Source organism: Chelonoidis abingdonii, chromosome 9 (genome assembly GCF_003597395.2).
Source record: "Chelonoidis abingdonii isolate Lonesome George chromosome 9, CheloAbing_2.0, whole genome shotgun sequence".
In the NCBI taxonomy this organism is placed as follows: Eukaryota; Metazoa; Chordata; order Testudines; family Testudinidae; genus Chelonoidis; species Chelonoidis abingdonii.
In genome coordinates this window covers 2,490,574-2,560,227 of record NC_133777.1, presented here as the reverse complement: position 1 = coordinate 2,560,227, position 69,654 = coordinate 2,490,574, and the positions used below count along the sequence as shown (strand labels likewise).

The 69,654-nt window shown below is 51.2% G+C and overlaps 3 protein-coding genes across 9 annotated transcripts in view; 1 reads left to right on the top strand and 2 right to left on the bottom strand.

Moving 5' to 3' along the window:
• Positions 1-11,864: 11,864 nt before the first annotated feature.
• Positions 11,865-46,025, bottom strand: LOC116823689 (hexosaminidase D-like). Of its 4 annotated transcripts, none has more exons than XM_075069133.1 (17): positions 45,890-46,025; positions 44,256-44,374; positions 41,124-41,183; positions 40,245-40,279; positions 31,186-31,282; positions 30,129-30,366; positions 29,407-29,516; positions 28,764-28,851; positions 27,115-27,279; positions 25,475-25,658; positions 24,746-24,817; positions 23,906-24,110; positions 22,810-22,892; positions 19,724-19,802; positions 17,532-17,633; positions 15,817-15,906; positions 11,865-14,517 (listed from the first exon to the last, which is right to left on the bottom strand). In XM_075069133.1, the coding sequence occupies exons 5-17, from the start codon at positions 31,278-31,280 to the stop codon at positions 14,334-14,336; spliced, it is 1,695 nt and encodes a 564-aa protein (XP_074925234.1). In that variant the 5' UTR covers positions 31,281-31,282; positions 40,245-40,279; positions 41,124-41,183; positions 44,256-44,374; positions 45,890-46,025; the 3' UTR covers positions 11,865-14,333. The 4 variants fall into 4 exon arrangements, with proteins under 4 accessions (XP_074925234.1, XP_074925233.1, XP_032634336.1 ...); XM_075069132.1 differs by lacking the exon at positions 40,245-40,279 and adding an exon at positions 33,771-33,933; XM_032778445.2 differs by lacking the exon at positions 40,245-40,279.
• Positions 46,026-51,330: 5,305 nt separating this feature from the next.
• The window catches only part of MLST8 (MTOR associated protein MLST8), an 18,706-nt gene continuing 382 nt past the window's right edge, over positions 51,331-69,654 (top strand). Inside the window, exons 1-11 of one of the 4 annotated variants that reach the window (XR_012656476.1) lie at positions 51,331-51,426; positions 51,662-51,799; positions 53,407-53,458; positions 53,761-53,923; positions 55,682-55,757; positions 59,236-59,388; positions 59,618-59,742; positions 60,262-60,425; positions 61,191-61,379; positions 65,625-65,731; positions 69,075-69,654. The exon at positions 69,075-69,654 is cut by the window's right edge and continues 382 nt beyond it. Coding sequence is in view for 1 of the 4 variants with exons in the window: in XM_032778438.2 (XP_032634329.1) it covers positions 51,671-51,799; positions 53,407-53,458; positions 53,761-53,923; positions 55,682-55,757; positions 59,236-59,388; positions 59,618-59,742; positions 60,262-60,425; positions 61,191-61,309 (981 nt within the window). In the remaining 3 variants the exon portion in view is untranslated. Of the gene's footprint in view, positions 51,427-51,661; positions 51,800-53,406; positions 53,459-53,760; positions 53,924-55,681; positions 55,758-59,235; positions 59,389-59,617; positions 59,743-60,261; positions 60,426-61,190; positions 62,913-64,610; positions 65,352-65,624; positions 65,732-69,074 lie in introns of those variants that run through there. The other 3 variants (XR_004373473.2, XR_004373472.2, XM_032778438.2) reach the window with 3 other exon arrangements.
• BRICD5 (BRICHOS domain containing 5) overlaps positions 63,025-69,654 on the bottom strand; it is an 8,484-nt gene continuing 1,854 nt past the window's right edge. The window contains exons 2-6 of the mRNA XM_032778440.2: positions 69,144-69,275; positions 66,877-67,029; positions 65,666-65,773; positions 64,045-64,198; positions 63,025-63,226 (exon numbers count right to left, since the gene is read on the bottom strand). Of these exons, the coding sequence (XP_032634331.1) occupies positions 63,132-63,226; positions 64,045-64,198; positions 65,666-65,773; positions 66,877-67,029; positions 69,144-69,275 (642 nt within the window). The 3' untranslated portion in view covers positions 63,025-63,131. The remainder of the gene's footprint in view (positions 63,227-64,044; positions 64,199-65,665; positions 65,774-66,876; positions 67,030-69,143; positions 69,276-69,654) is intronic.

Sequence of the window (69,654 nt, the reverse complement as noted above, 5' to 3'; positions counted from 1 at the left end):
TGTGCATAAAACTGGGTGGAAACAAAACAAAGTTCAACCAAACTTCTTTTCCAGGCCATCTGCCTTGCAGGACCCTCAGTAGCCGGGGACCCTTCCGGAGTGTTTGCCCCTGGGGCTGGTGAGCTAAGAGGCTAATTGCCAGAGAAAGTCCCCATCAACCAAGGCTCCTGCAAGGCAGATGGTCCAGAAAAGAAGTTCAGTTAAACTTTGTTTGTCACAGATTCTGTATTTAATGCAAGTGGTTAATGGCTGCAGTGCAGTGGCCTCGGACTACAGCAGGTATTTGGCTGAGACCAGACCCAGTGCCTATAACCTTGGCTAGAGCGCACAGAGGGGGCAGCACGGGTGTGAGTCTGAGTTTAAAACAGTGATGACCACCTCTGTAAGCGGATGTGCTGCAGCCTCCCTCCCTGGCCGCTGCCCTTCTCCACGCCTGCCCCTTGCCCAGGCTGTGTGCCTTTGGGCAGTATCCCAAGTACTGTCTCACAGCACAGCCTTCCAGGACAGGTTCCCCCTCTCTGCTGGCCCTTCTACCCCCAGTGCACCGTGTCTCTTGCCAGGAGTCGAGCATGTCTTTCTGGGCCTCCTCCCCGCCCCAGCCCCCACCCCCACTTGGCAACCCCTGGATTCCAGGATGAAAACACTTTCTAATCTGCCCTTTAATCCAGCACCGTAGCGTTATGCCATTGGCAGTGAGATCTCTGGTTGCTCCTTCATCAAGCTCTGCCAAGCCAGGAGCTGCCTTCCTGTTCCAAGCCAGGGTATGCCCACAGTGAGGTCCCTGTGGAATTCATCAGCAATGATCAGTTTCAGAGGGTCCTCTGTGCTGGCTGTAATCACCTTGTCATAGGGAATCACTGGCATCTTGTAGGGCGTAACAAATCCTTCCTTCACCCTGAGCGTCTCCTCTCAGGCCCCTTGTGTCTAGTTTAGCTCCATCCCTGCTAGGGGCCTAGATTCAGCAGTGATGGGCACAGGAGAGACACCTATAACATGCACAGAGGATCTGTCCTGATGTCCTCTCTCTCCATTTGGCAGTGGGACTGGATAGGTCTCCCCACTCCAGATGATACCGCTATGACCAACTGACTATGCGCATCAGCAGAGTTGGCAATGGCAATGCATATGCTCAGCAGCAAGCCTTCCTCCCGGGGGCGCTAGAGGGCAGCGGATCGAGGACCCAGAGCAACATGGTTCTCCCAGCCAAACAGCGAGACCTCAGTCCTGTCACTGTCCGTTAGCTGCCCTTCCTCCGCGGGTGTGACTGGGCCTTCGGTCCCCAACCCTGCCCGGCACATCTGGGCAAAATTAATTTCTGCGTGGCTAGAAAGCAAGCGGATCCGTGGCCCCACTCTGGTCAGGAAACACCCACCGGCACTTCCAATGCTTGAGTCTCATGCCCTTGGCTATGCTCTGGCCACTCGCTCTGAACGTGATCATTTGCATGGAGTGGCTCTGCTGAACTGCAGAGAGCTCTACTGAAAACACACTTCTTTACAGCTTGAGTGGCAGGCCCAGGTGTTCCAGCTTGAGCTGGGACAGACTCACCCCCGCTGTGGGTCGGGCACAGGGTGGGGCATGGAACACACACTGACCAATGGGTTAGTTACACAGGCACCAATTCACCTGCCAGGCACCTGGCACCATCGCTGTGCAGTCCTCAGCAGATGCCTCCACCTGGAACATCTCTAAACCCAGCTCTCCTCCATCACCAGCACTGTTCCCAGGAGCTTTCAGACTCCCTCTCAAACCCGGACTGTCTCTGAGGAGTGTCGTTCCCAGCCCAAGTCTCTGACCTGCCTGCATCTAAACCCACTCCTTGACTAGCCTTTCGGCAGCAAAGTCTCATCAGTACCCTGCCCATACCTTACCAGGGCCTCTGCTTTGATCAACATTGCAATTGGCTTCACCTAGACGTATAAAAGACGCATCCATGCCCCAATCTTGTGCAGGTCCTGGAGCTGGCCCAGGAGCCATGGGATTCCTTAACAGCTTCACCTCGTTCCAGCTCTCCGAGGAGGCAGCATTCGTGTGATGAGTCTTGAGGTGCCTCATCACAACAGAACTGCAGAGATTCGTGGGGCCCTGGTGTCACCCATTGAGCACCACACTGAAGGGAACTGCCAGCATCACGCCTCGCCACAGCGTAGTGGAGCCCTCACCACTCAGCAGGGTCCATATCTTGCCTGTCATCCCTGCTATGTGGCATTATCCCCACAGATGGATCACAGTGCCAGCGTGGAAGGGAAGTAAAGGGGTGGGGGACGATGATGGGGAAAGCTTGGCATAGAACAAGGAAGGCAGCCTGGTGCCTCTCTGGTCATAGACTCGTCTGATTAGAGGAATTCCCACACACACTCCGGCTAGCCTTGCTGCGAGCCAGCATCTCCTGTCCCATGCTGAGACAACTGAGCTGCTGGTACAGTTGTGAGGAAAAGCACCGAGCATGTCACTGCAGTTCGTGGCGTCCCGGATCCCATCATGAGTACATGGGTGAGCTCTTTGGAAAAGTGCTTGTGAAGCCGAGGTTTGCATAAGTTTTCAGATAATGATGACTGGCACCAAGAACTGCATTGTGCGTATGTCGCTGATCGTTAGCCTCCTAATGTCCCAGTCAGCCAGTCAGGGTGGAGATCAACCACCTCACTTGACTGACTCAATGAATAACCCCTCCAGTCGAGACACAATTCACCCACAAGCAGTGAACGCAAAGGCGGGGGCAGGAAGCCGGGGTAGCTGCTGTCCCTCTCTCGTTCAAACAGCCCCAGCCTGAGGGACTAATCGGCCAAATTGAGCCTCTCGCCGGCGGAGCTGGTCTGAGGTGGGAGCCACCTCTCCCAGGCCAGTCTGGTAGGAGCTGCACCGTGCTGGGTTCAGCTGTGTCACCAGCCTTGGCCACTGTGGTAGGAGCACCAGTGAGCTGGTGCATGGGACCCCACTTCCTTGACAGAGCTGGTAGGACCCTTAGTGAGCTCCGCTCACTAGGTGCCATCATCCCAGGCTCAGCTGGTAGGTGCTACAATTACTTGGGCTCGCATAGCTTCCGTAAACCTGGCTTAGCTGGGTCTGGGAGCTGCCCGATGCAGGGCCTGGCCATCACCCTGCTCCCCAGGCATCGCCTGAAATACAGCAGAGAAACAGCCTCGCAGCAGCTATTCAGCAAGAGCAAATGCTCCAGCAGCTCAGCTAATGCTAGATAAACAACTGAGCAGTAATTATGGAGGGGAGCCAGCCCTCTCTCTGTGCTGCAAAAATCCCCGCTGGGCACAGAGCACCACTGGTTATGCCCTCTGCGGCTGGGGCAAAGGGAGGGAACGAGGAGGATGGAAGGAAGGGGCAGGCCGGAGAGGAATTCTCTTTCACATGCTCTTTCCCAGGGTAAATTAGTCTGTGGACACAGAGGGAATCTGCTCCATAACTTGCCTGGTTCTGGTGCCAGCCTGGCCTCTGAACTGACAATCCCATGATTGTCAGGGACTCAGATGGGGGCTGGCTGCCCACCGAGGCCAGATCCTGCTGGCAGGGTTAAATTAAACGTACAGACTACACTCCATTGGGTTGGAAAGACTGGCTGGACCTCTTCTCCTCCCTGCTTCTATGGGTGGAGTTATTTCATAGCCCCAAACCAACCCCACCCCTGGGTTCTCTCTGCTAACACTCACCCCACACCACCCTGCACCAGTGCTGAGATGTCCCCTCAGGATGTTCTTCCTACTATTTAACCGGGATTGGTCTTGCACCCGTTTCACCCCCTCCTTTCTCTTGTGCCCTCGCTGCTTAGTCAGAGTGAGCAGCCCCTGTTCTCTTGAGGCCATTGCTCGCCAAGCTGAAGTCAGTGGGGTTGTGCCAGGGTAACTTGGCTCAGTAACTGGTCTCCCACAAGCATCCGTTCTCCCAACTGAACTGAGCCAGTTATTGTTTTAAAGTGTGTTCCAAACCTTCCTGCATGTTTGTGGCTCCCCTGCCAGCTCCCTCCCAGTCCTGTAGGTCTAAACAAAACCAGCACTGACTGTACTGAGGCCGAATCCAGGCCAAGCTGAGAGGGAGTCTGGAGTGAGCGAGACAGGGGGGAGATCGTTTACATCATACCCATAATTTGTGGGGCACTGAATGGAAGAAATGGCATGTCTGCTCCCAGATCCTCTGGGCTCTGCTGGCATTCAAGCATTTCCTCAAGGATACCACAAGAGAAACACTGCTCGAGACATGGTCATATCAAACTTGGCCTGTGCTTTTATAAACCCTGACATCAACAGAAAGGTCTTAATTAACAGGGAGAGACTGTGGCGCAGCGGGCAGAGCACTAGACTGGGATTCAGGAGCCCTGGATTCTATTACCGGCTCTGCCAGTGACCTCAGGCAAGTCCCATTTTGTCTCTGCGCTTGTTTCCCCTCCCCTGGTTTGTGTGCTTAGACTGTAGCCTATTTGAGAGCAGGACTGTCTCTTCCTAGGGCCCCCATCCGCCAGGTATTTGGGATCCTAAAGGCCATCGATGTCCTGTGCTCAATGGATAGTAGGAACCTACATCCCTTGGAGCATGTGAGCCTGTTTGTCTGTACAGCACCTGGCACAAGAGGGCCCTGTTCGTGGCTGGGGCCCTCAGGCACTGCTCTAATGTTAATCATCATTTTAACAAAGAAAACGTGAACATTTTAAACAAAAGCCATCACGTGGGAGTGGGTGAAAACTAAACACTGAGCAGCGAGAAGCTGAACGTGAAAGCCGCTAAGTGGAACTGAAAGAGCCTATAAGTAACAGCGAAACTGACTTACAGCGTTTCCCTCTGCAGAGGGTGAGAAGGATGAACCATTAACAGAATAAATAATGGCAGGATGGGGGAACCTGGATTTTAGATACTCGCTTACTTCTAACAATCCAAGGTGTCAGAAGCTGGGAATGGGCGACAGGGGATGGATCATTTGATGGTTCCCTGTTCTGTTCATCCCCTCTGGGGCACCTGGCATTAGCCAAAGTTGGAAGACAGGATACTGGGCTAGCTGGACCTTTAGTCTGACCATTCTTATGTTCTTAAGGTGGTTTTAGATAACAAAATGTGCTTGGGCGCAATACATGAGTTTTTAGCTGACAATGTGCCTTAAAACACAAATCAGAAATTCATTATAATATTTATTCCACCTAGAAGCTAGACAAATACCAGTGAAGGATGCTGCCCTTGTAGCAAGGAAGCGGAGCACATACTGGGTGGGAAGCGTGCCCAGTGCATGGATTATAGATTAAAAGCAGATGAAGGAGGACTAAAGAGGTTTCATTTTCCGTTAGGACATGTTTTTAGTAACATTTGAAATATGAAAATTCACTCCTCATTATCCTGTTTCCTCTGTCTCACACTCCGATCAGAGGCTGTTTGAGCGCCAGCTGGCATTTCAGGCTGTAGTCTGGCTTTCAACTGGCAGGCTTTAATGGGGGACACAGCACGTTCCTTCCCATTGTTAGATACACCTAGCATGACTGGAACAGAAAGAACGCTAAATGTTCTCGTTGCCTTTCCCCAGCGATGCTGTGTCACTGGGGGCACCTCATCTCCCAGGCTGGCCAGTTCCACCTTCCCATGCCCCAGCCCAGCGCTGCTTTTGAGACTGGGTGCTGATGCCTCAGAAGGCAGCTTGGCTATTGGCCTGTTTTCACTGACAGGTTAACATCATGAAAACCTTTCTCTCCAGCTCACACTTGCACACTTCAAGTGCCACCTCTAGCCTAGCCAGCCGTCAGGGCCGGCTCCAGGCACCAGCTTATCAAGCAGATGCTTGGGGCAGCAACTCCGGCAAGGGGTGGCACTTTCACATATTTGGTGGCAATTCGGCGGAGGGTCCCTCACTCCTGCTGGGAGCAAAGTACCTCCCCCTGAATTGCTGCAGATAGCGGCTTTTTTTTTTTTTTTTTTTTTGTGGCTGCTTGGGGCAGCCAAACCCCTGGAACCGGCCATATCCCTTTCATGGTCAGTACATGGCTTTGGTTTAGGTGCGAGCCACCTCTCCCAGGAAGAGATTTCCAGCCACAAGATTCGTGCTTCAAGGGAAATTTTGTCCATTGGGCTCAGCACAGTGAGTGGGTGAGTCTCTGGCCGCTTCCCACCTGGAAATGGAATTTGTGATCCTACTTGTTCCAGCCAAACCCCCAGCTCCAGGTGACCATCTTGCTGGGAAGCAATAGCTTAGACAACGCTGGCGGGGTGGGGAGCCCAGCATCACCAGGGCCGGATTTAGGGGCAGGTGACCACCTGGGTTGCAGGCTTGTGGGGCCCCTGGCTCAGGGTGCTGTTTGGGTTGTTAGCCACAAAAGGGAAAATAGAATGTTTGTAGTACAATGTTTTCAGCCTTCTGGGTGTGGATTCATTTTTCCATGAACCTCCTAGAATGTTCTGGACCTTTGTAGAATCTCATAGAACCTTCCAGACTTTCTGAGAACTACATTTTCCTCGAACCTCCTAGAACATTGTCAGCCAGGCCCTCACAGATACACCAGGGGCAAGGTGTTGCCAGTCAGTCAAGGAAATGGGCTACAAATGCAATAAAAAAATAAAATATTTAAATGTAACAAATTGAGAGAGGTGGGAAAGAAGATGCTCCTCGCCTGGGGCGCCATTTGGTCTAGGGCCAGCCTTGAGCATCACAGATTGAATGTGAGAATTTCAGACCTAATCAGTCTCCTCCATCTCCCTAGGGCCTCTGCAGGGTTGCTCCTTGGCATCAGCCCTCAACAACCGGTGCTGCCCCTGTGGGGTGGTGTCAGATGCATTTGACTGGAAACTCATCTCCCTTTGGCTTTAACAACCAGAGTAAGGCCGTGACCATTTGCATTTCCAAACCATGTTCTCATGTCAGCAGGACACAGAGCTGGCACAAGCAACAGGATTTTTAGGGGCAATGGGGGTGTCTCTGACTCAGCAACTGACGAGGCAGCCCAGCCTCTGCAGCACTGGGGTAGGAGCCGGAGGCAGTTGCCCAGCCCCATCTTAAGGCAACCTAGGGGCCTGCAACTCATAAGGGATGGACTCTCTTAACATAGGGCTCCCCTCACCCCCAGGAGCTACTCCCAGCTTTGAGCATGGAGGGCAAGGCTGGGGCCCTGACACTCTGTTGTGATGCTACAGCCATGGATCTATAGAAAAGCACATGGCAGGCTCTGTCCCCCTCCATCTCCAGCTGGGGGATGATGTGAAGGGCCAGTTCATGCACTGCGGTGGGATCGGACAAGCCTCTGCGATACACTATGGGGGTGATGCTCAGAGGGGCCCAGCACATCAGCTGAAATCAACAGGGGCGCCATGTGCCCAGCGCCTTGGGGAGGCAGGCTCTGGCTGTGCGCATCCTGCCAGCTGAGCTGGCACAGCCATGGCTGAGGTCTGCTACCTCCCTTCCCCCCAGGAGACTTTTCTAACTCCCATTTACAGCCCTAGGAATGCCAATGGAGATGGGCACACGGACGTCTGCCCCCTGCCCCCACCGGGCAGAGCCGTAATCCAGATAGTTCTCAGCATATTCGAGAACAAGGAAAAAGCTTAAGCAGCAGAGCCTTGTTTATTCAGCTCCCTGCCTCAGCTGGCCAGTTTTAAACAGGCTCCTCCCTCTTTAGCTGCAGAATGCAGATTTCCATCCTAGCCCTGGCATGCTGTTGTCCTTAAAGGGCCAGCCAGCCAGGATAGCTGAAAGAGGGCACAAGCCTGCGTGTATGGGACATTTCACACACTCAGCAAAACAGGCACTTGGAGCAGGTGTGCTGCGTTGAGTACTCTCCCTGCTGCAGTTGTCACTTCTGCTGCCTCCTTCAGCCCACAGCTGTGCACAGCTGGAACTCTGAATGGCTCCAAGGGCAAAGGCAACAAGGGTACCATTCACAAGGGGGCTGTGCCCCTGGATTAGCACCTCACTCCACTCCCAGCTGCAGCAATGCCTCTGTTCTGCTGTCTACATACTTGATGTAGACAGTTCCTGGCAGTGCTTCCAGGTTTGAATGGCCACTGGCCTTAGATGGGAAATATCTGCCTCCTCTAGGTCCCTTCGTTCTTTGACACCTGGACCCCTCCATCCCATGCAAAGTTGCCCTTGGCCCCCTTTTATGACAGGCAGCTACTTCCATCAGCATCCCTGGGTCATAGGCCAGAGCTAGAGCCACTGTCAGGTTTTCATTGCTCAGTTACCCATCACTCGACACGTTCTGCTCCGCTCCAAACCCTGCGTCCTTCAGAGCTGCAGGAGGGTGGGAGCTGTATCAGCTCAAGCAGATTTCAGGGGCATTGCATGGAGAGCAGAAAGCAGGATTCAGTCGTGATTCCATGTGATCTGCTTCTCTCCAGGTTCTCGGGAAGAGACTGAAATGTTCCAAGAAAAAGCAGCAGCAGCTGCTGACTGGGACATCTCACCTTTCCCTGCTACCCACACCCAGACATACATGCACAATACTGGCCCCCGTTCCTATCCTGACCAGCTCCCACGGATGGCAAGGAAAGCCCCTTGGCAGAGGGTGCCTGTGGGATCAATGGGAGTATATGCAGTGTATAGCAGGACTGCATGGGGGGCTACTCCTATTTTTTTTGTCCTTTGCAGCACCCAGTCACTTGAAAGCTCTCTCCCACTCTGCTCTCTCCAAGTGCATCTCACTGGAGCAGCTGTGCCCTGCTCCGGCACCATCAAAGCCACCTTTGTTTTGGATCCTCCAGGCAGCTGGTTTCAGAACCATCCCAACATCCACACTGGTACCTGCAACAAAAGCCAAAGCTCCCGGCTAATCTGTGTATGCGATGCAGAGCTTTGTAAAACCCACACAGGTTAAGCTGTTCTTGGGGAATTTTAATTTCCAGCCCTAAGCTGCCATGCATGGATGCTGGGAGCTGTTAGAAGGCTGTTCCTCCTCCCCAGAAGCAGCTGCATTTCAGTGATGATGCAATCTCTGACCACAGGCTGCGATCCTCGTGACCCAAGAGCTAGGGTTTGTTTGTAACCCATTCTAGCTTTATCCCCTAGACTGGAACTCACTTATAACTCCTCTCTCTCATTAAATACATTAGTTGTACATTTTCTCTCACTAAGCCCGCTGCTTTGATGCGCTTGTTAACTCCAGCCATGACACCAAGCTGCGGGTTCGGTCTCTCTAAAGGAGCAGCAAAGCGAATTACATCTGTGAGTATTCCAGGAGAGGCCATTTTGGGGCAATTTGGGATGGGGTCATTCTGCAAACAGTAACGGGGTGGTGGAAGCTGAGGGGGCACCTGCCTGGCTGTTGGCTACAAGCAGAGCAAGCACACGGTGAATTCTCACCAGCGCCATTGAGTGTGAAGAGAGACCAGGCTCTGCTCCCCTCATGGCGGCATCCCACAGCTGTGGAACCCATCTAGCACTAAGCAGAGAAGGACTCTGCCCCCTTACAAGCCTCCAGGGCCATGGATCCAGGTCAGCGTCTCCCCCATCCTGCTTATTTGCCTTTCCCAGCCCAGCAACAAAGGCAAGGCTGGCAAGCCAGGGGCAGGCTGGTGCCATGGGCTGCAGGCTGGGGGGCAGGGAGCTCATCCAGCTGAGCCCAGCATTGCCCTTGCCCGGAACATGCAGCAGTCGAGGGGGTTGGAAGCACATCCTTGCTCAGGGCCTTGTGGCAGGGATGCTGGAGCTCAGGGGGCTCCTTCGCTGCGGTAACAGACCTGTTCAGAACTGACCCACAGCCATCTGCTGCCCTCCACCACCTCCCAAAAAGAGGGTGCTGGGGAATTTGAGCCTTGGGTTCCCATTTCATGCAGAGTACCGTCATTCTGGAGCAAGGGCTGCTCTCTCCCACCCCCAGGTACCAAGCAGGGATGATAAACTGGGAGTGCTCTCCTTGTGACTTTGCCACAGAGTGCCCCCAGCTGCCCTCCCACCCCCGCTCCTGGCTGCAGCTGTTAAGGCCGGTTTCTGCCCCGGGCTGGATTGCTGCATCCCTCCACTGTCTTCCTATTGTTGCTGGACACGTTCCCTGGCCCCAGAGGCAGGGCATGCTGCCCTTGGAAGGTATGCTCTGCCTGAGAGATGGCTCCCTCAGGGTGGAGGCCTGCACGGCCCAGAGTAACAAAGATCGGGCTGGTTTTTGCAGCCCAGGCCTTTACACAAGGCTACACCTACCTCTGCCTCTGGGCGCTTCGACTAAGCAGGGTTCAGATATCAAGTGGAGGAAAGCGAGCTAAAGCCTACAGGCCAGCGGAGAGGGGCTCAGTCTCTCATTTCCTACACCCTGACACGCTGCCAGCCAGGATAGCGAGCGGTGCAGGGAGCCCAGAAATGCTGATCTGCTGCCCTCTCTTTAAATAGGGGCTTTTCTGCATCCCCTCATCCCAAGAGGAAACCCCTCCACCCATTCTCTCTAGAGCCAATTCTGCTGATGGCGTTAGCCCATGCAGGGCTTTGCAAACAACCTCATGGCTCAGCCCAGTGTCCCTTGCTCCAGGTCACACCTCCTCTGTGTGGCACCACAGGCATCCCTAGAGCAGTGCCCAAGGCCAGCCCAGGGTAGGCACACTCCCAGGAGCACCCCGGTGTTATCATGGCGCAGGCAGGAAGCAGTGCCTGAGCAGCAAGGCCGTCAGGCTCCAAAGAGACAGATACGAAGTGCCTGGTCCAGCCCGGAGAGCAGTGGCTGTGTGTCGGCTCTGACACTTCCCAAGCTTTGCGAGGCGGCCACGCCGCAGCCTTTCCAAGCTCCCATTGTGCTGCTGGTGCTTGGCAAAGCAGCTCAGGGTCCTCCAGCTTTCAGGCACCTGGGAAGCACCTTGCTGGCATCCATAGAGAACAGCGCCACCTCCTGGCTGAAAAATCCATCCAGCTCATCACACCCAAGACTTGCAGCTTCCCGGGGCCAGGAGCAGTGGGGCTGGAACTAGGGCACAGGGGGTGCAGACACACCTTCTGGCTTCATGTTGTAACAAACACCAAATAGATGACAAAGAGTCCTGGGGCACCTTATGGACTAACAGATGTACTGGAGCATAAGCTTTCGTGGGTAAATACCCACTTCGTCAGATGCATGTCAAATAGCTGGTTTCCATCTGCAGCACCCCTGGACCTGAGCTACATGAAGCACGTCAGCAGGGAATAGCTTCAGCTCTGCCAGTGCCCCTCAATCCTGACCCACAGCCCCCTGCTACCTCAGCCCTGGACTCCCCTACACAGCTCTGCTAGGGCCCCTCAATCCTGACCCACAGCCCCCTGCTGGCCCAGCCCAGCCCTCCAGCTCTCCCAGTGCCCTTCAATCCCGACCCACAGCCCTGGGATCCCCCCCAGCTCTGCCAGTGCCCCTCAATCCCTACCCAAAGCCCCTGCTATCCCAGCCTCCACCCATAACTCTGCTGTCAAACGCACCCGTCGCTGTTCCACGATCCCCACACACAGCTTCCATCCATGACAGCAGCATCCACGGACAGTTTGATCCTGGGCCTGGAGACTGCCACTCCTGGCCAACAGCATGGTAGTTTTCTGGTGGACCAGAGCCGTGTCCATCCAGGGCTAAGTCTGCGTCTGTCAATGCTGCAGTCAGAGGGGTAATTGCAGCACATGGGGGGACACTAACTCAATTACAGGTGGCTTAGGGGAGCACCAGTGCAGCGAAGCCTCAGCAGCACAAGTTCAAGCCCACTTGGGACCCTGTGTACCCACTTGGCGGCTAGGCTGTGCTGAAGTCCACGTTGTTGCCTTTTCCCACCCTTTCAGCCTGCAGCCAAACTGGGGTTTTAACCTAGGCTCCCCTGGGAGAAATGCCTGTTTAGCACCAACCAGCCATGCCGCAGAGCCCCGTCCTCAGCCCAGGGACTGTTCCCAGAGAGAAGGAAGCAGCCCGGAGGGGCAGTAGAATCGGTAAAAGGGACTCTGGCCACAAGTGACGATTTGCTGCGTTTCTTAGGAAAATACTTTATTGTGGAAGTCGGTATTACATGAGCTTTCTATACAGTAAAAAAACAAATTAGGCTCAATATATTAAACCAAATACCACTGGCAAACAGGAGTCCTCTCCATGTAGTCATTGGACCCAGGTGTCACTCACTGTATTACAGCAACATCAGCTAGTGCAGAGACAGTGGCAATCCAAGAGGAGCCTGGTGTCTGCCACCTTCCCTGGGGAAATGAAACATCCTGCTGTACTACGGCCCACAGTGAGAACCTGCCAGGGACCCTAGCCCTGTGACTGGGGGGGAGGGCAGGACACGATACATCGCACACTTCACTTTGGACTGTAACCCCATTGCTTGCAATATGTTCAGATGTTTGAGATCAGGGTCTCCCACCCCGGACTTGCCCTTTACTCCACAGATCAGAAGTCACCAGAGTCCCCTGCCCTCTCAAACAGAACCGATATTAATATGGCTGCTTGCAGAGACTGCTGCTACACTGAGTTACCTCACATTAAATAGGCCAAAATGTTGGTTCTTGCACCAGCATCAATTTTACCACAGCCTGGGGAAGTGTCTGGACCCAGTGCTGCTGAGGAACCAGCGGGGGGAGCTCACACATTGGGTGTTGTCAGTCCCACCAAGGCAATGAGAACTCCCAACTCCAGGTGGATTTAGAGTCCATAGGCCAACCACCAGTCCCTGTCCACAAGCTGACCCCCAGCATGTTCTGAGCCCTCTGATACCCATTAGTGTCTCTAATTTGTGTCCCACTGTAAGGCCCAGGGTCTATCACCATCCCCAGTAGAAAGGCAGCTCCTGCTCTGGGGCATTTGCCAAAAAAAGACTCTGCCCCCCCGCAAACCCTGCAGGCCTGTTTGGCAGCATTGTCCTTGGAGGAGCCTCCCAAAGCAGAATTGTTCAGCATTTGCCTAACCCTTCCCCAGACTGCAATGGACAATAACCCTCCCAAAATTTCCTGGGGTCCTGCATGGGGGAGCCTGGTGCAGAACAGCAGCGGCTCTCCCCAGGGACTCACCTGGCGTATCAAGATCCATATCTCCAGAAGGAAACAGATCGTGGGCATCAGATCTCAGCGTTCAAAATAGATACCACCAGCTCAGAGTACAGCTACTCTGCCATCGGAGGAGCCACTGCAGCTCAAGCAGGATTATGGGAATTAGCTTTGACCTTGCTAGTGCAGCTAAAACAGCAGTGGGGCCACGGCAGCATGGCTTCAGCACAGGCTGTACATGCCGGTCCAGACTGCTGGCTATAGATTCCCATTGCTAGCCCACCTCACTGCTACTTTTAGCCAAGCTAGCTAGATTACAGCCTGAGCACCGAGGACACCTCTGACTGCAGTGCAGGCAAACGCTAAGGGTGGAGTTTTCAGCAGCGCTCAGTGTGGGACTGCACCTGCTGCAGTCAGGGGATGTTTTACCAGCGAGCGAGGCCAGCTCCAAGCCCTTTGGAAAGCCCCACTCCAAACAGCCCAAAGCCTAAGCAAGTCATCTCTGAATTCACCACTGCCATGGGGCCAGTGTGCGCACTAGTCACCTCGCTGGCACGGAGGGAACAGATTCACCTATTTTCAATGGGTCACCAATCTGCGACTAGTGCAAAGAGCACAAGACCTCATGTGATATCCACTCCCCAGCCTACACTCAGGGCACTGCTCTTCCCCAAGTGGCCGGAGAGTTGGCAGAGACCCAGCTCCCCCACGAGGAGAGGCTCTGTCTCATGCATTTCCATTCAGACACACCAACACTTCGGGTGACCAGGAGGCAGACGGGTGTCTCAGTCCCAAATGAGCTGGTCACTGCAGAGAGAGCTTTCCCAGGAAGGCCCAAACATCTCCCATTGTTACGGCTTTGTGGAGCGCCAGGCTGGGGACAGACAGACCCTGGGCTCTTTGAGGAAGGAGGGCACGGCTTTCCTACCTGGTCCCACGAAGAAGCGGGATCCGCGAAGCAGGTCTGCGCTGCCCGACGAGGGTGGATGGGGGCTGAAAGGCAAGCCAGCCCCATCCCACCTCTCCTGGGGGAGCCGCAATGACAGCCTGATCCTGGGCACGCAGGAAAAGGGCACTGCTCTGAGGTTGGAGAACACATTGCAGCCACAGGGCTCATAGCTCAGATGGCCAGCAACTCGCTGGCTGCACCTGCTGTCTGGGATGGCCTGCTCAGAGCCACTGCAGTGCCAAGCCCAAGACATTCACAGCTGCCCAATCCCAGAGGCTCCCCATGGCCTCGCTCATACTTTTCAAAATGATTTTAGGGACTAGTGTGAAGAGTGGTTGGAACAGAGAGGGAGCCAGGAAACAAGACTAGCCTGGGGGTTGCTAATGGACTACGACGAGGGGAAATAAGCTCTGGCCAGGGTCCCCACATTCCCAGCAGCTCAAGCCCACTGTGCGGTGAAATTGGGCTCCTCACTGCAGCAAGCCAGCCTGGGCTCCCACCCCTATAAGGCCTTGGGCTTGGCGTTCAGGCGGATGATCTCCCTGTAGTCCTGGACGAACTCCTGCAGCCGGTCCATGTAGGGATTGACGTTCTCCTCCATCCACTCCTCCACCGTGTCAGGGAAGTAGATGCTCTCCAGCTGGGAGCGGAAGTTCTGGATGAAGTTCTCCCAGTCCTCGTGGATCCTGGCGGCAGAAGGCGACAGCGCGTCAGAACCAGGAGCCTGCGGCATTTGCAGGGGTGCAGGCTGATTAACAACCATTACCACAGGGCTTGTTGTCATGGGACTCTGAGTGAGTCACAGGGGCACCATCGACCAGACAAACCCCACAGCACTGCACTTGCTGTCACCAGCCAAGCTCCTTTCATGGAAAGATCTCCCCATGGACCTAGGCTTCGCTCTGCACAGCGCTCCGGTACAGGTGAAAGGCTCCGTTCTGGGAGCTCCTCCCAACATGCCCCCCAGTCACAGAGACAGAGTCCTTTCAACATAGCAGGGGGGCAACTGCATTGCCATGGCAACCGGCAGGGGCTCCAGGGCAGGCCCAGATCCCAACACTCTTTTAGAAGTTGATGATGCCCTGTCAAGGCCCACAAGACCCCTGGGTGGAAGGCCCTCCTCTTCCTCCCTACTTTACAGAGGGGCAGCCAAGCCCGGGGGCTGGTCCAACATCACTTGGGAAGCTTAGGGCAGAGCCAGGCTTAGGACCCCGGTCTCAGCTCCCAGCCCAGCCCTCCTCCCATCATTTGAGAACTAGTTGCCTGGTATGTAACCAGCCCCCCGCCCCACCGGCCCCAGGAAGGCAGGAGTGGGCTTTGTGGGAGTGTCACCTGCTGACACATCATTGCCACGTCAAGAGACCCCGGGCCCAGTGACCTCTGGCGGCTGGGAAGAGGCCACTGGTTCTCCCAGGAGAGCAGCAGGCCACTGCAGTGAGCACTGCACTGGGAGCCCCAGCCCTGGGCCCTCACAACACTCAGCGGTTAGAATTCAGCTCAAGTTAGGACTGCCACTTCGGGTGCGACATCCTCAGAGGGGCTGAGGCAACCCCCCCCCCGCAGACAGGGAGAAGGGGTGGGGTGGGGATCAAGGTTCTGGCTTGTGAGAGTCCAGCCCTGGCTCTTAGCAACACAGGCAACTTGGTTTGGGCACTGCCTTCCCAGGGCACATGGTGCTCCCGCCCTGCATGCCTTCCCCAGAGCTGGGACAGGGCAGGCCCATACTGCCCCTCTTGGCCCCGTGCCCTGCAGAGGTTCACACTGGGCTGAGTTCAGATTCTTACTCAGTGGGGACCTCGCGGGCGGAGGCATCGCTCGTGGCACAAGGCCTTCACCCCGCCTTGAAGAAGAGCCCTGGGAAGGCGAACGCTTGCTTCCGTTCCTCTTCCCAGGAGCCCATCACACAGAGACTCCGCCAGGGCCACCCAGCGGTACGAGTCCCATCTACCCTGCTCCCAAGAGCAGACCAAGAGGGCCCCACGTACTTCAACACCTTGCTGCCGAAGTTCTCCAGGTTGCGCGGGTTCCCGAACTGGTGCTTCCTGTGGTACGGGCTGAACCAGCCCTTGATGGCGCTGACGTGAGACACAGACAAACGGACCCCACCCCAGAAACACCAGGTTAATTGTTTTGTAACTACGCCTCTCCCCCAGCAGGTCTTGCCAGCGACAGCTAACCCATAACAAAATCACCAGAGAAGTGGACTACGGGCAGGCCTGGCAGCAACATCTCTACCTGAGAGTTCCCCAACACTTATAGCTTATAGCTTGGCCAAACACTAGCTTCTTTGGGCCAAAGTTTCCCATGCCGGGCGTCTGCCTCAGGCTGAGTTTTTATGTTAAAGTTTTAGTGAAAAAGGTTCAGCTGTTTGTAGTACATGATTAAGGGAAAATCCATTAAGCGGGTTAAAAAAAATAAACTGACCACCTTTTTCCTTGAGAAGCACCAGCACCCCCATGCTTTGAGGCAGGGATTTGAAATGTGGCAGGGGTGTTGCCCTGGTGTCAGGGAGGTGCCTTTTGCCACACCTGTGAAAAACTACCCAAGTTCGGCCAAATTACAAGCCTATGAAAAAATAAAATCATCTCAGTTTGCACATGCTTGGTAGAGTTTGGCAGCAAAACTCTCTTTTCATCTGTACTGAGCATGCTCCATCCCCACACAGCTCGTAGTGCAACTGGATTGTAAATGCATTATCCCCATGGCGCATGTGAGCATGCCCTGTCCTGAGGCTGCAGGGCTTAGCAGGACTTCCCCTGAAACTGCTCCCCACAGCAGCTGGGGGAGGCTGTGGTGCTGGGCAGAGAAACTGAGAGGAAGCAGCATGTCTCCCCCATGCACTTAATGAACCCCCAGCTGGCACCCAGGAGGAATACGCCTGACTCGAATGCAGAGGGGGCTAGAGCTGGAGTGGGGTATGTGTGCATGCAGCTGAAAGGGAAGATTGGGACGAGGACCTTGAACGGTGGAGGCTGGCAGGGGTGAAAGTAACTTGAAGGACTTACCGGTACTCCAGAGTCCTTTGGGGGTGGGGGTGGGGGCTTACCAGAAGAGATGAGGCCTTTAAATCACCACTGAGGGGGCCCTGGCCTCTGGCAGAGCTTAAAGGGCCCAGGGCTCCGCTGCAGTACCAGCAACTGGGAGCCCCTGGCCCTTTAAATCACCACCAAAGCCCCACCGCTGCCACCCCAGGGTTCCAGCAGCGGGGCTTGGGTGGAGATTTAAAGAGCCTCGGACAGTAGCAGCAGTGGAAGCCCCAGGCCTTTTAAATCACCACCCAAGCCGGGCTGCCAGAGCCCCGGGGTAGCAGCGGCAGCTACCAAAGCCCCAGACCCTTTAAACTGCCGCTAGAGCCCTGCTGCCAGAGCCCTGGGGTAGCGGTGACAGGGCTCCGGGAACAATTTAAAGGGCCTGGGGCTCCAGCTGCTGCACCGTGCTGGGGCGTACCCGCTTAAATTCACCTCTGGAGGCTGGGCAGGGAAAGAGACTGAAATCAGCCCAGAGGCTGGGCAGGGAGCCTGGGAGGAGTCACTGATTCTGCACACCGCTGGGCTGGACGAAAGCTAGAAGGAGCAGAGCCCAGAAAGGAGCTCCAGTAACCCCCCTGCTCCCAGCACCCAGCCTCCAGCACTCTTCAACATGGGCCAGGAGACTAGGGTAGGGTACAGAGCCCAGCTTCACCCCCACAGCACTCAGTTACCTTTCTTCCTCCAGGGCTTTCACAATGCTCTCTTTTAACTGGCCATTGATTTGCTCGACCATGCGATAGACTTCAGAGCCTGGAAATGCACCATTCCCGTCACTAGGAGAAACACACAGCAGGAGCAGACGTGAGCCATGGGATAGTTACTGATACAACTAAGGAAGCAGATCCCCAAATCCCCATTTGCTCTCAGAGCTGATACAGGGGACTTTCCATTTCATCCAGTTGCTGGTTAATGCAACCAACCATTTTGGAATCAAAGGACACACAGCTTCCTACTCCAAAGTGCTGGGCAGCCACCAATCCATCCCCACCAAGCCTTGTTGGTTCAGGCCAATGGCTACAGAGAGTTGGAATTTAATTAATAAGGAAGAGGGCAAGTTTCCAAGCAAGCCAGGAAAGAGGAGAGAACCCCCCAAAGGCCACCCATGACTTCCCCTAAGCTCTGTGTCACACAGCAGGTCCTGTTCTATACCAGGGACTGGGTCATTATGTGAATAACGCGCTCAAATGGATAGGGAGACACTAGATCACACTAAGAGGACATGGACTGATAGATGAGAGGGATACTGGTTACACAGTTCTCACTGCAGATGTTTTAGGTACGTAAAACAAACAAAGGAGCTTGCCATATTATGGAGATATTTACTTTCTGGCTGCTGTCTGAGTTACTCAGCTGGCCCCCCAATCACTAGAGTGTTGGAGCACCTTGATATCGGATGTATTTACCCACACAGCACCCCATGAGGCAGGCAGGGCTATTGTCCCCATGGCATAAATGGGAATGGCAGCACAGAGAGGCTAAGTGACTCGCCCAAGGTCACACAGGCGTCTGTGGCAGAGCAGGGGAACAAAGCGGTCTCCCAAATCCCAGGCTCCCTACCTGTCTAACAACTGCATCCTCTGAATGCAAAGTTCCTCCGCCACCCCCCCCGGGGTTTTACCTGCTAAAGCAGGGGTTCTCATACTGGGGGTTGGGACCCCTCAGGGGGTCACAAGGTTATTTCATGGGGGGCGGGTCACGAGCTGTCAGCCTCCACCCCAAACCCTGCTTTGCCTCCAGCCTTCATAATGGGGTTAAATATATAAAAATGTGTTTTTAATTTGGGGGGGGTCACACTCAGAGGCTTGCTATGTGAAAGGGGTCCCCGGTACAAAAGTTTGAGAACCACTGCGCTAGAGAACCACAAGTGGTGTGGCTGGACTGATCCAGCCCCGGCTGAGAAGCCTTTTGCCATCAGCTGGAGTTGCAGTAATACCAGTGAAGGAAGGATCCTCAGAGCCAGACGACTCCTTGGAACCCAGAGTTTGGGTGTTAGGATGCAGCTGCTGGAACATCACCACCAGGGCAAGACTTTTGATTATCTTGCCATTAAGGAGCCTTTAGAGAGAATCTAAACACAGAAGCTTGGATCCACCTCTAAGGCTTTCATAGACGATGTTTAGAAAAATTATGAAGCACATTTTGCCAGAGTTTTAAAGGGCTACAGAGGCTGCTAGAAACGAATTGAACCACTAGCCCATTAGCCAGCAGCCACCACAAGGCAAGGAGAGTAGCGCCCCAGTGCAAGAAGGTGCAAACTGAGGGGCGCCTGGAGACCAGGTTCAAAGTGACGCCAGGACGCCTGCCTGCTGAACTGAGGCACCAAGCGTGTCGCAGAGAGGGGCAGGGGAGATACATGGAGGCTGTTGGGGTGTAAGCACCAGATGCCTTCACACCAAGCACCTGCTGCCGGCGAGTCTGGTAGGCACAGAACCTGCACGCTTCGGAGGAAGGGTCATCACTATGGAAGAAGCAGCTAAAACAGAGGATTGGTGGGTTAGACACAAGAAATGCCTAGTGGTTAGAGCACTAGCTTGCAATGCAGGAGGCCCAGACTCCCTGTGACACACCTGGAGCAGATCACTCCATCTCTCTGTGCTGCCTGGCCCAACCTGTACAATGGGGATACAGCCCTGCCCTGCCTCAGGGAGCGAGATGCTCCACTACTGGGGGGGGGGTCAGACAAATGCTACAGACACAGACACGGGGTGCAGCAGGCTCTTGGGATGTGCTGGTACGACCTACAAACAAGAGTTAAACGGAAGGACTAGGACACAGCAGGCCAGTGTAAGCACTCGGATCCACAGGTGCCGGGCAGCAGCCCTGGGAACCAGCCAGTTGGAACAGACTGGCCTGCGCAACGTACCACGTGCTCTTCTCTAGATTGATGCTCTGGAAGCCCAACATGTCCAGGATTTTCTTTTTAGTTGCTTCAGTAAATCCACCTAGAGGGGGAGGAGACGACATACGAGTTAGCAGAAGGGGAGAGGCCAGTGCAGGCAGGAGAAGCCCCGAGAGGGAGTTTAAGCTTCACCCAGAGGGTGGCTGTACTGGCAGCTTGCTATGAGCTCAAAGGGGGGCACCGTGTCTGCACGTGGAGCCAGAGCTGTGCTCCCCGTCTGAGGAGACACACCCGCGGTAGCACCCATCCAGCCAGCGTGGTAAGGACAGTAGAGTAGCTGTAGGAGCACAGGCAGCGGCGGGAGAAACATGTCTGGAACCCTTGGGTCCATGCTCGCGGTGGCCAGCCCCAATGACCACCGCAGATCCACTATGCGAAGCGTGTGCTGGCTGAATGAGAGCTACATGGGTACATCTCCACGGGCAGGGAGCTGCACCTCGTGCCAAGGCTAGACATACCCTTAGACTGGTCAGCGGTCTCCCAACAGAGCGTCCCAGCTGGCCAGCTCCTCCCCGTCTCCCCACGCGCTAGGAAAATGGGAGCCTGCAGGCACGTGGGCAGATGCACTGTGGCTGTGCCCATTATAAAGGGGAAAACAAATACCCAGGTGTGACGAACTGGGAACGTTCTTAATGCTTTCTCTGAATACTGTGTTGGTGCCTCAGTGTCCCCTATGCAGATCTTAAGTATCTAGGTGGTGGGATAAGGGTGTGTGATTGTTGCAGAGCAAAGGGCCAGTGCACCTAAATGCCTGGCACTCTGTCTCCTAGCAACTGATGGCCTGGGCCCCTCCCTGCAAAGGTGCCAATTGAAGGTGTTGGAGACAAAGAGGTCAGGTGATCTCCTGGCCCAGGGAAGGGGCTGAGCAGAGAGGAGGGGCTGGAGGGGGTTGTTAGTCTGGCTGGGGACGAGGAGTGAAGTGCAGACGTGGGGGGTCTGGCTCACTGCCCCCCAGAATGGACCCGGCCGAGGGGTCCAGTTCACTGTACCTACAAGCTCTCTGTTTTAGACCCTGTTCCTGTCATCGAATAAACCTCTGTTTTACTGGCTGGCTGAGAGTCACGTCTGACTGCAAAGTGGGGGTGCAGGACCCTGTGGCTTTCCCAGGACCCCGTGGCTTTCCCAGGACCCCGCTGGGTGGACTCACTGTGGGAAGCCCACAGAGGGGCAGAGGATGCTGAATGCTCCAAGGAGAGACCCAGGAGGTGAAGCCATGTGAGCTTCTTGCCCTGAACAAATCTGCTCCAAGGGAGAGAAGGCTCCCCAAGGTCCTGACTGGCTTTGTGGGGAGCAGTTCTAGAGCATCGCCCAGGGACTCTGTGACACCAGGAGAGCACTGTGAGCGTCAAGCAACAAACAGGACAGGCTATGGCGGAACACCGGCTACTAGCCAACCACAGCACCTGCCGGGCATACCGACTTCCAGCACAGCCTCCCTAGGCATCTGCGGGGCTTTGGAACACTAGGCACTGCTCGCTTGTTCAAGGGGCGTGTCTGGGGAACCCCTTGGGTAAAACGGCCTCACATTTCCCCGCCCCCCAGTCCTCTCGCTGGTCCTGATGCAGTACAGCGATTCTGAAAGCAATCACAGAATGCGTGGGGATGGTACAGCATTCTGAAACATCAGCTCTTGGGCAGAAAGCTCTGCTCAACCTGATCTGGATTATAGTGTGCGTGCATGCACTCCCTCACCCCAACCCCGCAGGAAGAACATCTTGACTGTGATCACTTAATAAAAATAGCATGGAGGACCAAATGCCCCCCAAAAGCTCAATACTATTTTACAGGCAACCGTTACCCTCCTGGCTGCCAACATGGAGGTTCAAAGCCAAAGCAGTTGCTTTTCTAGCACAAAATTTTCACCCATCAGGGAAACAAACAGCAAAATTGCATTGCTCACCTAGTGAGCAACACTCCTGGAGGAGCAGTGCTGCATGTATATAGCAGGCAGGCTGGGCTGAGGCCACAAAAACACTCAGTGTCTTGCCAGAGAACTGCACAATTCTGGGATGCCTCCTCTCACCACAGGAGCTCCAAGCGTGGTGAGCTAGGAGTTATGACACTGTTGCTTTAATCCCAGCCTTCTCACTGACGCCCTGGGTGCTTCTGGGCAAGTCAGCACGGGCTGGTCTACACACACAAGGGTGACCAGACAACAAGTGTGAAAAATCAGGACAGGGGATGGTGGGGGCAATAGGAGCCCATGTTAAAAAAAAGCCTCAAATATCGGGACTGTCCCTATAAAACTGGGACATCTGGTCACCCTACCACACACTATTGGTACAGCTTTACCTACATCGGTTTGAAACCTGGATAGCCAAAGCTGCACAACCCCCTAGTGTGGACAGATGGAGTTACACCAGTATGAAGGGTGCACATACCACAGGAGCTCATTCCTGTAAGTTAAGGGCAATATGCTGTACATTGTATTTTATATACATACATTGATAGAGGCTGAGTGATACCTCATTGATGCTGGTGGGTTTGACAGCTGCCTTTTATCCAGGAGAAGTGTGAGAAGCAGCCAGAAAGCCAAGGAGACATTCAGAAAAGCACTGGGAACATGGCCCCAAGAGAGCTTTTAAAGCAGAGTGCTGGCTGGCAAGAGGCTGGGAGCTATGAGTAAAGACACTGCCTCCTGTTCGATTCCTCCTGTGTCCAGAGACACCGAACTTTGTGTTCAGCCTTTGTAAATACTGCAGAGAAACACCTGACTCCACCATCGATTTCGCCTCCTAACAAAAACAACCCACAAGACCTTGAACACTGGCTAACTGCTTGGGTCAAAATGGGGAACAATGTAGCTCATACACCCCAACGAAACAGTTAAAAATTGAGCCAAACACAGTTTTTTGTACGAAGCCTTCGAGGAAGCCAGAGATTAAACCGCACAAGGGGTTAGTGGTAGACTCATGAATAGAACCCAGGAGTCCTGACTCCTAGTCACCTGGTCTAATTGCTAGACCTTGCCGCCTCTCATTAGAGGGCTGGGTTAATTCAGGCTTGCTGGCACCACCCTGCCTTGCATGCCCTGGCAGCGAGCCCCTCACCATTCACCAGCGTCTGCAGACATATGGCCAGGGACGGGATCCCCACCGGCAGCAGCTCACACAGCACGGAGTAGTGGTCGTACCTGCGGGGACAGGAGACCAGCACATGGTCACACTGAGAAACCCCCTGCCCATCAGCGTTCTGCAGAATGGTGTCCCCAACCCATCACCCGATGCCAGCTGTTCTGCCATCTCACCGCAGCCCCTTGGTGTCACACTGGGAGGCGGACGCACACACAGCCCCAGATTCTTCCACTGACGATCTGTAGGGTCCCTAAGCTGTCCTGAGCCCCGGCAGGAATCCCCAACACCCACTGCCCTGAGGGACTCCTGCCAGCCCCGCAGCTATCCCTGCCCCTTTCTTCGCCAGAGCTTCATGCCAGCTTCTGCTCCTCTCTGCTGCCAGCAGCCCCTTTGAGAGCCATTCCAACAGGCTGGTGCACTGGTGCCATGGGCCAGAAGAGGAACATTTGGCAGCAGATGGTGACTCTGCTGGGGACGGCCCAGCCTGGGATTCTATCTAACCAGGGCAGGGCTGCTCCCATTAGAGTTCTGGCCAGTCCCCACTGTGGCTCACCCTTCCCCTCAGGGGAAGGATCCGTAGGTAAAGGCATCCTTCTGCAAGCTCAGTCTGTTTTTCCCCCATCTCTTTGGATGCTGTTGTCCCTAGTTCCCTCCTCCTCTCCCCTGCCTTGTTTCACCTGCTGTGACATGACCCCCTCGCTTATTTCCAGACTGATGGACCCTCCTCTCAGCCACCCAGCCAAGCTGGGACTATTTCTGTCTCGCTCTCCCATAACCAGCTCACTAATCCTGTCTGATGCTCTTCTCTGACCTCCTGGCCGGTCATTGGCATTTTCCCACTTAAGGGTTGCCCCGGCCTGAAGGCAGCGTTCCAGCTGCAGCCATGGCCCAGCAGAGCGAGCAAAGCCTGCAGCTGCTCTGGTCTCGCTCACCCTCCCCACATCCATTCCCACCCCCTGCCGGGGAGAGGTCACGCTCTCTGCAAGCCATGTGCATTAGACTGCTTCTGAGCGAGAGCCAGAAGGATGTCCATTCCCCCTGCCGTCCTCCGGTCCCTAATGCCGGGCCTCACCTCTGCCACCCAGTGAGGGCAATTCCCTGGAACTTGATGAATGGGAACTTGGACATGGCCTGGATCACCTTCAGCCAGCTCAGGTGGTTTTTCAGGTGGTAATTTAAAGGGGTCCAGCCCTGTGCGGGGCCAGTGGTGCCTTTAAAGGCACTCGCGAACCACACCGATTTGAAGCCACTGTCTGCGTACTTTGAAATAAACTTTCCTAGGAAAGAAAGAGACACCAAGATCAGCAAACAGCTGGAAAACATCTGCCAGCGCCAACACTCTGAACTTCAATGCAGCAGTCCCAAGGTGCCAATGCAGAACGCCCCTGGTGGGGGTCAGCCTTGGGCCCCACACAGACCCACCAGCACCCGTGAGTGGCTGGCAAGCTGAGGAGTGACACACTGCTCCTGTTACTGAGCCGTTGGCATGGGCACACGCGCCAGCCCGAGAACTGTTAACACAATTATCCACCTATCAGTTCCTCTGGTCTGGGGCCAGCAACAGGATGCTGGTGGGTGGCTCAGAGGTTTGTTAGGCTCTGTCGTAGATCCTACACTACCTTTAAGTTACCGGTTCATATGTGACCCAGACTGGACAAGAGTACGAGGGTCTCCAGCTGGCAGCCGCTGGGCAGTGAAATAAAGGGACTCTGCCAACCTCCTGGGCACCACAACTGACACAAAGTGAAGGACATCAGCAGGGCAGGACACAAAGGAAATGTGACCGTGATTTCCATGGAGCTGTCCCCAGCTTACACCAGGGCTCAACTTGGCCTTTAGCCTCCTGACATGCAAACAGGCAAGTCTCACAAAGCAGCTCACGGATGAAACCGTCACAGGCTCTGCCCCTTACCTATCTGCTCCGTGTCAAAGTCTGGGGCATAGAACCACAGTACCGGGGAGGCATGTGTCGCGATGCCAGATTCTGCAGGACAAAAAAACCCTCAGGAGAGAGAATGCAACAGCATCTCTGCCAATAGCTCCAGGGTAGGAGAGAGAAGGCTGCTGGGGAAACTCTCCACCACCCTCATTCCACCAGCCCAGACCTCCCTTACTTCTTAACAAAGAGTCAGGGTGACTGTGTGCAGGATACACAACTCCAGACTGCACAGAGATAAGTGAGCCCAGAAGCATTCCCCACTATGGGTGGGAACCAGGGGTGCTGGAAGGGGGTGGGCAACAGGGGACCCTGGCCCCATCATTATTAAAACAATGTGGGGGGCTGAGAGAAGTGAGTGGGGGCAGGGCCTCAGGGGAAGGGGCACCGTGAAGGACAGGTCCTGTGCCCCACCCCACCCCCGGCCACTTTTTAGGGACCTTCCGCTGCTCCTGGCAGGGACACCACCAAACCCCCAGGACACACTCTAGTCTCAGTGCTACACTTTCTCCCCTGCCCTGACTCCTCCCAGACAACACCGCGGGGGTAGGGGTGGGGGCATTACAGGTACCCTTCGGGCCGCTGGACCATCACAGCGGCATGAGGATGTGACTGGGATGCTGCTCCTCAGACATACGCAAGACTCACCCTAGAAAATCCTCTACAACTAACTGCTTCTGGAGATGAGCACAAAGCCACCCTGACCTTGGATGGCTCCCACGCTGATCTTCCTCAGCATGTCGTCCCACATGAGGACTTGGAGTCCCTTGTACTGGTTCACGATGAAGTTCACAACCTCCTTGATGTGATTCAGGTACATCTTCCCCACGTCTCCACTGCTGCGGCTGATCCAGTTCTTGGAATCCATCCCTTCCCCTAGATGAAAGACCTGGATTTACCGGAAGGGAAACTATTGTTAAGATCAGAAGCTTACTAGCCTCTGTAAACAGGCATTGAGTGAAGAGCGTGCAACATTTACGTCCTTCCCGGGGGATGCATCCAGGGAGCAATGATGGGAAACCGCACCCCTGTGCCAGACCTCTCCCCAGTGCAGCCCCACAGCGATCACGTCTCTCATCAGTCCTAGACAACAGCTACACGCAGCAACTAGGCGAAGCGGTCAGACGAGACGGACCTAAGTGCCAGCAACATGAGGCAGATACACAGCTTCGCCACACATGACCATACTACTGTCACCAAGCTGGCCCCGCATGAGCAGCTGTTTGAGTCAGACTCCAGATAGACAGAGGTGATGACAGTGGCAGAGGAAAGCTCTCTGAAGAGCTTGTAGGCACAGTGCTGTCTCCTCTAGGTGAAGGATCACCCCCACAATGGGGCTCTCCCTGACAAGGCCAACGCTTGTCCGAGCAGCAGAGAGTCCTTTCTCGGGGCTGATTCGAGACTGTTTAAACTAGCTCTCCAGGAGCAAAGGTGGGCACCTCTGACCGGCCTTCGCTGATGTAAACACGGAAAAGCAAGTATGTTAATGCCCCCCGCCTCCTCCCCAAACATCTAGACAGTTGTGAGTCAATGCAGCACAGCTTACATTAGCGCTTCAATGGGGCAACCCTGGATGGTAAACGTAGCCAGCTGGGTTGGAACACAGCTCGATTCTCCCCCACTAACCCCAAGCTCACACACAGGCTGGGTCAACTCAGCCCTTCACCCCTGCAGAGTAGGCAAATGGAGTTATAGGCACTTTACTGCTCATGGGACCTTTGCAGGATGCTTTGAAACACCAGGCCCCATCTGCTCTGCAAAGCCGTTAGAGAACCCAGGGGACGCTGCATAACATGCAAGAGTTTGTCCCCGTGTCCTTTGGCCAAAAAGGCCACCTCCTCCCACCCAGCCTAGTGTTGGGCACCAAAGAGCTGCTACTCTGAACCCCAGAAGGGGCTGCAGTTCACTGGTGCACTATGCAGAGTGGAGTGGGAAGTACTTTGGGGTCCATAAACAGAAGCCATGATCGCTACAGAGCCTGCAATGAAGCCACTACAAGCTGCGCGCAGTGTGATGGAAGGTGGAGTAGCTCTGCAAACCTCTTCTCCAGATGTTTCCTTCCTCTTCTCTTCCCTCTACCCAGAGGGGCGGTCGTAAGCAGCAGAGACCATTGCATCTCGAATTGGGGATTGTCTAGCGTGTCCCTCCTTAGACCTCTAGGCAGTAAGTTTGTCAAAGCAGGGGCAGTTGTCGTGTAAGTACAGCACCTAACACAGTGGTGTCCCAATCTATAGCTGGGGCTGCGACAATACAAATACAGCCTCCTCCCCAGTAACTCCCAGAGCCAGAAGAGGGTGGAGAGGAGAGCACAGGACACCTTCTACAGGAGCCTCCCCAGCGCTTACCTCGTCGGCTCCGATGTGGATCCAGCTGGAGTGTCTGTGTTTGTCCATCACCTGCGACAGGATGCTCTTCAGCAGGGACAGGGTGTCTGGGACGTGGGGGTTGAGGCTGTTGGGGAAGCGCTCGACCTCCCGCAGGTATCGGTACTTGTCGTGCTTCAGGATAAACTGTCACAAGGAAGTGTGTGAACCCAACGCAGCACAAACCGACCCTGCGAGACCGTGGCAGGTCACGCTGCACTTTGGAAAGAGAGCAGCTTCACTGCAAGGGAAAGGAGTAACTGGGAGGCGAGTCGCTGGTCTGCTTTCAAGGGGCTCTGTCCAGCTAGAGTCATGCTGCGCACTGGGGGCACGTAGGCCAGTAAGATGGGGGCCTCCCTGTGTACATGCCCGGGAGGTTGATCAGCACTGTCCAAGGGAGGTGTACCTGCTCCCCGTGGAATACCCCGAGCTGAGCGTGCCAGTTCAGAGTCCACAGGAGCCTCCACCAGGCTCCCTGTCAAGACCTGTGCAAATACCAGTTGTTTATAAACGGGTGACGTGGTGGTGGAGCTCGGTCTGGAAGGAGCCACACTGGACCCACTGATGCCGTCCTTGCCAGCTCTCACCCTGCCCCAGGGAGCCCTGCCTGAACAAAGTCAGAGAAGAAGCTGCCTCCTTGCCTGGGAGGAAAGCCAGCACACAGCTACCTCCCCTTGGCGGAAGAGACCAATGCCAGCTTGTTGGGTTGATGAGACTGAGGTGGCAGGATGAGGAGAGAGACCAAGACACTCTCCAGAGAAGCAGATTCCTCACTCAGCAGCAGAGCGAGGGGAGCCAGACACTCATGAGGGAAACCCAACAGCCACAGAAACAGCCCCCGTCTCAGTGCCTAAGCGCAGCCAACAGGCATCCCACGGGCGACCAGAGGCAGCACTCGGTGTCTCACAGACCGCAGTCCTCCCATGACGCTGACATGAATAGCCCTGTTCTACAAGCAGGTTCCTAGCCCCACAGTTGGGCATGGCGCTTCAGACTTAGAATGACACCTGGTCCCTGCGATGAGGGAGATGTTTGCCTGTTCAGAGCCCCCAAAAAACCAACCAATCTATAGCTAGCCCTCTTTAAATACTTCCAATCGAGACACATAATGAAGGGCAGCGAACTGTCATCCTGCCTCCCCTGACAAAGGGATAGTAACCCCAGGCGCTTGCACATTGTCACCAAGAACTCGTCTGGCTCCCTGAAAGACGGAGAGCTGCAAACACCACAAACAAAACCCTGCACGAACAATCCCGCCCCCCAAGAAGGTCCCATCACAGGCCTTCCTCACCCTCATCTACTGCTGCAACAGGTCTACATCCAGGGCCCAGCCACTCAGGGTCTGCAGTAATTGTTAAAGCCACAGTGACACCTGGGTGAGCCTGGTTTAAGCCCTCCTCTCGCCCTTAAACTTTCTGGGGAGAGTTCCAGGGCAGGGCCATGTCTGTGCCTGCCAGATGGGGAGAGAGGAGGGAGATTCAGTTCTATGCAGTTTTGGCACCAGCCATGTCGGCACCTGGATTCACCCCACAACGAGATGGCAGGACATGCCTTCCACCCTTGGGGCCAGGAGCAGCTGGTCTCAGCCATTCCCTAAGGAAGGGCCGACTCACACGGAGATCAACGCCTACCTCCACGTGCCCAAATGTCTGCGCCAGGGGAACCACCTCCAGCTTATTGAGCGCCGCTAGCTGCTGGATCTTCTCGATGTCGTCTTCACTGCAGGGAGACAGGGACAATCGGCAGGTCAGAGGATTTTGCCTTTGCCAACCAGCAGCTGCAAAACCCAGGCCATTCATGGATTCCCAGACACGCCGAAGCCCGAGTGTTAAATGTGGCTCAGGACGCACGCGTGCGTGTCACAGAAATGAGGAGACTGATACTCCCACATTCAGCATTGCTGGGTGAGCGCTGCACATTAGCGCCTCAGGAAACCCGTGCATGTCCCCAGAGCAGCACCGTTACATTGCTGCAGTTCAGAGTCACTCCATGCTCACTGCTTTTCCAGGTGGAGAGGAGCCGGGGATGCCAATTGGGATCCAAACATGGACACTGTAAGAACAGACATGAAGGCTGCTCTACCTGCGGGCACAGCCAGAGGGCTCAGAACTGCGGCAGGCAGCGGGCTCTTATCGAGGGCTCTGTTCCAGCAGGCCCATGCCCCGACTTGAAGACCCTCGAGCACCGAGCGGGTCACATTACTTTTGGATACCTAGCCACCACCCAAAGCCAAATGCTTCCACCGGTTCACTCGTGCCCACTGCAACATCTTACCTATAAGCATATGGAGACTTGAGGGTTTCAAGTTCACCCTTAAAGGGAAACATGTCTTCATACTCGACCAGGATTCCATTTGCACCAAGTTTGGAGAGAAGTGGAAATACCTGCAAGGAGAGCAATTGAGCCGACCTGCTGGGGCTGGAGAGCATAGCGGGGCTGGGGGGAAAACGGGAAACTCGCCAATCAGTCTCCTGGCCAGAGGCCATGGGTCGGACCGAACCAGGGTGTCTATGGGTGAAATTCCTCTGGTTTCCATGGGGCCGGGCTCAATAGCACCTGACGTGCCCATGGCCTTGCCTGGCTAGAAACCCGCCTGAGCAGGGCTCCGTGCCAGGCTGCACAGGTTCCAGGAGAGCCCAAGGGCAGCAAAAGGAGTCAGTCACCCAGAGCTCCCAGGAGTCTCTCTCGCTCCGTACCATCCCTCTGAGGGAAGTGTGGGAGATCCCTGGCCGGTGGGCAACACCCCAAGCTCAGGCAGTTCCACAGCCAGCTCTCCTTCTCCCTTGCCCCCTGCTCTGCCCACAGCCAGAGGCTCGCGCGGCCAGGTGCGCCATGCTCTCCGCAAGCACTGGAAGCCAGTGGCTGAACTCTGGTGCCCACAGGCCTTGCTCATAACAATTGGGATGTCTCCTCCCCCTGCCACCCACAGCCCAGCAGGATGGGGACAGGGCAGGAGAGAAGGGACAAGCGTCATCCCAGAACCCTTTGCTGCTCACCTGCTCCAAGAAGGAGACCTTAGGCGCGGCTCCTTTCAGGTCCAGGTGGACGAGCCTCATCTCCGTAGTGCTGAAGTCCTTGGAGAGCTGCCTTTTGGCGTCTTCCTTTGGACCCGTTACCTTCACCGCCGAGAGCTCCAGGGCCTGGCTGTGGGGGTTGGCCTCCTCCTTTTCCTCTCCAGCCTTTCCCCAGAAGTCATTGTCCTTGCTCATGTGCTTGTGCAGATCCAGGGTAACGCTGCGCATGCAGAACAGAGCGGCTGGAAACTTTCAGCCCCCAGCCGAACTGACTTCTTTGTGGGCAGCTGCAGCAGAGCCCCAGACACTGAATTCCCCTCCCACCCCGTGGGGGGCTCTGCAGGACGGGGTGGGGGAGAAGCCCAACTGGTATCTGCTCTGGAGACAGGCAAGGACATCAGCCTCCAGGGCTGTGAGTGCAGCAGCTTCCACCCATTCCTAGAGTCACGTAGTTACCCTTGCCTAAACCAAAGGGGGTACGCCCTGCTCCAGCCCCATCACCCCCAAGAACAGCTGCTGGCCCTGGAGGGTATCTGAGCAGAACAGTCCAACCTACTGCCATGCGGTTGTGCCCTCCAGTGTGTGCTCTGCAGGAGACTCCCATACAGGTCACAGCCTCCAGTACTTGCTGTCTCTGGCAGACTGAGACGCTGCTTCAGAGATGGCGTTTGGGGGCAGATGCAGCTCTCTGTCACTGGGACCCTCCTGCCCCTTTCTATGGGTCTGTATATTATGGGGCAGAGCTGGCACTGGACACCCCAGCACCCAGCGAGAGATGCCGGGGAGCAGCAGTAAGATCCCAGTCACCACCATTTGGTTACAAATCCAGACGCATGTGGCAGGCGCTGCTGGCCATGCCTGTGCAGAGCGAGAGAGAGACGGGGGTGGGGGCATGAGGGCGCTAGCTCAGCTAAGGAGCTACCTTGGGGCCGGATGGAGAGAACTCAGCTCCAAGCACCATGGGACAAACATGCTCCACAGCTGGCCCCAGCACTGCCCTGGGCTCCGGGGGCAGCCTGGCTGCAGACACGCGTCTTACCTGTCTCGGAAGATAAATTTGATGCCTGCTAAAGCCACGATCAAGAGCACGGTGAGGCGCAGGAGGTTCAGCTTCTGGTTCCGCGGGAAGGCCATGTCTGCAAAGCAAACAGAGGGGTGGGGAGGCTAGCTGCACTCCAGAACAGGATGTAGAGCAGTGAGCTGACTAACTCCGATAAAACCTCCACCTGGGGCCAGGACCTGCCTTTCACGCCAGGGGCGGAGGGACATGGAAGCAGAGCTCAGGCTGTAGAAGCCAACATGCACAGCTGCAAGGTGGTGCTGTAAGAGAGCATGACAGAAGCATGTCCAGCCAAACAGACCTTAACCGACTCACGGGGTTACTCCAGGGGTGGGATAGGAGTAGGGTGACCAGACAGCAAATGTGAAAAATCGGGGGGTAATAGGAGTCTATATAAAGAAAAAGACCCAAAAAATTGGGACTGTCCCTATAAAATTGGAACATCTGGTCACCCTAGATGGGAGAGACACGCAGGTACAAGCTATATGCAATAGAGAGACACCTTCACAAGGGAGCCTGCTGGCTGGCCGGCTCAGCTGATGCCCAGCCATCCCAAGTGTGGTTCTGCTCCACCTGTGCAGTGCAGAGGGAGGACGGCCTTATGGTTAGCACACTGGGCTGGGACTCAGTCAAGCTGGGCTCATTTCCCAGCTCAGGCATGTCGGATCAGCTCTCCAAGCCTCAGTTCCCAAGCTGGAAATTGGGGAGAATAATTCTCCTCATCTCTTGCGCTCAGGCCCATGTCACATCAGCTAGGACCTGTGGACTCGCTTCATCCCTCCGCAACTCCATTCTCCTGCTCATCCTGTGTGGCTGCTGTCAGCAAATGCTCTGGAGGAGGGACAAGTCTCTCACCACATGCCTGCAGAGCAGCCAGCACAACGGGCCAGCTCTGGGCCGGGGACTCCAGGTGACACTGCAAGGCAAGGAAATCTAAGCCTTGCCCACATGAGCTCACCAGCTGCCCCCAAAACCCTCCCCCACCTGTGGTGGGGGTGGGGGGGCTGTCTGAGCTAGGTTGCCAGCTCCTTCGGGCAGGGATCTGGCTCTGTTCTGAGGTAGCTCCTGTGTCTCGGTGTGATGAACTGGGACTGTTCTTAATGTTTGCTCTGAATACTGTGTTGGTGCCTCAGTGTCCCCTGTGCAGTTTCTTAGATCTAGGTGGTGGGATCAGGGGGTGTGATTGCTGCAGAGCAAAGGGCCAGTGCACCTAAAATGCCTGGCACTCTGTCTCCTAGCAACATGATGGCCTGGCCCCTCCCCTGCAAAGGTGCAACTGAAGGTGTTGGAGACAAAGGGATCAGGTGACCTCCTGGCCCAGAAAGGGGCTGAGCAGAGAGGAGGGCTAGAGGGGGTTGTCTGGAGCTGGCTGGGGACGAGGAGTGAAGTGCGACCTGGGGGTCTTGCTCACTGCCCCAGAATGACTCGGCCGAGGGGTCTGGTTCGCTGTATCTACAGCTCTGTTTTAGACCCTGTTCCTGTCATCGAATAAACCTCTGTTTTGCTGGCTGAGTCACGTCTGACTGCAAGTGGGGGTGCAGACCTGTGGCTCCCCAGGACCCCGCCTGGGTGGGCTCGCTGTGGGAAGACACGGAGGGGCAGGAGGATGCTGAATGCTCCAAGGAGAGACCCAGGAGGTGAAGATGTGTGAGCTTCTTGCCCTGAACAAGTCTGCTCCAAGGGAGAGGAGGCTCCCCAAAGTCCTGACTGGCTTAGTGGGGAGCAGTTCCAGAGCATCGCCCGGGGACTCCGTGACACTCAGCCACGGTCCAAAGCAAACATTTGTTGCCCTGAAACACTGTGGATGAGATGAGTCTCCTCAGAGGGGCAGGCAAGCAGCAGGTGAGGTACAATACCATGCGGTTATTCAGCTAGTGCTACTGGGGTGCAAAGCAGAGTCCAGGCAAACAAAACGATACCATTGCCGACCCAAGTGACAAGTGGGTGAGGAAGCAGTGAGATAACTGCGATGCTGGGAGGGGAATACTGTTTTGGGGGGACTCACGGCAATGTTTCCTAGTGGGTAGAGCACTGGCCTGCTGGGTGATCTTGGGCAAGTTATGCACCAGCCCTGTGCCTCAGTTTCCCCATCTATACAGTATCAGAGGGGTAGCCGTGTTAGTCTGGATCTGTAAAAGCAGCAGAGAATCCTGTGGCACCTTATAGACTAACAGACGTTTTGGAGAATGAGCATTCATGGGTGAATACCCACTTCGTCAGATGCATGTACATGCCACAGGATTCTCTGCTGCTTTTACTCATCTGTACAGTGAGGATAGGGATTTTGGGAAGCATGCTGAGGTCTGTGGCTGAAACATACACTATAAGGGCTAGGTTATGGAGGGAGCCAAGCACCTGCTGTTGAGAACAGATCAGAGAAGCAGTTTCATTTTGCAGCCCTGCTGTCCCCTGCCTAGAGCTGGCCAGCTCCACAGGACACATCACCGGGGACAGAACAGCAGGTTTTCTGGTTCTTGTGGGTTTAAACCAAACACACAGCATTGTTAGAGGAGAGCGTTAGTTAGCAGAAGATTTATTGAAAACCACGAGAGGATGGATTTTACCTGCACAACACAGGTGGCAGCTGACAGGAAAAGCTGAGTCTGAGCTTGGGGGATGCCAGCAGTGTCAGGGCAGGTTTAAAAAGCAGTGATCCTGGTGTGGGGAGCACACTTCACTGCATTAACCCATCCAGGGCCAGAGGAAGCCAGCATGCGGGAGATGCCCCTGTACCAAGGGAAGAGGCACCGGTTAGAAAACACAAGCAAAGGTTCTCAGGCACCAGACGAGGCTGGGACCGGAGACAGGGAGAGGAGGGGAAGAAATTTAGCTTCACTCACAAAGGAGGAAACAGAATGACCACAAAACAGCAGCAAAGAGCAGATCAGCTGCCTTCCCTGCCACATCAGTTATTTCAGACCCCTCTCCCCAGCTCAGATTTTCCCCTTTTACAAGCAAAGGGACCATCCGTGCAGTCCCGTACTCATGGAATATCCCCAATGATTTCACACCAACCAGTCGCCTGAGGAAAGCTTTACCAGATCAGGCCCCAAATAATCCCACTTGTGTTAATCTCTCCTTGTACGGGAGCTCGCTCATTGTACTTGGCAGTTTTTCATAAATCCCTTATTCTGCTGTGGTTCCAGGCAGGCTGTGCTGTCTTGCTAGCCCCAGAAACAGACCGGACGGGCAGCTTTTGCTCTCATGGTGGCCCAGTGGCTGTGTTTCTTTATGCAGAGGGTGTGTTAATTCTTTCTGCTTTGTTAAAACCTCAGCTCGTCCCCAATATAAAACCAAGCTTTGAGCACGTATTGTGCCACTTCTAGGCGTAACACTAGGAATTGGCTTTCTGAATCGCTGAAGCCAAGAGCAAGGCATTTTCTCTGCAGGGCTGAGGTCATGTCCCATACAAGAAAGGAGCACCTCTTCACTGCAGCTAGAGGCTGCTGCAGATTAGCACTGTTACAAATCCCTGTCTGTACAACACAGACACACTATACGCCACAAGAGAAATGGCTCTCCGCTCTAGGTCCCTGTGCGCAACATGATGGGGCACATAGCGTAAAACCCGGATGGGTATTCGGAGAAATGGCCCCTTACTGCATATTTCTTTCTAGGGGTGTGACAAGAGATGAACTACCAGACGTAACAGGAACCTGCAGGATGCTCAGTTTGATAAACCCAAGTCTGTTGCAAAGCAGTTAGGGCTGCTACACACAACGTGTCCAGCACAGACACACAACTGCACTGGGTTTCACACTGGGGGACATGCCCTCCTGGGGAGCAAGAAGGTTATTAGGGGGGTGCAAGATGAGATGCGGGCTGGAGAGCTCACGCTGGTCACCGTGCAGCGACGCCTCCCCTGAGCCCCCCCCCCCGATGAGAGTGCACCTGGCGTGGGCACCCACCACCCTGCCTCCCACTGGAGAGCCTGGAACCACCCCACGTAGGCAGCTGGTTCACACCTCCCTGACTCAGCCACTGCTTGGAGGCTGTTTAAACAAGCTGGCCCAGCCCTGGAACTGAATACACAATACTGTCATCACACCACTGAGCCACACCAGCCATGCACTGCTGGGGCCCTCCCAGCCTGCACACACCTCCTCCGCCCCCCCCCCCCCCCCCCCCCCCGACTCCAGGGCTGTGCTATAAGATACGCTCCCCAGCAACCAGGGCAGGCAAGTGCGTTTGCACCTGCACATCCCCCAAAGGAACACCACTGCCTGGACACGGAGACAGATTCTCAAAGGTATTTAGGCTCCTGAAGATGCAGCTAGCGCCCTACTGGGATTTTCAAAAAACACCCACTTGCATCTTTAGGGGCCTAAATATCTTTGAGACTGTGGCCTATAGAGAACTGACAGGAGAGCGAGCAGAAACATGGCCTTTCCTTTGTCTAGTCAGTCAGTTTAAAATGCAAAAGCAGTTTTCAAGAAGCCTTTTTCTTATGTATGCAGCACATGTCAGGAAGTTTCATTTAACTATTCAAGACAATTTCAAAATGCTGCTGTTGTATATTTGTAGTTTAATTCTGGCTGCCATCCTAAGGCATCTCAACATAAATCCCAAATAAAAACAAACACCCCAACCCAGTCAAACAAGAAATGCATCATCTTCTATTTTCTAACAGAATTAAAAAAAACCCCAGAAGTTAAAAATCTGAATCCGTGTACGGTGAACTACAGAATAGCTTAAATAAACATGTACAGATAGTGCTGTGGATTTCAACCTGTGGTCTGTGGATCCCGGGGGCTCTCCACAGACTCTGCCTAAGGTTTCTAAAGGGGTCTACACCTCCATTTGGAATTTTGTAGGGGTCCACAAATGAAAAAAGGTTGAAAACCACTGAGAGGGTATCTGCCGAGTTAGCAAAAAGAACCACATTTAGTGTAAAGCCTATATTTGGTTGCAAATCAATGTTTTAATTGTTATACCAATTTTTCTTTTGGAAAGTAACTAAAGTACAAATGCAAAACAAGATTAAATTCAATGATAAAAAAATAAAATCAAGGTTTCTGGCTCGTTGATTTCAGTCATGATTAAAGTCAGTGACCTAAATCATTTTGATTTAAATCACTCCACTCTCCCCCATCCTCTGTCTGTTCCCTTGTGCCCACAACAATCCCAAGATCCTTCTCAAAAATCATTCTCTTCAGCCTTAAAAATCCTCCTGGACTTGCCCCAATCCCAACCCACTTTGCTCATGCAACAGCAGCCCCCTGGCTGCTCCTCATGTAACCATACTGCTCTTGGTAAGAGAGCCTTCTCCAGTGCAACTCCTGACCATCTCTCCTTTTCTTCCCCATTTCTGTCTGGCTTCTTGTACAGCAGCCGTTGCTACAGTGTGCGAGCACCTACCAGAATTCAGTAGAACTGGATGTGCTCATTCCTTTCCTCCTGTCACAAGGAAACAGACTTCTCTTGGTTATTCATCTTTCTTTTCCCTCCTCTCCCTCTATGAGCTGTTCTTTAGGGCCTTACCTGCAGAGATGCAAATCACCTGCCTGCAACCCTCCTTGAAAAACAAAAAACAAAGGGAGATGGACACTCAGCGTGGGGCCCTCAATGTTATTTCACTCCAGAGCACTTGGAGATACCAGCTGCAGACCCACAGGAGAAACTGGAACTGGGTTATGTCAACAAGAGTCTTGTCAACAAGGGAGGACACGGTAAAAGCCTTTGTAGCCATTATCGCCTCGGCTGCCCACAGAAATCCCTTCTCAGATCAGAGACGTGGCAAAGGAAACAGCCCAGCGGAGGGAAGAAAGAAATCGATTGGACAAACGGCTGGGCTGGGTCTACACTAGGCCAGTTAGGAGCAGTGGAGCTGCTTCTGATGAAGTGGCTGTAGGGCCACAGAACTCAGGCTTTTTTATCACCATTACTTTTTAGAAGTTAGAAGTTCTGGTGCCAAGAAGCCCCGGAGGGGATCAGGGCCCCATTGTGGTGGGGGCTCTACATACACAGGGCGACATTCCCTGCTCCAAAGAGCTCAGAGACCTAACAGAGCAGACAAATGGCTGGGGGAGGGAGGATGAGAATAGAAATATGGAGAGAGGAAAGGAGTCGCCCCAAGTCCCAGTCAAGTGTGCTAGCCACTGGACCTTGCTGCCTCTTATGCAGGACAAGATAAGTCAGTGGTAAAACTCCCATCCCCCGTTTACAGGGTTGTTAACACTGGTAGTTGACAGATCCTAGTTCCCTCAACACTCTGGAAGGCCAGGCAGAGGAGCTGTGAAAAGTACAAATGCTGCATCACTAGAATGTCTCCTTTTTGCCACACTGGCGCCAATGGGAGAGCGAGGAAATGAGGCCTGCTCCTGCGGGGGGCTGCACATAACCCTCCCCATTAGCAGTGGCAGCCAGAAAAATCTCCCTGAAACACATTCTCCAGCTGCAGAGTCCACCAGTTCCTACATTTAGCAGGATCACAGGCATCATGGGGCTGGGAACAGACCCCCGCTGCAGTCTCTGCTCAAGTTTCATCATCTCATGGGAAGGATTTCATCCTCCCCACACCCATATGCGCCTTAGTACATCAGGCCAAATCCTGCCATCAAAGTGACTAATGATAGTTAAGACCCAGGCAGACAGTGAAGAACTACAAAAGGATCTCTCAAAACTGGGTGACTGAGCAACAAAATAGCAGATGAAATTTAATGTTGATAAATGCAAAGTAATGTACATTGGAAAACAATCTCAACTATACATATAAAACCATGGGGTCTAAATTAGCTGTTACCACTCAAGGAAGATCTTGGAGTCATTGTGGATAGTTCTCTGAAAACATCCACTCAATGTGCAGCGGCAGTCAGAACAGTGAACAGAAGGTTGGGAATAATTAAGAAAGGGATAGATAATAAGACAGAAAAGATCATGTTGCCGCTATATAAATCCATGGTACTTCCACATCTTGAATAGTGAGTGCAGATGTGGTCGCCTCAGCTCAAAAAAAAAAAAAAAAAAAAGAGGATTAGGGAAAAGGTTCAAAAGGGCAACATTGAAGTAGGGATGCAAAGGCTTCCGTATGAAGGAGAGATTATAAGACTGGACTACTTAACAGCTTGGAAAGATGACTAAAGGCGGATAATAGAACAGAAGAGGATCCCTAAATACATGACTAGGATTGGAGAAAGTAAAGTAAGGAAGTGATTCTTATACTCCTTCTTATAAACAAGAACAAGGGATCAACCTAAATGAAATTAAATAGCAGCAGTTTTAAACAAGGAAGCATATTCTCACACAATAGCACAGTCAACTGTGAATTCCTTTGCAGGAGTTGGTGGAAGGCCAAGACTATAACAGGGTTAAAAAAAGAAATAGATAGATTCATGGAGGATAGGGCGATCAATGGCTGTTAGTCAGGATGGGCAGGGATGGTGTCCCTAGCCTCTGTTTGCCAGAAGCTGGGAATGAGCGACAAGGGATGGATCACTTGATTCCCTATTCTGTTCATTCCCTCTGGGGCACCTGCCATTGGCCACTGTCAGGGGACAGGATACTGGGCTAGATGGACCTTTCGTCTGACCCACTAGGGCCATTCTTATGTTCATCCTCATGCAGGCAAAGATCCCATTCAAATCAGCGGGATGAAGGGCTGCAGGTCTGGTCAAACAGACCAACATTCAGAGGTGCTGAGCAACAGGAGCTGCGGTTCCTCAGCACAGCATGATTAGCCTGCTGCTCATTCACCCCTCTAATGCCATCTGTCCCAAACCGTGAGTGCCACTATGCTGCCGGGCACGGCGCAGACACAGTCCTAGACAGCATGCTCAGCACTTCGGCTTGTACACTGTGCTCATCGCCACGGTACCCAGGTGCCCACTTACAGCTTAGACACTAGCCTCAAGCTGTCCTGAGCCAGAGATTTATTGGCCACTCCTCTCTGGTTGTTCTTGGAACAGCTGATATCTCAGGGGCAGGGCGGAGGGGAGGAGGGCAGTGAAGTCAACCAACCCTGATGAGTACCATTTTCCTCTCATGCAGCCACCTGCTCTTGGGGATCCCGTGCTTTCCTGCAGCACTAGCAATGAGACAAGCAGCTACGAGAAAGGGAAGAGGGTAGAGCGCCTGGCTGGCTGGGGAGATGGCTATTCCCTAGCGCCCCTGGAGAGTTGCCAAGATAATTAGCTGTTTGAGGAGCTAGTCTGCACAGCTACAGTCTGTAGAACCAAGACAGCGCCACTGAGATGAGGGAAGGCAGGTTGGAAGGAGGAGAGAGATTCTTCCTGGATCTATTTCCCTGGCACAAGGGTGATGCTTAATCCGTCTGTAGTACCTCTCAGCAGAAAGGACTCAAACACGCTGTGCAGACAGTCCAGAGCATGATTTCAGTGGAAACCACCCCCTAGAAGCCACCGAGAGGAAGCATTTGCCTTGGAAAGGTCCCGAAGTCTGTTAAGTGTTAATGCTTCTGCTAGTCATCAAAGTGAGCGCAGTGCTAAAGGCACAGGAATAGTGATTGCTCAGTCCACATCCTGCAGTGAGAACAAAGGCCCTGGGGCTAGATGTTGTGGCTGAGCTAAAAATATTGCCCTGGGAAAGTTAAAAAGGAAACAGTGACTTCTTTGCTGAAGTCTGTCCCCATTCCTAGTCTGAGGAACTTCTTTTGTCCGGTTGCTGTGTCCACGTGATAATAAAGTGCTCAGCCAGTAGCCTTGGCCTAGACCAGAGGTTCTCAAACTGGGGGTTGGGACCCCTCAGGGGGTCAGGAGGTTATTACATGGGGAGTCGCGAGCTGTCAGCCTCCACCCCAAATCCCACTTCACCTCCAGCATTTATAATGGTGTTAAATATATAAACAAGTGTTTTTAATTGATAGGAGAAGGGGTCACAATCAGAGGCTTGCTATGTGAAAGGAGTCACCAGTACAAACATTTGAGAGCCACTGGCCTACACACAGGAAGCACATGCAATTCTGAAGGCTCACAGCATGGAAGATGGTTCTAGCCAGCATGCAGGTCAGTTGCTTTATTTCTTAAAGAAGGAAAAAAAATTTTTTAAAAAGTCATCCACCCATCCATAGCTACTGACTGTACCTGCCGTTATTAGGAGTGCCTCCAAACAGGACTCACTGAAAGAAAGTGAAGAAAACAATATTGTTCTTGATTCTTGTCTGTTTGTTTACTCTGTGCAACAGGCAGCACTGTGTATATACGCAGCCCTCTGCTCTCCACCCCTCCAAGTCCTGCCAGGGTTTAACAGTAACACTGGAAGTGAAAGTAAACAGGCAGCAAGCAGAAAACAGCCACCTGCACAGAGTCCCTGGGAAGAGGGATGGACCTCACTATCTTTGGTCATGTTACTCTCGGGTCTGCCCAAGAGACTTTCTTGAAAGGCAAGGTGGGGAGGGGAAGATATGGACAGTGGGGGTGCAGGAAAGACCTTCACTCTTAATTTCAAAATAATAATAATAGACGTCCAGTACATGTTATAGAAATGGATCCCATGGAAATGGATGTTATAGAAATAAGTCAGACCATTTAACTGACTTATTTAAAAGATGCCGGGTTGACAGCATCTTTCAGTAACAGTGTAAAATATTTCAACAAGGGAGGGATTCTAGTAAGTTTTGCATGCTACAAAGTGAGAACTGATGCAGGGACCCCATGGCAGTTTCACAAAATCAACCCTTTGATCTCACAGGCCAGTAGGGCAACAGCAGTAGAAACTTTCCTGCTAGATATCAAGTATGTCTGCAGTGTGGTTGCAGCATTAGCAGTACGGCCAACCCCAGATGTTCAAAAATCATGAGTCAGGCTCACCAAAAATCATGAGATTAGCTTTAAAGCCATGAGACTGTGTAAAAATAATTGACTTGGAGTTCTTTTTCTTTGTCTTCCACTTTTTGAGCCTTTAGGGTGGACTGGGGTCCCATTTTGAAGCTTTCTCCATAGCTAGGAGGGCTAGAAACTTACTTTTTCTTTAGGAATGAAGGCTGAAATCACCACATCTTCACTTGACTCCACGAGCTGGAGCTTTAAGGAAAACAATATTTATCATGAGACTCCTGACAAAATCATGAGAGTTGGCAACACTTAACAGACAAGGTGGGTGAGGTAATATCTTCTACTGGATCATCTTCTGTTGGGGAGAGACAAGCTTTCGAGATTACTACACTGGTCTAGGAAACAGTGTCACAACTAAATACGAAGTGGAACAGATTATTTAGCATAAGTAAGGCTGCGAGTCAGTCACAGAAAGCATGGATTCTGTGACTTTCCAGGACCTCCGTGACTGCTGCAGCGGTTGGTGTGGCTGCCCCAGAGCCTGAGCAGCTGGGGCAGCCCCTGGGCCAGCCACACCGGCCACTGCTAGGAAAGTCTCATCCCCCCCACCCACCAGCACCAGTGGGGTTCCTGAGCCGCTGACCCCTCTCCCCCTGAGCACCCACGGTATTCTCCCCATTTAGTCGGGGTATATAGTACAAGTCGTGGACAGTTCACCGGCTGTGTGACCGGTCCATGACTTTTACTAAAAAAACTGGTGACTAAAACGTAGTTTTAAGCATAAGTAGTTAACGCATAGCTCAAGGGACCACTCAAGTTGAAGCGACCCATTAACATCCCTCCAGCCAGATTGGAAGAAGAGCTCTGCGTAATCTCAAAATCTTGTCCCAAACTCTCACCAACAGAAGCTGGCTCAGTAAAAGATATTATCTCACCCATCCTGTCTCTCAGATACCAAGTATGTTAGCAGGAAGTCTAGGGCCCTGCTCTAAACAGATATAAATTGGACATCAAGACTCTTCATCTGATCAAGTCATCATCCAGAAATTAGGGATTTCTCCAGGGATCTCTGGTCAAAATGTTTTTCTGCAAGCTACACAGACTCTCTTGTGAGAAGTCAGGTCAATTATAATTTTTTTTAAAAAAAAGCAAACACAAAGTTAAGTTAATTCCTCTCATATCCATGTACCCACTGCTCTTATTTAATGTGTGTCTTATGGTAGCGCCAAGAGCCCCAGCCGAGATCAGGTCTACACTGTGCTAGGCACTGCACATACACATAGCGAGAGAGTCCGTTCCCCACACAGCTTACCGTGGAGATGAGGGTGGGAGGAGAAAGCAGCAGAGAAAGAGGAAGTGATTTACCCAGGGGACACAGCAGCTGAGTGGCAGAGTAGGGACTAGTATGTGCTGCGAAGCTCAGAACCAACACCCCATCCCCTAGACCACGCTGCCCCTCAAGCCTTTGTTTTCCTCCATAGTCAAGACTACAACCAGGAAGGATTCTTGTGTTGCATAAAGAATGTGCTCTAGCGGCAGTAATTCACACTCAGACCACAAACAGAATTGTACCACATGAAACATGCCTTTGACTCAAGTGAAAATAAAAGAAATGCCCAAAAACCTAAAATGGAAATGAACTAACACAGACAGGGTGCGGAGCATTCTGAAGCAGTGAGAAACAGATTCCACCTGACTTCAGAAAATCCATACACACGCACCATGCTAGTCGCTGTCACGGGAACACCATGCCTCACTAGAACAGCTATAAATATTTAGACAGGTGCTGTCAGATCAAGATTTGGCTTTCATTTTATTTGGCTTTTTGTTTTTAAATTTTGTTTTTAATTTCACTGAAAAATAATTTGCTTGGATTTGAACTTTCATCTCCATCCACAGCCATGCTATGGTAGATAGACAGTAGGGTAAAGGGGCCATATAAGTACCTAAGTTAATGCAAACAATGGAGACTCTCAAAACAGATCAGCTGGTCAGTCTTCATTTTGCTTTTCAGTCAGCTTGAACAGGGAGCTTAAATGTTAACACGCATCTTTGCGACTGCACCCCAGTTCCCACACCGAGACGAGGACAGAGAATCAGACCATTAAGCTCCCTAGTATCTGGTCCGGATGCTTAACTTGAATTCAAAAAACAAGCGAGAGAAACACTGCACCCATCTCTAGCACCTTCCAAATGTGACTGTGGAAGTGCTTTATATACATTAAAAGGGCACTGGCAACTTTAAATGTGGCCCAGCATTTCAATTTTGGAAGAATAGCCTTCACCGTCCAATAGAAACATTGCCACAATTTTAAAATATTCCATTGAAAACTGCTATTCACAACCACTTGGCCACATGCAACTGAACCTGCTCAGCAGAAGGGAAACTGGGTTTTATTGTCCTAGCAGAGACACAGGAAGAAATAATGAGCTTTAATAGCAACAAATCAATGTTTTTATTTTTCACTTCCAACAATCAAAGGTGTTATTAGTAACACAGGGAAAGAAATTCACTTCCAGCAGCAAGTCAATCAATGCTGTCCCCCTCTCTTTCACTAGGCATGAGAACACTATGGATGTGTTATGTTTATATCAGGGCCAACTAGATGGGCGGAGAAGCTGGTACAAATTACCGGGGCCCGACGGTCCAGAAGGGGGCCCAAGGCCCGGCTTCCCCGGCCCTGTTGAGCTGGTCCGTCCTTGCTGGGGGGCCCGAAAAAATATTTTCATCGGGGCCCAAACCCGCTCTCAGCGGCCCTGTGTTTATTAACAGGGCATTGTCTGCTGACAGAAGTACTTGTCAGAGAGTACTGGATACTATTGAGGCCAAATCCTCGGAGTTCAAGAGCAAGCCCCAGAGCCGCTGAAGACAAAAGGTCAGACTAGCTTTAAGGGCCCTGTCCTCAAATTTGAAAGCTAAATTCTAAAATAACCTAAAAAGGACCCAGCACTTCCAGCCACTCCAGTTTTACAAGTTTGTTGTATTGTTTCCAAAGAACATTTAAACTAAGCGGCAGGATAGAGGAGAAGGCGAGAGGTTTAAATGCAAAAAATAATAAACTGAGCTTCTCATTTTGTTTTGGTACAAGTGTCTGTACAGAGCACAGCTCGCTATGCCTAGAGACTATGGCTTTACCCATAGCTAGCTACACGGCTTGCTAGCCAGCCTGGGGAAACTGTCTGAGATTGCAGTAAATGATGCATTAATCCTTCCCTCCCTCCCCAATTCCCCCCCACCTCTCCTCCAGCTGCTACAGACAGAAGAGAGTTTAGTTTATAGTTTCCTTTTTTGGAAGCTGGGATTTACACACAACTACCTACCTTCCTAGCTCAGATGGGAGAGGAAACCTGAAAAGCACAGTGGAGTGGGCCACAGGCTGGCTCGATCATCTGCGTTCTGGCCCTGCCATCCAGGATTGGTGTAGTCAGAGGAGGGTGCCCTGCACAGAAGAAAAGCAGCAGGAGACAGATGGATTTGAAAATGCAGCTTCTGCAGAAAGCACTCTGGACTCAGAGAATGACAATTTTGTTCTTGTGAATTCTGCTGCCTCATGCAGCAGCACAACCATTTGAGAGGTCTGTCTGCAGTTTCATTTTAAAAAATTCTTCAACTGTTATCGGCATATACAATTCTTCTCCGCCAAGCACGATAGTGAGAGTATGTGGGGAAACCCCCTCCAACTCCACACACACCCATAGAGTCTAATAAATGTCACCTTAGCCGAGGCAGACAGTACAGGCCCAGAGAGGCCCCATCCCTGCAACAAACTGCAATCTAGCCAAAGTGGTTTTGCACTCACCTGCAAGCAGCCTCACAAGGTCACGGTACACTGGCACCAGAACAGAACTGAGTAATTAAAAGACCCGACAGAGCTCCCTCCTACCGGCTTGCACCTCTGTAACTTGGCAATGGGGACAAACCCTCCTCCAGCAGAGGCACACACCAGCAGCCCAGCCCTGGCTGGAGATCAGGCATGGGGGGATGCTGGGTGCCCGGGTTTGATCAGTTATAGAATATACTCAGACGCCATGGCATGGCAGCAGAATGAAGATACAGACAGATCATTATCAGCCTCTGTCTGATGTGCTGATTTTAACAGTGCCTGATTAACAGGATGGTGAAAGCCAGACAAATAAAATACCCTTGTATCATTCAATAAGCCATGGCCACTATCCCTGTCCTCTGCGGGGTTCAATGCGCATACTGACCGATCTGACTCCCTGGAACACCTCATCCCCCAAGGCTGAGGCAGAAAGGCCCTAAATCTGGCCCATTCCCTGCCAGCGCAGGACAGTGCCCTGTGGAACAACGCCAGCCAGAGCAGAGAAACCTCCTGCTCTGACCAGGGCAAGGGGGAGAGATCAGAGGTTGTCTCATGTTCTGATCTCTCTGGAACCAGCAGCAGTGCCTTGCAGCTCCTCCACCCCACCCCTGGGGCCAGGGCACTTTCTGGAGACTTGTACAGACCTCCTAGCAACTCCTCCCCTACCTGATGTCCATGCTCCTTCTTACCAGCCCCAATATTCCCAAATTATGTCAGTGCCCCTACCTGGCACCTTCTCAACCCCCAGGACCTCCTCCGCCACTTCCCATAGTGTCACCTGCCTGGTACCCCCATGTCCTGCTGCCTGGTACTCAGTGTCCCATCTCTTTCCCCCCAGAGCCTCCCTTCCAGGTACCCTTCCAGTGCCCCCCCAGGGCCTTTCCCAGTGCCCCACTGCCCAGTACTCAGTGTCCCATCTCCCAGTGCCCCATCCCCCCAGTACTCAGTGTGCCATCCCCTTCCCCCAGAACCTCCTGCCAGGTACCCTCCCACTGCCCCATCCCCCTGCCCAGTGCCCCCCATTTCCCCATCTCTGCCAGTGCTCCCCGCCCGGTGGCCTCAGTGCCCCATTCCCCCGGTGCCCCCCAGGCGGACGGCGCTGGGTCCTGTCCTCATGCAACCCGCCCCTACCGTGCAGGTGCAGGGTGCGGCCCGGCCCGGCGGAGCCGCAGCAAAGCTCCGCCCGGGGCTGGTGCAGGAGACGAGCGGAACTCTCAACCCAGGCTCCGGCATCAGCCTGCAGCGGGGAGCGGAGCCACCCCCCACCGGCTCGGCTCGGCTCGGCCCAGCTCCGCTCTTAAAGGGACACGGACCCCACCGCGGATCGCCGGCCCGGGGCGGGGCACATGGGGTATCGGGGTGCATGCAGGGGGCACCGGCGAGCATCGTGGGGTTGTGGGGCCCCCGGGGGCCTGCAGGATCTGGCGGGGGGGATCAGGTGAATGCGGAGGGGCGGGGCACATGGGGTATCCAGGAAGGTAGGTATATGGGATCATGGGGGTGCATGCAGCGGGGTGCGTGCAGGGGGCTTTGGGGCACGAGTGCCTCCAGCACTGCCGTGCACTGGTGCAGGCGGGGCGCTGCAGGGCTGTTTAACATGCCCTGCACTGAGTTCCCTTTGCTGGCATTGCTGGTGCAGATCTTGGGAGGGGTGGGGGCAGCCATGTGCGGCCCATCACTAGCCTCCCCGTCCCCTGATTTATACCCCCACGGGTAAATATACCTCCTGACTGGCAAAGGCAGGGCTGGAGCTGGGCCTTGCAGGACTTTGTGCAACCTGACATGAGGAGGGACCCAGTCATCTCCCTCCCCAGGGCCACCTTCTCCCTGCCCCAATCTGCCTTCTCCCTGCCTGAGACCCCCTTTGGCCCCCTCATCCATCACCAGTTTGTGACGTGCCAGAGGCTCTGGTGTGGGAAGCTAGAGGAGGTGAAGCTGACATGCCACTTTCCAAGCAAGGGCAGAGAAGGGCAGATAGGGAGCTCAGTCTCTGCCCCATCCCAATGGCCTGAGAGAGGGAGGCGGATGAGGAATTAGGGGTGGCTGGGTGTGAGTATTTTGAGGGGACTGCAGAAGTGCAGGACTCTAAAGTCACCCCTGTGCAAAGAAATACAAGAGAGGGAGGGTAGGCGCATCAAGGAGCATGAGGAGCCAGGAGAGCTGAGGGCAGGGCTGCCCAGAGGATTCAGGGGGCCTGGGGCAAAGCAATTTTGGGGGCCCCCTCCATAAAAAAAGTTGCGATACTATATAATGCTAAGTATCAGAGGGGTAGCCGTGTTAGTCTGGATCTGTAAAAGCAGCAGAGAATCCTGTGGCACCTTATAGACTAACAGACGTTTTGGAGCTCCAAAATGTCTGTTAGTCTATAAGGTGCCACAGGATTCTCTGCTGCTTTTATATAATGCTATACTCTCATGGGGGCCCCTGTGAGGCCTGGGGCAAATTGCCCCACTTGCTCCCCTCCTCTGGGCAGCCCTGGCTGAGGGAGAGAAAGTGCACATACTTAGGCAGAAGATACAGTGTCCTAACACTCAGTAGCCCGAGTCACCTATGGGCCATACAGGAGAGACAGGCCCACACAGCCCTGCTATGGGCACCCAGACATGATGGATTAGTGCTGACAGCACATGTTCCTTTCCCATGCAAATAAAGTTCCTGAAATGGAAAATGGATGGTTAAATCAGGTCTGGCCAGCAGGATGGTGCACAAGCATTTTCCACCTGGAGACATAAGTTCCAGTTTTAGTCTACCCTACAGGTGAAAATGCATTAGCTGAGCCCAGTCCTAGTTCCTGCACGTCACAAAAACACTCACCATGAATTTATCAACAAATCTCTTCTCAGGAGAGCAGGGAGTGTGCAGGGCATGACCGAAGCGTATCAGTAGAGCCGTGTAAGGAAAGTTTGTATAACAATTACCACATGAACTCTCCCTTTTATGAGCAGTCTGTGATTTCAGTATAAATGAATATGTGCAATACTGTGAGCTGAGTGAATTATTCTTAACATACGACATAAATGATGATGAATTAGCCTCCTTTTCTGTGCATGAAACATCTGTGAGGAGTTCACAATATCCTCAGATGTAAGAGACTCTCTTTTCTTGTTTTTACTCTATGTGCGGATTGCTATGATTATTTTATTGTATGCTATTTTTTGCTACTTGAGCTATGCTGGTTAGCTGCGACTGGTGAGATAATTGACCTGCTGCTGTGCTTTAATGGGATGAGTATGGAAGCAGTTCCAGTGAAGATATTTATATAGCCCCCTCGTAACGAACCATCTCACAATTTGAAGGTACTTACTCTTACAACCCCCCAGGGGGCACAGCAGTAACATAAAGCTCATTTTCCAGAGGGGGGGGTGATGCACAGGGAGACCATGGCCCAGATCCTCAAACGTATCTAGGTCCTTAACGCCGACTGAAATAAACTTGAAAGCTAAGTGACTTGCCCAAGGTCACACAGGACATCTGTGGTAGCAAAGGAAATTGAACTGAGGTTTCCTGAGTCCAAAGCTAGCAGCATGCCCTAACCACTGAACCATCCTCCCTCTGTTCTAGCATAGATACTTGTGTGTGTGAATGTAAAATGTAATTTCTACCAATCTTTGCACAAATGATTCTGAAATGTGCTTTCCACACACATTTGTGCTAGTAAAACTCAGCCACATGAGTATCTGCAGAAAGCAAATCCCAAACGCCGTGACCCTGGCCAGAATGAAATCATTAAAAATATTAAAGTGGACATGTGTTGGCAGTATTATTAGCCAACCTCTCATAAGCCCTCTTTGACCTTTGTGTTATTAACTAAATGTATTTTATCCAAATATAGCTTTAATTTTCGGTTAATGCTGTACTACCTGTATCATTGTGGTTTTGTATAGACGCTTTAAACACGAAAGTCAACAAGAAACTCTCAGGAGAACAAAGTCACCCTTGAGATAAATTAATGTTTCCCTTGGGCTTTGCCCAAGTTGTAATAGAGCTAAGATCAAAGTGTAGTGTCTGTTCTTATCAGCTTAATCTCCTCTCTGGTTTAAAAGAAAAGAGCTGTTAATCATAACACTGCCTGCACTATCATTCTTCACTCCCATTTAAAGCGCGCTCTCCATTTCAGCAGTTCAAATGTGCCAATGGAAAATAAAGAACTGGAGCAATACAAGGTTTACGGGGAACTCTCACCCTGCTGGATGAATGACAGTAACATGCAGAGACTGAAAGCTCTCCCACAAACCTCTCTTTACTGTCTTCTTATTGGAGAATATTAAAAGCACATCAATGCAGTCAGCATCTGCTGGGGGAGCCTGCCCTCTGTGTTTTCAGTCAGGGTTAATACATTTACTAGAAGGATTCAAACCAGCCAGGTAAATTAGGGGCTTTGATCAGAGAAGGTGTAAGGCATTATACAAGGGTGAGAGTGTTTAAGAGAGTTAAACAGGGGCTTTTATTTTAACACCTGCAGTGAAGGGGAAATATTCTACTTCTACAAAAAGGAAATGGAACCAGCAGGGGAAAGGTCAAGTCTTCCTATAAATTATGCACTATCTCATGAACTGGCATCTCAGCTTTGTATTGAGCTAAGAAGTACCCATAGGCACAAAGCACTAAAAGCATTGCAGCTGCCAAGGGGCACAAGAAAATAACAGTGCAGAAAGAAGGTTTAAGTCACCGGATTCATTCTCTTCACTGAATTTCTCCCTGGAAATCTCAGAGCTATTGAACACCCTGTAGTGGACCCTACTGCAAGGTGTCCCCTACTATGTGGGTTATGATGCACCTGTTGCCTCTAGGTGTCTGTCACCACGCTTGATGTGCCACAAGTGTCACAGGCACCCCATGCACAAGGCTTCCTAGACCACTGATGGGTCCCTAGCAACACTCACTCATTTCAAATACACTGAATATTTCAATAGCGATGCAAGAAATAACAGATAAAATATCCTAGACACAAGGACTTCAACGCTTGTGCAACAGATCTACCCAACACTTCCTAATGCAACCCCTTGGGGGCACCAGTAGGGGGTATAAGGTAGGATTCCCCAGGCTTCATAGGTGGGCTACAACCTACACTCTGTATCACTCTCCCAGAGGCAATCAAGCCTCTGGCCTCCAGGGCCAGCTGTCCAGAGCCCAGTTCTTCTGTCCGTGGTCTCCTTGGAACTTCTCTGCCCAATGCTGCTGTTGCACACATCCTGTGTGCTGGCTGCTTCCCTGCCTGCCTCTCAGCTTTGCCTGCTGCCCTTGCTCATTCACCACCAGCCTAGTCCCATCTGAGGTCTGGAAAGACTCCCTTTTCCTGTTCTCTTAAGCATTATGAAGCTCTCAGCTGAACTGACACCAGGGCCAGTTGGAGGGGAAGGTGAGCTGGACAGTTGCTCTGGGCACCAGCTTCTGAGGAGTGCTGTGCCACTTCGGTTCTTTCTTTCTTCTTCCAAAATGTTTTCTGCCCTGGCTAGCAAAATGGATAGGGCTGCTCCAGCGTGAGCCAGTGCCCTTCGTTGGCTAGATCCTCTCCCTCCGGCAAACAGCACCTAGTGTGATGAGCCAGCAGGTGCAACACACCCCTTTCCTGTGGGCCTTCAGCAGGGATGCAGAACTAGTGGTGAGAAACCGGTGGGGCACCATTGCCCTCTGCTGGACGGAATCTGAACTAAGCCACTCTCCTGCATAGGGCCGGGGTGGCAAAGGTGGCACTTGCCAATTCCCACAAATTTATCACGAGTCTTCAGATATCTGGACATTTCTGAAAGCGGCAACTCCTGAAGGCAGGTGACTAGCCAAGAGACCACAGCCTAGCATGCTGACCTGTTTCCTTTTCCTCCCGTCTGTCTCGAGCTCTAGTCTCCTGCCTTATACATAGATTGGAAGCTCTTTGGGGCAGGGACCATCTTTGTGTTCCCTGTCTGCGCAGCACCTGGCACAGGTGGGTCCTGCTCCACGCCTGGGGCTCCGAGGTGCTAAGGGGCTACAAATAATTAGTATTAATAACAACCCGCGCTTCCATTTAGGAAAGGGGCGATTCTAGCCCTTCTGGTTGTGGAAAAAAGCTGGAGCATGTGATCCCCAAATGCTCCAACCCCAGGGAGCTGATGGAAAGAGCCTGGTGTTGTTATTACTAATTCTCACGTGCTCCTTGCAGCATCTGGGGTTCTGCACACTGGGGCTGGCGATGGCAGCGGGCCGGGCCAGGGCAGGGCAGGACCCCCTGGCTCTGGGCACTGCACCCCAGGCACTGCCCAGGGGCAACCCCCATGCAGGGAGCGACGAGCCCTGCAGGGCAGCGCGCTGAGCCGGAGTCTCTCTCTAGCGCCCCCTCTTGGGGACACGTGGGCCAGCAAGGCATGGACCGGAGTCTGCTTCCCACCACGAGCACAGGGCCCATTCCTCATCTCCCTCCCGGCTTGTTGGTGGTCTCGCCCCACCTCCCTCACATGGTATCGCCCCGTTGAGGTAGTGACAGAGAACTGCACTGTGCGCATGCGCTGCCGCGTCCTACAGGACTCCGAGAATGCCTGTGCGCAGGCGCGTCGCTCCTCTTGTTCCTTTCCTGACAAGCGACGCTACTCTGCGCATGCGCGTCCCCTCCTGCGGGGAGTGTTGCTCGCTCTGCGCATGCGCCGCGGCACGGCGTTCTTTCTCCAGCCCGGTCCTCCTGAGGGGCCTTGCAGGTAACGGGGCGCTCGCCCCGGGACCACCCCCTCGGCCCCTCCCCCAGCCTCCATCCCCGGGCCCCCCCGCTGGGAGCGGCCGGGCCGGGGGCGCTCGAGCGCCGTGATGGGCGCGCCAGGCGGCAGTGCCAGGGGCAGCCCACGCCGGGCCAGGTGTCCCCGAACTGCGCCCCCGTGCGGCCGGGAGGGGCGCGGGGGGGCCTGGCTCTCACCGCTCTGCTCCTTCCCCGCACAGGTGTCAGCCATGAACGCGGCGCAGGGCACGGTGGGCAGCGACCCGGTGATCCTGGCCACGGCGGGCTACGACCACACGGTCCGGTTCTGGCAGGCGCACAGCGGCATTTGCACCCGCACGGTCCAGCACCAGGACTCTGTATCCTTCCCCCCGGAGGGTGCGCCCGCGGCTCGCCTCTGCCCGGCCAGGCTGGCAGCCTCGGCCTGCGACACGGGGTTCTGGTTGCCAGCCTGGCACCCCGCAGCACCGCGCCCTCCAGGGCGGGTGCGGAGACAGACCTGGCCCTGCCGCAGTCACTGGGAACTTTTCTTGTAGTGCCTTGGCCCTAAGTAAACCTGTATATTCCTCAGCCCATCTCTTTAGAGCGCTCCTCGCTCCACCTCTGTCTTATGGACTGACCCTGAAATGGTCCCCAGATCAGACACTTGACCCAAACTTCAACCCAGGCTTCCGTTAGTCCTTAGACACTCTTTAAGGCTGGGAAACCATGCTGTCTTCTATCTGTGTATCTTTCTGTGCACTCAGCACACATTCACACTGTGCTATCTGAAATGCTAGGGTGTGGCCATAGCAGAGGCAGGCTTTGTGTTTCGCTTGAGAGATGCTTTCTAAAACAGCAGTCAGATTTGGCGGGGGAGTGGTGGAACTCTTCCACCCTCTGCCCACAACCCAGAAATTGCTACATGAGGTGCCAAAATATGATGAGACAATGGCTTGTCTAACATTGTTATGCATTAGTTTGGTGGGGAGCGGATTCAGGGGGAACACAGAGAATTTTTTCTTATCTGTTGCAGGCTTGCTTTATAAAAAGAAAAAGAAAATTGTAGGACCTACAGAAACTGGGCAATTTTCTCCCCCTCATGACCAGGCAAAGTCAGTAAGCTAAAACTCCACTATTCCTAGAATAGTGCAAATGCCTCATGGCATCCTACGTTATGTTACTCCACAGATGACGCAGACAAACCCAACTGTGCTGCTTTGTGCTTCTGTAGAAACAGCAAAGGGTAAATAAATACTAGTGTTTGACAAAGGGCAAAAATGAGGTAGTAAAAGCATGAATATATAACATCTTAGGAAAAGGGCTTTGCAATCAATGAAGAGTAGCCTCCCGGATCCCACCGCATACACAAATAAATGTAATAAGCAGGAATTGGTCCGTGCCTGTAAGAAAACAGCACCATTGATGCTTTCCATGTTTGGCCTCCCCTACAAATCTTTCTAACTCTTCAACACTGGATACACTTTCTGACAGATTTTTGAACCAAAATGAAGAGCTAGTTTACTGCTTCTGTACTGAATCTCATTTTAATGCTGTCAACATTAAATGAAAATCCAGAATTTGAAAAGACAGCTCTGTCAAAAGTAGAGTATAGTGGTTAGGAGTCCTGTGTTGTTTTTAAACTGTGAAGGATGTTCAGCTTAAATGAAGCTGCACTAACATCTAACTATGCTATGTCTGAGGAGCTGACTTTTTTTGTGTCTCACCTTTTAAATAAACATGTTTGAAACAGAGTCAGTGTCAGACTAAAGGTCTAAACAAGAGAATTCGACTTGAAAATCTCCTGCCACATCATAGTATGTTAAAGTGCCCCTTTTCCAAAATAGATAATCCCTAAAGAAAGGTCCACCGGTCAGAAAGTCCTTGTTAACCTTACTTTTCTAAGGGCAGTGTGAATTTAAGATAACACTTTTGTTCTACTTGACAGCTAATTGCTCTCTTTGTTAACCTTAACCAGTGCTGCTAGCAAGTAAATGCTCTGGAGATCACCCCAGACCGCAGCATGATTGCTGCTGCAGGTGAGTCTTGCTGATGGGCTTCTCCCCACCCTTTCTCATGCCTGTAGAGTGGAAACTGTTCTACAGCCTCTGATATTGGTGGTCCCCAGTACCCTTGTTGTAATTTAGCCCTAGTGCACATGATTCACCTTTCATTACCAGTTGACCACCAACCATAGGCTCAGAAATGCCAACTGTTGAGGTGAGTGAAATGGTGAAATTTGCCTTTACCGTGTTTTAGTGGCCCCAAAATGAGGTTGTGGAATAGGGCTTTGGCAGTTTTCTGAGACAAGACTATTAGTGTTCATATTTCTGTCGCCCAGGTTACCAGCACATTCGAATGTATGATCTGAACTCTAATAACCCCAACCCTGTCATTAATTATGATGGCGTAAGTAAGAACATCACTTCCGTTGGATTCCACGAAGATGGTCGTTGGATGTACACAGGAGGAGAAGACTGTATGGCTAGGATATGGGACCTGAGGTAATCGCCAATGCCAGCTCATCTTCCTGTGCTGGGTGACTTGGGACAATACTCCTAAGGGAGTTGAGGTTTCCATAAACGCCCGTGGACTTTGAGCTTATGAAAATCTCCTAGGCTAAGCAAGGCTGACACTGGTCAGAACTTGGATGGGAGACCTCCAGGGAAATGCCAGGTGCCACATGAAGTTGCACTGGGGATTCAGGAGAACATAAGAACACAAAGAGGTAGCGGTCTTTTCCCAGAATCAATATTGAACCAGTAATGATGCCGTGGAGATGCCTTATTTGGAAGGTCCTGGCCAGTTTTAATCATTAGAGATTCCAGAGTACCTTTAACAAGAGAGGAGTGAGTGTTAACCCTAGTGTTCTGGGTTAATTCTAGTTTGGGTAACTGAGACAGTTCTTGGGGTTCCCATACTGAGAGTTACTCTGTTATCTTCTGCCCCCAGAGTGAGGGAGTCTTACCTGTGCCTGGGTGGGGATCAGCTCCCTCACACCACCAGCCTTTTAGTGACTCGAGCTCTCTCCTCTGGGCTATGTCTTGCAAGTTAATTGTAGGTGCATCCCAGTCACTGAGTTTCTTTTAATCGTTTTTCTGTGCTCTCCAGCTCTTGACACTGGCTACTCAAGAAATCCCAGATCCTCTGCCCGCAAAGGAGCAGTGTGCCCCAGTTTTACCTTAAACCTCTGCTCCTGTAAGCCACACAGCACTTACATAAACCTATCTTTGTTTTACTGTAAGAAAGAACAAAGATTTAACTAGAAACGAGAGAGTGGTAGAAACAAATGCTTTACAAAACAAAACAAAGGCGTAAAGTGTGAGCTTGGGTCTAGACATATGAATAGGTCCCTTTCCTCTCTGATAAAGTAGGCTTTGCCCCGTAAGTTTAGTCTGGCAGAGCTAGTTGGTTTCACAAAGAAATAGGATCCAATTTTTCATGAGAACATCCCTACTCCTCAAGATGTCTCCTCAGTGAAAGGATACCGAGGACCTTTCCCTCCTCTGGACTATACTGAGATAGTCTTTTGTTTCTGTTCATAGGCAGGGAAAACCTCATGTTATAATGTTCCTTTTTTACCTTCCAGAGAGTTTGATTGATTGCAGTTGTCTCTGATGTTTTTCCATTGAAAGTCTTGGTATTGGCAAGGTTAAGCAGTTGAAACTTGCACTGCATCACCAACTAAATGGCTGGGTGACAGCTCACTCCTGCCTGAATGCACCATCACTGATACCTGTTACCCCGGTGACTAAGTTTTGCTCCAAGTCTATAAAGCATATTTTCAATATTATTCCTTAAACATTACCTGTATATACATCTCACAGTGATTGTGAATCTAGACAAGTTATGAGCTTTTGGTAGGTACCTTACACATTACTATGGATAAATATCCTGTATGACATGTTTGGTGTAATGAGTTTGTCAGGTGTGAGGTGAGAGTTGTTTACAAAGAATAGGGGACCTTTTGCCAAAGGGTCTCTGTGTCTCAGTAATTACATTGTGTCTCCCTAAAATCTCTTCTGAAGTTTCAGTTGGAAATAGGATTCTTCACATCCTGCTCAAAGCTATTGTTTAGTGTTGGTATGTGCTGTCAAACAGTTGCTGTGGGTAACCACCACTGCAGTGTTAAGTGTAGACAACCCTAAGACCCAGAAGTAAGGTGACTTGTGCAAGGCCACAAAGCAAATAAAAGAAATGGAAGATCTTAGTGTAAACTCTCATCTCATCTGACTTCTTGTTTGTGTTCACTTTGTTGCCAGATCACGTAACCTTCAGTGCCAACGCATTTTCCAAGTGAATGCTCCTATTAATTGTGTCTGCTTGCATCCCAACCAGGTAAACACAGTCTCTTTTGCACCTACCAGACTTATTTTTGCTCAAGGAAGGTTTTACAGATGTTCTCCTCGTTTAAAATCTGATGTATTACATCATTTTATGTTGGCAGTTATTACAGCAAATGCTCTTGTATATGACAATATTTTCTCCACTGTTTATAAAGCTGAGGGCTTCCTGGCTGGCTGTGTGAGTCAGGTAATTAGTGTCAGCAAGATCTGAGTTCCCCAACTGTTGTAATTAATGTAATACCTTCCACTCTTTCTGTTGAAGGATAGTAGAGTGCTTTACAAACTATGCAGCCTCCCAGCACCTGAGACAAAGAAAATATAGCCTGGTCTACACTAGAAAATTAGATTGGTTTAACTATGGTAGTGGGAGATGTGAAAAATCCACACCCCTGAGTGGCATCAAGCCGACCTAAGTCCCTGGGTAGATAGCGCTAGGTTGACAGAAGAATTTTTCCATCAACCTAGCTACCGCTTCTCTGTGAGGTGGAATACCTACATGGACGAGAGAACCCCTCCTGTTGCTGCAGGTAATGTCTGCACTGAGGTGCTACAGCGGCACAGCTGTGCCAGTGTAGTGTGTTTCGTGTAGGCAAGCCCTGAGACACTGAAATAAGGTGATTTGTTGAAGACTATAAAGCTAATCAAAGGCAGAGACAGGATTAGCACTCGCTAGTCTTGATGTCCAACCCCTGTTCTGACTACTAGATGCTGGGGTTGCTACAAAGGGTGGTCAAGGATATTATCGTACTTTTGAGCCAGATAATGACCCGTCTCCATGAAGAGTGAATTTTTGCAAGTATGGTAGATGAGTTACTTCTATGATTGTTCAGTGCTTCTCTGAGCACTAGGTGGCATTACTGAATAGGCATCATAGTGCAGGATTGTTACGTAAGCAATACTGCCATTTGTTGCTGCAGATCCACTTCTTGGTGTACTGTGCATGGCGTCTATTTGTTAATTCTGATCTGCTCAACTGAGACACAGGCGCCCTGCTCCCTGGAAATGTTCTTCACTCTGTTATGAAAGCAAAACATTCCTCATGCAGCAAATAAAAAAGGTGCTCAGAACCTTTTCATTTTTTCATTCTTACTCAGATTGCCTATTGGATTCTTTCAAGGATATTTTGGTGGCTGATTTAAAAATCCTGTTTAAAAATTACATATTTCTGCTAGTGGAGGCTTAAAACTTTTGACTTGCACATTAAACATGTTTAACACTGTAGCTCTTAGTGGGCTGATTCCTCCTAAATTCGTCCTGCAATAAGGAAAATGTATGTGGGCTTTTTCTTAAAATTTTGTATTTCACTCTGCTGAGGCAATGCAAGTAGACCTTTTGATTTCACTTCTATTTTGATAATCCATGTTAAATCAATTCCATATTATCTACAAGCTCAAGGCTCCAATGTTTGAGTTGCAAACATTGCAATGAAAGGTTTGTCTTGAAAAATAAACCATTGTCATTTTAGAGGTGAAAATCACAGACATATAAAATATCTCATAGAGCTGGAAGGGACCTTGAAAGGGACCTTCACTAGCAGGACCAAGTACTGTCCCTGACTGTGTGGTGGTGGTTGGTTGTTTTTTTGTTTGTTTTCTTCCCCCTCCCCGATCCCTAAATGACCCCTCAAGGATTGAACTCACAACCAAGGCTCAACCACTGAGCTATCTCTCCCCCCTCCCCCAGCAAACACTTCCTTGGCCTCCTTATGTTTATGCCTCTGTGTTCCACGTGGAACATAGGGCCTTCTTTGCTGGTCTCCTCCTTCAGTCTTAGCTTTTCCCATGTCATTTTGATAGCTTTCAGTTCTGCTTCTGTTGTGCATTCTCATGTTATCCTTGGTCTCTACCTTGTCGCCTCTGGCCCGGGGTTCCAATCCAGTGTCTGTCTTTTGTTATTCAGATCTTTCGCCATGGGTGTACTGATAATCTCAATTTTTGTTCTGTATGTTCCTGTTCAATCTGTTTCTGTTTCATCTTTCTCCAGAGTTCTTGGCTTGTAATTTTTTCTGCCCATCTGATATTGAGGATGTATCTAAGGCCACTCACTGTGAAAACTTGGAGTTTAGATCTTAAAAAATCTCCAAGTTTCAGCACCATATAATAAGATCAACTTTACAATGATGATCAAATATTTAAGTTTAGTTTGTAGCGCAAGGTTTCAGTTTCTCCAGATGGGCTTTAGAGTTACAAAGGCATGTTTGGTTTTTGCTGTTCTAGGTTTAATGTCTTCACTTGCTCCACCTTTAATACTTACAGTGCTGCCAAGATATGTGAAATATCAGACTGCTTCTGTGTCAGTCCCAGGAAGTGTTATGAGTACTTTGTGTTGAGTCTTATGGTTTTAGATTTCTCTTTGTTGATTGTTCAGCTCTATTACTTGTGGAAAAGCCTGACAATGTTTGGCTTTGTAAAAGCTTCATTTTGCAAGAGCTGAATTTTGGATTATATCAGTGATGACCTTCACCTAATTAATACTGTTCATACAGTGACAGTGCTTGAAAATGGAAAGTTTTATATTAGCGTCCAATATTGTACACAATTTTTGCATTTGAAAACATAGCTAAGCAGAACACTACAGTGCTGTAAGAAGGACATTAGTTCAAGAGCAAATCAGAGTAAATTAGCACAATGAGAAGGAAATACTTATTCATATAGTGTCATCAACCTGTGTAACTCACTGCCACAGGATGTAATAGACTCAGGTTCTGGAGATAGATAGATAGACATAATAGAGGCCTGGATAATCTAATGACCTGTTCTAACATTTGGGGCAATCAAATTTCATGGCTAAGGGTGGAAGCTGATGACTGGAGATATCAGGGAGAAATTATTGCTCTGCCCCCTGGGCTAATTACATTATAGGCAGTGGTCATCTGTCTCAGAAGCAATAGTTGTTGCTCACTGTTGAACACAGAATAGGAGACTAGATTGACCAGTGATCTGATCCAGCATAACAAATCCTATAGTGACTTGTGACCCTGAGAAGATCATTTAGGCCCACAGTTTGAAAAGTATTCACTAATTTTGAGTGCTTCAATTTTCGGTGCCGACCTGGACCTCTAGAGCCTGATTTTTTCAGAGGTGCTGAAATGGACTTCAGCTAGAGGTGTAGGCGCTCAGTGCTTCTGAAAATCAGGTTCTAGATGTCTGTAGGTGGGTGCAGAAAATTAACAGACACTTGTGAAAATGTAGGCCTTAATCTTTCTGCCTCAGTTTCCCATCTGTAACATGAGGATAATATTTCTCTACCTTGCAGCGTGCAGCTGGGATTAACTAGTTACCGTTTGTACAGCGAGATGGAAATCTAAAGGATTGCTATGTTAATGAATAAGTGGATAGAATAGAAAAATCTAGACTTCTTAAACGAGAGTGGCAGCTGCATTTGATGCATTTTTTCTTGGGTATGCTAAACACGGACATTTACCCCAGTTGGTGTTTGAGCATTATGGAGAATTTGTTTGTTTCTTGCAGGCTGAACTAATTGTAGGTGATCAGAGTGGTGCCATTCACATCTGGGACCTGAAAACAGACCACAATGAACAACTCATTCCAGAGCCTGAAGTTTCTGTCAATTCAGTTCATATTGACCCAGATGCCAGTTACATGGCAGCTGTCAACAGTTCGGTAAGTACAGCTAGAGAAAGACCATGTGAATTGTCACTGCTGCAGCAACGCATTAGAAGTCAGCCTGCCTTTGCATAGCAACACTTTGCTTCTGTGTGTGTGTCTGATGTGCAAAGTTCGCTGTATCATGGAGCAGGAGGTGGTGAGTACTTGGATATAAAGATCAACGGGGGTGGTTCTTAAATCTCTCCTGATCTCTTGCAGTAATAATGTCTCTCTCTCTTCGTAGGGCAATTGTTATGTCTGGAATTTAACGGGTGGCATTGGAGAGGAGGTAACTCAACTAATCCCCAAGACCAAAATTCCAGCACACAACCGCTATGCCCTTCAGTGCAAGTTCAGCCCTGATTCCACGTGAGTGTCTTGCCAGCTTAGCTATTTACTGGTGGCTAAAACAAAAGTGCCCTTTCAAGTCAGGTAGCAGGCTGTGCCCCAGCTGTTGACATAATGCTGGCTGCATAGCAGAGTTCCAGCTGCCCAAGAGTGTGGCTCAGGAAGCAGCTGAGTTATCAGTTGGACTGCTGTCGCTTATTTCCCTGGTTTTGCTTAATGATCTCAGAAGTGCTCTGGGAACTTTCAATCCTTTTTATGGTTGGGAGAACCAGAGCCGCATTTACACCAGAGACCTGATTTACTGACCTCTCTGAGAGTGCAAATCTCTCTCTCTACCCATTTACCTTGCATTAAGGAGGGCTGATGGCGACCGTTGTCCTCTAATACTGGGTTGGGGAAACAGCCTGTGAAGATTGCCGGCCCCAGCATGCCATGCTTCATCAGTTCATTGCCAGTTCAGAACCAGCTTAGTGAGTCATTTAGAAGCATAGCACCAAATCATAAACATGTACACATGTCTCTCTCCCCTTTCCCTCCCAGGCTCTTAGCTACCTGTTCTGCAGACCAGACATGTAAGATCTGGAGGACTTCAAACTTCTCTCTAATGACAGAGCTGAGCATTAAGAGTAACAATCCAGGAGAAACCTCCCGTGGCTGGATGTGGGACTGCGCGTTTTCTGGGGACTCTCAGTATATTGTCACTGGTAAGACATGTGTCACTGGCCAGATAGCCCAAGAATCCCTTGGAGGCAGGGAGGCCTGTATAGCATCACAGGATTTGTTGACCTCTCTAGCTTGAGGTGCTGCCAATTCACAATGCTTCAAAGCAGCAGACTTCGCCCATTCATGCCAAATGCATCGGGTCCAAAGAAAGGGAGGATCCCTTCCTCCCCCCCGCACAGAAAGCCTGTGATCCATCACACATACGCTCTTCCCCTATATCATATAATTGACTAATTCTCTTAGCTATTTTTACTATTGCATCTTGTTTTAATCAGAGATACGGCTCATGTTTGGTCTGGTGTTGGAGCTGTGTTGGTCCCAGGATATTAAAGAGACACGGTGGGTAAGGTAGTATGTTATTGGACTGACTTCTGTTGGTGAAAGAGACAAGCTTTCTAGCTTATACAGAGCTCCTCCTCAAGTCTGGACTTGACCTCTTTTAGACTGGAAGGAGAGCTCTGTGTAGCTTGAAAGCGTCTCTGTCCCCAACAGAAGTTAGTTCAATAAAAGATACCGCCTCCCCCGCTTTGTCTCTTTAATATAAGCCTAATGTGCATTGTTTTTCCATGTGGTAAGGAGGTAGCCTGAAAGGTGTGTGGCTATTTTAGTATTTTCAAAGCGCTGTCTGTGAGTATTCCATGCTGTATGGAACACTGCAGTACATATTTCCAAGGATGTTTGCAAGAAAAAACAGGCACAAGTGTGAAATTTCCTTATGGTCAATATCTCTTCACTTCCCCTTCCAGCCTCCTCAGATAACTTGGCCAGGCTTTGGTGTGTGGAGACAGGCGAGATCAAGAGGGAATACAGTGGCCACCAGAAAGCAGTCGTCTGCCTCGCTTTCAACGATAGCGTGTTGGGATAACGTGCGCATGTTGGAGAGAAGGGACCACTGCTCATTCAGTTGCCTTCTCCTGACAAGTATCCTATCTAGAGTATGTGTAACATACATTTGTAACCTCCCCCCGTCTCTGATAGGAGACTGTTGAATCTTCAGCAGAAGCAGTATTCAGCCTGGAATGAGAACAGCCTTCAGCTTTAAGCAAAGCAAAACTGAAGTAATCTTAAGTTGAGAGGGGTCCTGGGTGGGAGTGGGACACAGCACCTTTCACCTCCACTTTGTCTGTTCACATCCAGCTCAGGTAGTTAGCAACTGGAAGCGGTTCTGTGCAGGTGGGTGTTCAGGGCCTGTGGGAAATAGGCTGATGCGCTCAGTCCAAATCCTAGTGGATGCACAGCCAAACCCACAAACATCCATCACATTTGGCACTAATTGGTCTCCTCATTCAATTTCAGCAGCAAGGCAAAGGACTGGATAGGCCATGGAGACTGAATTCCTCTTACTGCTACAGAGCATCCCTGCAGCTCAGGGCTGAGGCAGGTTGTGAGGGAAGCTGGCCCTGCAGTGCCTTTGCGGACAGAGAGAGACCTTCACTCTCCAGGGCTGTCAGTCAGTCAGCAGCATGACATCTCCCATTACTGTTTCAAAATGCAATGGAAGCAGCTGGAGATTGCCCTTGTGACACTGTATCTTGTTCAAGTCAAAGAGGACCAGTAAACATCATCTGGCAGCGTGTACTTGATTTTTACATCATAGTTGGGGCAGGAAGGCACGGTCTTGCATTGAGACTTCTGCAGTATTGAATAAGCCTCCAGCTGTTGGGGTTGCCTGTGGATTTTCTGTTAGTTGTAGCAGTGCTACCCAACCCTGCTGGATGGATGGATGGATGGATGTCTGCTCTTAAGGATCGTTCCTTCAGATAGGTGGGTTTGGAATGTGCAGTGGTGTGACTAGAGCAGGGGTAAGGAGAGAGAGAAAATAAAGGAGCTGGGCGTAGGTGCTGCTTTGTAAGTGCCTGATCGTTTAATGCACCAAGTACCCTGATTAACGGACTTGGCTTCGGATGCCCGTTTTTTGTTAGAATAAAGCATTGCCTGTAACATTTCCTTAGAGTGAAAGGAAACTGCCCCCTTTTCCTCACTGGGAACAGACTGAAACGTAGTTGAACAGGGTGCCCAACTCAGAGGCATTTTACTCAGCCCCTTTAAGTGCAGGGAAGGTGGGGACAGTGCAGCTCGATGAGCCCCCATATGGCCTCTGCACCACTGACAGTGCAGCGAAAGTCTCTGGGGGTTCCTCTATGCAGAGGGGAAGAAGCGAGCAACTTCTCGAGTGGAAGATGGAATGAATTGTTTTGAAAGGGGAGCAGAGGAGCAACAACCATTTCCTCATTTTGGAGTCACTTTATTTAAATCAATTGCACATATTTAGCAGGAGAATTTTAGACAAAAACCATGTTAACTGATTCAAAACAAAATCTGTTTTGTTGAACACTTGTACATGTAGCCCCAAGCCGAGCCTGTCCCCTGCCTGTGTGATGTAATTACTCTATATGCATGTCTAGAGGGCACAGCCCAGGCATAGGGTTGTAAATTAAACGTGTATATATATATTGACAGAGCTGCAACATGTTTTTGGAAATAGTCCTGTTTAATTGGAACCCTTCTGACCCTTCTGGCATTTTCCCAACCTCTCAAATTGCATCATGAAATCAGGGTTGGAGTCTTTTCTATGGAAGTTATCTGAATAACTTAGACATTAACTTATTTAAATCAGAGGTTTTTCAGGATTTAAATTCAAGTACAAAGAGAAGTGGCGGAGGGAGTCAGTCCCCTTAGAGCAGGGCTTAATCAGGAAGGTAATAAAAGCAGACAGACAAGCAAACATTGCTTGGAAAACAGATGTCAATACATAGGTAAATGAGCCGCTTCTTTCTAGGGCCTGCAAATAAATAAATAATAAATAAAATGAACAGAAAGAAGAGCTTGGCCTGTCGCAAATCCTCCCTGTGTAGGAATGCTGCCCCTTTGGAAAGTGACACATGGGAAACCTGTGGGTAAAGGTCTTCCTAGCTCTGTGTCCTCAAAGAGCTCCGTTAAAACAGAACGAGCTCTTCTATGGATCACTTTGGAGGGGAGAGAAGAGATGGTGAATATTAAACTGCCAAAGCCAGTGAGGTGGTGCAGTGGCTCCCTGGAATGGTCATTATTTGTTTTTATTCCACTCCACCTGGGGCATGCGGAGTGGCTCAAGCCAGGGGAAATGAGATGCAGCCGTTCCTCACTAGTTTAATACCAAGCCAGCTTGATGTGGCTGGAAGTCGTTAGCATCTAACAACCGTGCAGTGACTAGTGCGGTATGAGTAGTTGGATCTGAGGACAGTGCCTTGTCCATGTTACAGAAGCCATCACAGCTGGCCCCCTTGTTAAAAGTCTGAGCAAAGTGGCCAATATCAAATGGTCCTGGAGATCGAGCTCAGCAGAGTTAATGTTTGTTATCACACTAAGATGGGGAAGTTTGCACTAGCACAGCCCCATGTCTGTCTGAGGAGGCAGAGACCATTTCACGTGCCAGGGCTGTCAAACCAGCAGCAGTGATAACCTGCACTCGTGTCACTCACAGTATCTCTCATCTCCACATATGACACGTCTGAACCCCACTTTGCCCATAATTTCCCCAAGGTCCCAGCTGATTCCATGATCCTCACCTCAGAAGCAATGACTGCTCCCCTCCTTTGAAGGGTAGTTCCTCTAACTTACCATCCCCTTTCCTGACCCAGTAGATGGAAGTCTGCTCGCACAGGGTTTGGATGGCTTCCCCCAAGCTTCTGGCATTTGCTTGTCTCCCCGGCAGAATCCCCAGGAACTCTTTGTAGTACTTAGTTTGATTATTCTGAAGCAGCAGCTGATTGACCTGAAAGGAATATCACAGCATGGCTTATAACTGGAAAGAAAGTGTCGTTTAGTAGACCCTCTAAGAGCAATCCCTAACCTAGTGACAAGCACAGAGACCTCTCTGTGCAATCTCCCCACTCACAGGGACCTTCCTTCTGGCTAGGAAGGACAGGATGAGTGATGGGTGGAACCCTTCTGAGAGGGGCAGGAGGGGTTTTCCCAGGAAGAGGCTTGCCCTCCTCCCAGGACGCTACTCAGGGGATGGGAGCTTGGATGTAGGTCTCCCACTTTGACTCTGAGGCCTCCCATGGGAAAGAGTCACTTTAAAATTAACAGCAAAGACCACATGGGAATCTCCCTTTGCCTTCCACCCAAGGATCTGTCAGTGCCTCACAGACAATAATGAAGTCTCACACTATCCCTATTTACAGATGGGGAACATGACGGGCACACACAGGTGAGAATCTCTCCCTCACCACAGTATCCAGCTAAGATCTTGAGGCCCCATACTGAGCGTCTGGCAGAGACAGGACTAAAACTCAGACTGACTGCTGTTTGCCTGCTATGACCACCAGATGCGCTGCCTCTGGGGCTGTCACTCTTCCTTTAGTTTCATTTAACAAGCCTGCAGAGGCCTTCAAGCCAGAACACTGCTTTCGCTGAAGGGTTCTCTCTCCTGGGTGCATTTTGTTGATGTTCTCAGGGGTCTCTCATTCCTCCGTTAGTTTATTCTAAATGGTCCTTATTATCCAGCAAGGGAGAGGGGTGAGGAAAGCAAAAGAGGAGTCTGCGTTAAGCAGCCCCCATTATCAAGACAGTAAGGAAATCCAGCACAGCCTGGCATCTGTTTTCTGACATTCAAAAAACACGGCTCTCTGTCTTCTTGAAACAGAATCTGGCTTTCCCCTCTATTAAATCCATTAACATTTTGTTCAGCGGGTTGTTATACATCATTACTCAAAACTTATTTCACTGTTGATTTGCTAACAAAACCTCCTTTGTGTCTTCCTCCCCAGAATTATTATTAGCAGGTAACAGAATCTGCCCAGCCAGTACAGTGGGACTGGGGTTTGTTAAAGTCCAGTTATTCATATCCCCTGGCACACCACTGTCTTGCCCTTCCACCCCCTCCTTATGTTTTGTACAAAAAATATTAAATCGCTATAAAGTCAGTCACCCATTTCCTCCAGTGTCATTTGAACTGTTCTGTCACAATCCAACCTGGCTACCGGTGCAAGGCAGAATTGAGCAGCACTATTCTCTGAAGGAGAAATGCCAAAAAGTTCCTTTACAGCTGGAAGAGCTAGCGGTTCTGTTTAGCTTCACTTGCGTCACCTTGGTTCAAGGTATAAAAATGTTCATTAGGAAAACAAATCCACCCAGCAATGGAGATTTAACAAGATTCTAGAGGGTCTTTCGGAAACTGGTATCCGTTCCTTCCCCAGCGGTTCAGCTACTCCTATGCAGGAATCATATAACTGCTCACCCTGTGCTCAGATAGATTGAAAGATATCTGCACGTTCTCAAGGTCCCAATCGTCCATCTTCCGCAGGTAACATGCGTTTTGATCTGCGGGTTTATAGCAGACATAGCCCTGTGCAAAACACAACACAGAACAGTGTATGTTTCATTGACACAGCAGGCGTGTATGCGGTGCTTATCTATAGCTAACACTTAATAGAAAGTCTTCCCTGTGTCCTGCATTGTTTTGCGAAGCAGCAGCCAGAGTGGCTGCCTTTTGACAGGAATGAACATAGCCCTGGAAATGGGGTGGGGGGAGATTTATTAGACACTGACTGTGGCTCACCAATGGGAATTTGCAGTGGTTTAGACAACAGTAGCTCTCCAACTGTGGTGCAAGGAGCAGTTGGAAGCTGCCTGTAGAGAGCTAGCTGGTGACAGTGTGCAAGCTGTCCTTTCACCTGCTAAATTGCATTAGAAGAAAGGAAAGGACTAAATGGGCTTTGATACTTTTGCAAGCAAATAATTGCTGCAGTTGCCATGGGGTGTCATGTGATCGCTGTTGGGAAGGGAGGTGGGACTGGGCAATGATGAACAGGAAAGGAGGCGGGGTCCCTGGGATTGTGAATGGGAGTCTGTGTAAACTGGAATTAGAACTCATGAGTTCCAAGGTCCTGGTCCCCTACGCAGACCGCTTTGTCTCCATCACTCGAGGACATGCTGCAGAGTCCTGGCCTTGTTGCGTGGTCAGTGATGCAGGGAAGATAGGGGATAAAATGGGGATCGTTGTAATGACATGGGACAGCTCCCCATCTTGGACAGAGTCTTGGAACTCAAGCTGCGTCTTAGGTGGGAGTGCGAACTGCATGGCTTTCCAGTACAGCACAGCAGCTGGCTCCAAAGCCACCGCAGCTCTAGGATTAGTGTAAAAGCAGCTGGTGTGCAGGGAGGAACAGCGCATCACAGAGTCAGTGCTCTACACAGTAAGTATTACTGCCTCAGGCTGCCTGGATGAAGGGCCAACACCTGCATCCCTGAAGCCTCTGAAAAGGACAGTTAGAAAAACCAGATGATCACCAACCCTTTGTCTGCACCTAGCTCTCAAACCAACAACGATCAGACACATTTTAGTTGAAACTTTCCTCTGAGACATTTACTCTTATAATTGCAGAGTCACCCATTTCACTCCAAGAAATGGTAAAACCAAGCAAAGCCCTCCTGCTCTGCTGCACTCACATTCTTGCTGTCGAACAAGACCACCGTTGTGTGGTTACTTGGCGAAGTTACATGATAAGTAACAGTATTCTTGGACTTGTCAACAAAGGCCGACTGATTCATCTGGGAGCCCTGGTGATTCTGAAACGTTAGCCGCACAATCTGCAAAACAGGCTGAGCACACACACGCAATGAGAGCAGAGGCTGGGCTCCCAGCCCCAAGGAGTGACAGGTTGGGATTGCAGCTACGGAGACTGTGGGGGGATCAGCCGGCCCAAAAGAGGCACATTTTCCTCTCTAATCATTCTCAGCCACTTGCTTCATAGAACGTGGCCATACTTTTCGCTCATTAGGAAACTAACCTCCCAGGACCTTCACTTCCACATGTTCTTAGTCTGAGCTATTTAACAATGAACAGAGCCCAATGCAGACTGTCAGAGCAATGGGGCAAGCAGATTCCAGAGAAAAGGCCCTTCACCAGCCATTCAAACTGAGGGCATGTGAACATGAGCAAGTGCTGGGCGCTATCTGGGGTGAGCAAGAGCTGGTCTCTGGCAGGAGGTCCCAACCATGTAGGGCCTGGATTGCAGCTGGAAGCAAACATGGAGCCAGTGCAGGAGCGTGGAGCAGCAGCATAACATAGGCCAGGCCAGCTGCACAACAGACACCACAGGGGATAGTTACACCAGGGTTGTTCCTTGCACCCATGAGACATTCACCCTAATGGAGGGCAGCGTATTCGCTGGCAGAGGGGAAACACTGGATCCCAGCGAGGCTCCCAAGGAGCTCGGTCAAATGGAGGCTGTTGGAGGGAGGTGCCTCACTGCTCACCTGTTCCCTACCAGCACTCTTCGCTGTGTGGGTGCACAGACCCTCTATGGCTCTCCTAGTGGCTGGAGGTTGTAATCACACATGTAATCTGCTTAGAAGAGAACAAGCACCTACTGCCTTTATTAACAAATGGGCTATTGAGAGTCCTTTGATGTAACCGTCCCCTGCAGATGAGTTCTCCCCAGATGTAAATAGCACACCAGGCTGCGTGCATCATTCCTTGAAATATACCCCCCCTTGGACACTACTGTGATATTGCAGCTTCGGAAATGCATTTATTAAGGGCTGCTATTGGCAGGTCACCTTAAAAGGGGCAATGGGGCAAATTAATCCCTGATCTCAGCTCATTGACTGCAGCAGAGTTACATGAGGGGTAAGAGCAGAGAAGGGAAATCAATGCCCTCGGAACAAGGTCGTGCTCCACCCCTATAGCCACAGCCTCACCTCCTCCCAGAGAGGCATTGGCCATGGCATGGGACCCTTTTCTCCTTCCCAGAAGCAACAGCAAGAGCTCTGCTCTCTCCCAGAGTGGGGCAGCAAGCATTCCCTATTACTTAAACCCATTAGCTGGGGTGCATCTGCTCGGCTGGGTGGGGCTGTTGCACTCTTCTGTCACACAAGGAAACCTTAGCTGGGGAGGCCTCCAGAGCAAAGGGTCTTGGAGTTAACACCTCCCTGAGCTGAATGGGACAGTACATACCTCTGAGAGTTATTTTTTCAGGCTCTCTGCAGACTCAAGCACGCATGACTTGGGATAGTCATGCTTGGATTATGTTTTCAAACACTTATTAGTAACCATAAAGGGCTCGAAATATACTTAAAAAAAAAGGAAAGAAAAGAATAAAAAGAAAACAGATTCTGATGTAGTCACATGACTCCAAAAGATGGGCTCTTGGCACAGGCCTACGGTGCTCGTTCCTTAATCTGGTCCTGACCAGGGAGAAATTGGCCACACTTGTTTTTATTTGATTTCTTAACTAGGAGCAAACCAATATCTATCTATTTTTTTACCCTTGACCACTTGTCTGTCAAAGATTCTTGAAAAGAAAGAAAGAAAAAAATGTATTCCCCTCCATCCAGACTCTCACTGGGATTACAGAGAGTGATGTTATTGCTGAGAGGCAGCATTTATTATGAGAGATGAAAACAGTTAAGAAAAATTGGATGTCTGCTCTCACCAAGGTAAAAGGCATCCTTTGGACAAAATTCTGACCTGTGTAATCTTACTGACTCCAAGTGTAATTGAGGGCAGAATTTGACAACATGAGCTCAAGCAACCGGCAACACTTCCTGGATATCTATAAGTAACTGTAAATTTGTTATATTTGATCTATTGTAAAAAGAGGAAGAAAAACATTTGTGGAAAGTTTGTTCTCCCCCACTGCCAGATCAACTTCAAGATATTCCCGTAGGAAATTGAACTTTGTATATGGAACTATAATAAATTAATTCCTTACCTTGGTAGTCCTATGGGTAAAGCTGAAAATTAGCACCACGCTGATGCTGACAATGACGAAAAACAAGATTACAGACAAGATGACCCAAAGTATCCTGGAAGGAGTTTTGGGTTTTGCCAAGGGTCTTCTCTCCTAGGAGCCAAGACACAGGTCAATAAATAACAAAGCAAATGGAGTTAAACATCTCAGCATCATTTATATATTTAAGTTGCAGAAGTGAAGTATTGCTCATGAAAGGTGTTGGATGGGCAGCCCTGTGGCTTAAAGGCGAAGTGTTAGAGCTTGTCTATATGGGAGAAACTGGCCAGCAGAACTTCCAAAGCGGAGTAATGATACTGGAACAGAGTTACTTTTATTCTGGACTAGATCGTGTCTACATGGGACATTATACCAACATAGCCATAATGGTATAATTATAGTTCTGTCAGTAATTTTCCCATGTAGATAGGAAGCCCTTAAAATGTTTGTACAGTTATTTGAACTGACCAGGCTTCCTGGTTGGAAAGGCTGC

Excerpts from the sequence above, each read along its gene's own strand:
- LOC116823689 (XM_075069133.1), bottom strand. The coding sequence starts at position 31,280 with ATGGCCTTCCCGCGGAACCAGAAGCTGAACCTCCTGCGCCTCACCGTG. Across the intron at positions 27,280-28,763 it reads AGACATTTGGGCACGTGGAG|TTTATCCTGAAGCACGACAA; the intron begins GTAGGCGTTGAT and ends TCCTTGTGACAG. Across the intron at positions 17,634-19,723 it reads AATCTAGAGAAGAGCACGTG|TGACGGGAATGGTGCATTTC; the intron begins GTACGTTGCGCA and ends TGTTTCTCCTAG.